The 72,089-nt window shown below is 40.1% G+C and overlaps 3 protein-coding genes and 1 pseudogene across 4 annotated transcripts in view; 2 read left to right on the forward strand and 2 right to left on the reverse strand.

Annotated features, from left to right (window-relative positions):
- Window positions 1-2,093: 2,093 nt before the first annotated feature.
- ZNF471 (zinc finger protein 471) lies at window positions 2,094-18,482 on the reverse strand. The gene is given in 6 exon segments (XM_037818827.1): window positions 2,094-2,392; window positions 2,394-4,099; window positions 5,138-5,233; window positions 6,715-6,841; window positions 16,149-16,247; window positions 18,207-18,482. Coding segments are annotated over 5 exon segments (2,121 nt in total). The 5' UTR covers window positions 16,182-16,247; window positions 18,207-18,482; the 3' UTR covers window positions 2,094-2,233.
- A 19,561-nt stretch (window positions 18,483-38,043) lies between these two features.
- LOC119520968 (zinc finger protein 501-like) lies at window positions 38,044-45,330 on the forward strand. 2 transcript variants are annotated; one of them, XM_037818871.1, is made up of 5 exons: window positions 38,044-38,254; window positions 38,824-38,864; window positions 41,177-41,303; window positions 41,517-41,612; window positions 44,122-45,330. In XM_037818871.1, the coding sequence occupies exons 2-5, from the start codon at window positions 38,856-38,858 to the stop codon at window positions 45,129-45,131; spliced, it is 1,242 nt and encodes a 413-aa protein (XP_037674799.1). In that variant the 5' UTR covers window positions 38,044-38,254; window positions 38,824-38,855; the 3' UTR covers window positions 45,132-45,330. The 2 variants fall into 2 exon arrangements, with proteins under 2 accessions (XP_037674799.1, XP_037674798.1); XM_037818870.1 differs by lacking the exon at window positions 38,044-38,254 and adding an exon at window positions 38,314-38,480 and having other exon boundaries at window positions 38,805-38,864.
- An 18,273-nt stretch (window positions 45,331-63,603) lies between these two features.
- ZNF582 (zinc finger protein 582) overlaps window positions 63,604-72,089 on the reverse strand; it is a 15,069-nt gene continuing 6,583 nt past the window's right edge. The window contains 2 exon segments of the mRNA XM_037818841.1: window positions 63,604-64,834; window positions 64,837-66,044. Of these exon segments, the coding sequence (XP_037674769.1) occupies window positions 64,748-64,834; window positions 64,837-66,044 (1,295 nt within the window). The 3' untranslated portion in view covers window positions 63,604-64,747.
- Window positions 67,113-68,038, forward strand: LOC119521804 (annotated as a pseudogene).

Here is a 72,089-nt window from a genome sequence, read left to right on the forward strand (position 1 = left end):
AGTTCACCCAAAGCACAGGGAGTTTACTTTTATGTGTGCATGGTTTCTATTTGTATTGTTGACAAAACAACAAATATCATCTGATACATTCATATGTATTTTCATAATTTAGTTTTATAAGGTTCATGTAATTATATGATCATATTAGTTATGAAATTATAATTTCAATTAATAAACTGCAAGACATCTTTGTGAGTATACACAGAAAGCCACCTCATTCTTTGTGGTGAATATGGTAGATAATATTCAACTGAATGGATGTTCCATAATTTAAGTAATCAATTACTAGTGCTAAATATTAAAGCTGTTATCAATTTTCATTACTATAAATAATTCTACAAGAAATGTGTCTGTGCATCTTTATTTCTGCACTTATGCTTTTCTAGGAAATACATTCTTAAATGTAGAACTGCTGCAAAATGTGACTACATTTAAAACATTGACAGGTATTACTTTACTCTCCAAAATAGTTTTCCACCAATTTACACTTCCAATGTATGAAAATATTTTCCCATACCTGCAACAATACTGGATATTACCCAACCTCTACATCCTGATAAAATGGTTGGTGCCTTGTGTTGCTGTGGTGAGGACTTGTAAATTTGCATTTATCTGATCATTAGTGAGACTGAGAATTTCCTAAATTTGTTTTAATTTCTTAACCCAAGAATTGCTTGTTGATATCTTTGCCCATTTTTTCCACCAGGTTATCTATCTTATACTTGCTGCTTTCCCACAGCACTTTGATCATATGGTCTATATCCTTTGTAATTTATCTTAAAATAGTATTGCTCAGCCTATCTCAGCCTTTTAATTGTGTGCAGTGTCCTCTAGCATGGAAAACTTTTAGATCTTTATATGGCTGTACCTGTCATTCTCTATCTTCATAGACTCTGTTCTCTGTGTCCTGCTTACCAAAGCCTCCCTGAACCTAAAGGGAGAAAAAAAATTCTACATTTTTCTCTAGAATCTCAATGCTGTTTCACATTATACCTTTAATCCATATAGAATAAACTTCTCTGTAAATTTGTTGGTGGACCTAACTTTATTTCAAGTTGGATAAGTAACTGTCAAACACCATTTATATAATCCATTTCCCTCATTGATATATCAAAAATAGCACTTTTGTGATCTGCTAAATTCATGTGTATACGACCCATTTCAAAAATAGCGATACTTGACTATATCCCATTCTACATGATTTTCAGAAAACTGTTCAATTAAAAAATATACTACTGGGATTGTGATTGGAATTAAGTGAATGTACATGCATCTTTATAACAATGAAGCTTCCATCTAGGAAGATGTATCTGTTTCCCTTCAATAGAATAATTATACTATCTATAACCATGAGTAAATTAATAGTTTCATTTTTTTTTCTAGGTTGGATATCAGAGTTGAACTAGCCTCATGAAAGAAGTGAAATATTTTAAATCTTTTTTCTATACTTTAGAACAGCTAAATTCAAGACTTAGCTTGCAAGTGTGGCAGAATTAATCTTTGAATCCAGGTGTCTTTATATAGGGCCAGACTACTCAAGTCCTATATTTAAGTTAAACTTCAGTAATTTTTATTTTCCCCCTTGACTAAATATATTCTTGCATTCTTCCCAGTAAGTTTTAACTTGTTTGCCTGTCTAATCCAGGGCACTAGACATGTTCTATGCATCAGGCTACAGTTAAATTCCTTAACAAGAGAACACAGCCTTAGAATCATGAGAAAGCCCCTGTATTATTCTGTTAAAATAAACTTTAAACATGGTATGTCCTACTAATTCTCATCAATCTCAAGATACAGTTTCAATTTCAAAATTGTTATGATCTCCTAGTACTGATACAGTGAGTTCACCAATTAAAAATAGTTTTAGTAGACTCTGAAGAATATTGATCTAACATTTATCGAGCACTTAACATGAATCAGGCATTTTGTTAAACACTTCATTAGATCAACTAATTAAAATGGTGTAACAAGGGTTTTTAAAACCGAGTATTATTAAATTGACATTTTAAAAAGACCATTGTGGCAGTAAAGTGAAGAATGAACTTGAAGGGGCTGAAAGAGTGCTACAAGGAGGTAAGTTTTTAGACAATTGGAATAGTCCAGTTGAAACAATTGTGCTTTAGACTAGGGGAATGGGAATTGAAAGAAGTGGAAGAATTCCAGAAATATTTAGCACATATGTCTATAGGACTCGGTGATATAGGAGGGGAGAAAGAGCTGGAAGCCTGTGACTCTACAGCATGAACTCGCTGGTGATGAGCAAGGTGTGCACTCTGTCTGAAGACTTTTCCACATTCTTTACATTCATAAGATCTCTCTCCAGTATGAATTCTTTTATGTAGATTAAGGTGCCCAATCTGGCTGAAGGTTTTCCTACATTCCTTACATTCATAAGGTTTTTCTCCAGAATGAATTCTCTGATGAACAGTAAGGGACTGACGGTGGCTAAAGGCTTTCCCACATACACTGCATTCATAAGGTTTCTCTCCAGTGTGACATCTTTGATGACAAATAAGGGATGACTTTGTTCGGAATGCCTTCCCACATTCAATACAATCGTAAGGCCTCTGGCCAGTATGAAGTCTTTGATGCTGGGCACGGGATGAGCTATCGCTAAAAGCCTTTCCACATTCAGTACATTTATAGGGCTTCTCTCCAGTATGAACTCTCTGATGTTGAATAAGGCGAGTAGTTTGGCTGAAGGCTTTACCACATTCCTTACACTCATATGGTTTCTCCCCAGTATGAATTTTCTGATGTTGTGCAAGGTGTGCTCTCTGATTGAAAGATTTGCCACATTCCCTACATTCATAAGGTTTCTCTCCAGTATGAATTCTCTGATGAGTAGCAAGCTGTGAACTGATGCTAAAAGCTTTTCCACATTCCTTACATTCGTAGGGTTTTTCACCAGTATGAATTCTCAAATGACTAGCAAGGTGTATACTCTGCCTAAAGGCTTTCCCACATTCCTTACATTCATAAGGTTTCTCTCCAGAATGTACTCTCTGATGCTGAGTGAGTGATGCATGATGGCTAAAGGCTTTCCCACAAATATCACATTCATAAGGTTTCTCTCCTGTATGAATTCTCTGATGAACAGTAAGGGATGAACCATAGCTAAAGGTTTTTTCACACACATTACATTTGTAAGGTTTCTCTCCAGTATGAATCCTCCTATGCTGAATAAGTCCTATGTGGTCACTAAAGGCTTTCCCACAATCAATGCAATCAAAAGGTTTCTCACCAGTATGATAATACCTCCAGTGACGAATAAGGGAAGTATTCTGTCTGAAGGCTTTCCCACATTCAATACATTCGTAGGGTCTTTTGCCACTGTGACATCTCTGATGTCTAGCAAAAGATGAACCATCACTGAAGGCTTTCCCACATTCATTACATTTATAAGGTTTCTCTCCAGTATGAATTCTGTGATGCTGAGCAAGGTGTGCAGGCTGGCTGAAGGCTTTTCTACACTCCTTACATATATAGGGTTTCTCTCCAGTATGAATTCTTTGATGTTGAATAAGGTGTACATTTTGGCTGAAGGCTTTCCTACATTCCTTACATTCAAAGAGTTTCTCTCCGGTATGTATTCTCTGATGTTGAGCAAGGTGTTGACTCTGATTAAAGGCTTTTCCACATACCTTACATTCATAAGGTTTTTCACCAGTATGAATTCTCTGATGAACAGTGAGGGATGAGCTTTGGGTGAAGGTTTTCTCACATTCACTGCATTTAAAAAGTTTCTTCCCTGCATAGACTCCCTTGTGTTTTATTACCAAAGAATTTTTGGAGAATCTTTTCTTATCTGACTTACGATTATGAACACTCTCTTCTCTGTTGTCCAGATGGACATATTTCCCAGATTTGTTATATCTGTGGTCTGTTTCCTTAAAGAGGATTTCTTTATGAGTGATTAATTCTTGCCTGATGCATGTCTCTTCCTTTTCCATCTGTTTCTCAAAAATATCTTCACATTTCCAATTTTTCCTGAAAGTGGAATACTCAAGGCCATAGCCTGTAATTCTCTTCATTAACACTTCATCATATATAACTTGCTTTAGAGAGAATTCTTGGGTCTCATATATAGATTCCCAATCTGGAATACATGAAAAAAGCATTATGTTTTCTTTATCATGCAATATAACAAAGTAAACATTTAGTGAAAACAGGTGATTCAAAAATAATAAATCCCACAATATCTATCATTTACAGATATGTATATGGATGAAAAAATGTGCAAGGAGCCCCCAGAGAGTGAGAGGTAATAAAGGAACATGGGAGAGATGATTAAGAAAACCATTTAAATATAGGTAATTAAATATGTTAAGATACTGTATCTTACAACATTGGGGAGATCAGATGGGGCCAGGGAGAGTCTGAGTTCCAAGTCTGATTATCTCTGGTTCATAAACAGTATCATTCTTTTGTCCTCATGGACCTTGGAAGTGTCCATTTCAATGAGTGCCTGACAGGATAAAGTTGAAAAGCACTGCTGTAGCCAACTGATCACTTTTTCGGAACTTACCGAACTCTTGACAGTCTCAGGCTTTTAAATTTCCTGTTGACTCTGCCTAGAATGCTTCTCTTTTACCTTTTAAGTGATCTTAACGTAACTCATTTGAAGCATATCAATGTAACTCACATACTTTAGAAAACTCTGGCCTGAAGAATAGCAAAAGAGCTAAAAAGGGATAGAGGATGAGATTGGAGAGTAAGGAAAGAGCTGATCATGTAGGGGCTTATATAGTTTGAATTTTCTTATTTGCAACAGGAAAGCAATGAAAAACTTAAAGCCCCAGGGTATGTTCTGATTTGCGAGAAACACCTCCTTTGTAGGTAAAAAAAGATTTAAGAAACACAGAGGTTATATGAGTGAGTCTTCATGACAAAGGGAAAAAGGGGCTGGAAAGGAGTTGTATTCAGACTTTTGCAAATGAGTTATTACAGAGAAGTCAAGTAAAAAGAAAGAAATTTTGGGAACCCACGATAACTAGTAAAGTTTCAGTTTTCTCCCCAGGCATGGAAGGTCTGAGAAGAGATTCTACGAAGCATAAGTGAGGAGGTATCACCTATGAAAATGACTGAACCATTATCTACGACAATTGATTCCCTTATCTGGTTCTTCCACACTCACCTGGGAATGGGTCCCTTGTCATCTCACTTGTCACCTCCCAAGGGTCTTTCCCTTGCTCCAATAAGGAGATCACATATGGCTTAGAAATGCAAAGTCCTGCATATGAAAAAAGACATGAAAGTTGGCCATGTTTTGGGTATTGCAACACTATAAGTTAATTCTGATGGAATGACATTATAAGAATGATTAAAGGAATGAAGCACATTTGAAGGACAGACTACAGGAAGCTTCTGGCACAATCTAGTGGAACTGCCAACATGCAACTCAATAGGGACTAAACAACTAGTTTCTAAGGCATTGGGAGCAGAAATGCAGCCCAGCATTTTTGGAGGATCATCAGAAGCAGCAAGTGATAAATTTTAAAAAGGCCCCTAGAGACAGAGTTTGAAATGTGAGCCAAGTTAGCTGACTGCTTCATTTAAAAATAAAGTAAAACAAAAAAACACTCTTCAGAGAAATATAACAGAATCCAGAATCTCTACAACATAGTATTCATAACGTTCAGAATAAAATTCAAAATTACCAGGAAAAAGAAGAAAGACAAAAACATGAACCACATTCAAAAGAAAAGACCATCAGTGGAGACCCAACCTGTGGTAACAAAGATTTGGAATTAGCACATACAGATTTAAAAACAGCTATTATAACTAAACTCAAGAATATTAAGGAAAATATGCTTGTAATAAATGCACAAGAACAGCAAATCTCAGCAGGATAACAGAAACTATGAAAAAGAACCAAATAGAAATTCTAGTGCTGAAAAATACAATATCTGAAAATTTTTAAATTCACTGGATGGGCTAACAACACTCAGTGTTGTTGATGACAAGGAAAGAGTTGATGACAAGGAAAGTCAGTGAACTTGAAGATAAATCAATAGAAGTTATGAAATCGGAAAACCATGGAAAAAAAGATTAAAAAAAAATGAACAGAATAAATCCTCAGTTACCTAGAGAATAATATCAAAGGTGTAACTGAAGTCCCAGAAGAGAAAGAGGAGAAAGAGTAGAAAAAAATATTTGAAGAAATAATAGCCAAAATGTTCCCCAATTTAGTGAAAGAGATAAATGTTCAGTTTCAAGAAGCTCAGTAAACCCCAAGCCCTGCTAAAGGAGCATCTAGAGAAGAGAAAGCTAGTCTAGTTTATGAGGTGACTCTGGGGCTGAGAAAAGGGCCCATGTTAGTTTCCCTAAGAGGGTCTTGTCATTTTCATAATTAGTGATACAATCCTGCAGTGCTAGTGATATCCTTCTGAATTTATAGTAATCCAGCTAGCTATAGTTGCAAAAACAATACCGTACGACAGAGGGAAGAAGGCGGCACAGGAAACCAATGAGATTCACATCAAGTCCTATCTTCCCAGTGACCTAAAGGGCACAGCTATGGGGATACCCCATCTAACACATCAAATTCAGTGCTTCTAAAGTTGAAATTTTCATCAATCCTGAGTATCCTTTGTTTCCTAGATTCCCATCTGACTTGCAATAAAAAAGGTTTTAATAATAAATAAAATTTTAAAGGGACCCTAATGGTAGATTCTGAATTAAGTAGAGCTGGAGAGAGGGGTGGACACTCACCCAAAGATACCAGGCTCCGATAGTTCTCCAACATCATACTCCTGTATAAACTCCGTTGACCATGGTTCAGCCATTCCCATTCATCCTGGGAAAAGTCTATTGCCACATCTTTGAATGTCACCAAGTCCTGCAATGACACAAATACATTCTTGATCAAACAATGATCATGTTCACAAATAGCTCTGAATTGAATGGTAAAGTTGTCATTACTTTTGTGAGAAATAGTCCTTGGAGGAGAAGAAAATTAAACACATTAGAATATTAAATCCCAACCCAAAATAGTATTTACTGAAACGTTAAATTGCACTGTATACAATGATACTAAACTATCTAAGTATGGGGATATATGGATGGGTGGCCACAGGGCAGTAAGCAAGAGCTTCAAAGAAGGAGACAGACCTGTGATTGAATCTTCAAAAATAACAAAGAACATTATCTAAATCAATATTTTTCAAATGGTACTCTATGCGATCCTCAAGTTACAACAGGAAGATGGTAGCCGGACAGGAAGGAGAAATTGATGCTAATTTTTTTCTTATACAATGAAAGTAATGAATACATTTAGAATGTGATTTTCCCATATGCTATGCTATTAAGAACAGGTATGCCATACCAAAGAGAGCTGGGAAGCAATATGATGACCACCCAGCATAAGGATGCAACACATCAAACTACTGTACTGTGTATGTATACAAATCAGCACATACTTAGAATATGCCAAAATGGAACTGAATAAGTTTGGTTTTAAATTTCTTAAAGAAAAATTTCCAATATGCTAAGAGAAAAATTATGTCTAGTTACAATCTCCATTAGGTTGTAAGAACTTTTTAAAAATATTATGAACATTTGTTATCTTTAGGCTTATTTCCATTGGGAAAAAAATCTTAATTGTTGGTGCCTGATTTCAATAGTTAAACCCAAAGACATGGGTAACTAGCTATATAAAGACAATGCAAAAAGGCTATGAATACAACCTCTTAATTTGCTTTTAAACAGTTAATGCTTAAGTTTAAGACAAAGATATGATACAAAAATATTCAATGTATGGAATGGAAAAATGTTCACTGTATGTTTCACTAAAGTTATAAAAAGAATTTTTAAGATTCACTATGAATCTTAAAATTCTGAGTTCTGGTTTTCACCTTCTAGTTAGTTGAGACAGCCATTATGGCTGAGAACCAGCATGCATTTCATGTATTCTTATAAAACTAAATGAGCTTAATTTATCAGTGCAAGCAAAATAGGTCACATTCTTCCCAGTATTTGGTACAATTTGGTCACTGTTAAGGAAAAAGGTGTTTTGGCTGCCCATCCCTCCCTGCTCAAATAACACATTCACCATAGAACCACAGCTGAGTCAATCTTGAAGAAAACAAAGCTGAATGACTCATACCACCAGTTAATGATACTTACATACAAGCACAGCAAATATAGTATGGTATTAAACAGGGGTAGACAAATTGACCAAAGGAACAGAACGAAGTCCAGAAAAAAGCCTAAACATATGCAGTGGGTCACTTGAATTAGAATAATAGTGAATTCATAAGGCAGTGGAGAAAGGATATTCTTTTCAATAAATGGGGCTAGATCGACTAGACACCCATGTGGAAAAAAATTAAAATATATATTCTGAGTGCATCCTTTGTTGGATTCATATATAGCAAATAACTTTTTTCCATTCATGCCTTTTCAGTCTCGTAACGGTCTTTTGATGAAGCAAAGTTCTTCATTTCAATTTAGTTCAAATTCATCAAGTTTTTCCCTTCATGGTTAGCATTTTTTGTGTCCTGTTTAAGAATTCTTTGTCTACCACTAGATTGTGTAGGTGTTCTCCTCTATTTTCTTCCAGAAGATGTTAAGTTTAACAGTTAAGTTTCTGATACATTTAGAATTGATTTTTGTGATTTTTTATGAGGGTAGTTCTAAAAGAATTCTTAAACAGGACACAAAAAATGCTAACCATGAAGGGAAAAACTTGATGAATTTGAACTAAATTGAAATGAAGAACTTTGCTTCATCAAAAGACCGTTACGAGACTGAAAAGGCATGAATGGAAAAAAGTTGTTTGCTATATATGAATCCAACAAAGGATGCACTCAGAATATATTTTTAAAAACTTCTAGGAATCAATAAGAAAAAAGCATATAACCCAATAGAAAACCATGCAAAAAAGACTTGAATTGGCACTTCAGAGAAGGAAATCTCCAAATGGCCAATAAACACACAAAACGATGTTCATTTTCATTAGTTATCAGGGAAATATGATTTCAAATTATCAGATACTACTACACATTCACCACAATGGCTAAAACAAAAAAGACAAAGCAAAACTTTTTGATAGTATCTACAAAAGCTGAACATACAGCACACCTTATAACCCATCAGTTCCATTCCTGGGTATATACTCAACAGAAAAATTTATGTATATTTGGCCACCCAAAGACATATAAAAGAATGTTCATAACAGCACTTTTCATAAAAGCCAAAAGCTGGAAACAATCCAAGTGTTTATCAATAGTGACAGGAGTAACTAAATTGTGATCCTAATACAATGGAATACTACCACAGCAATAAGAAATAATGAACTATAGCTGTGAACCACAAATACACACAATGAAAGGATTTGATCTCACAAATAGCATACTGAGAGAAAGAATCCCAGTATGAGCATAAAAATCATGATTTTTGTTATATACAGTTTAAAAGTAGGCAAAACTCACCTATAGTACTAAATTTGTCAGGATAGCAGTTAAGAGAAGGGCCAAGTGGAGACTGGATGTAAAATGAGGGGGCTTTTTGGGTCTATGGAACTTCTCTATTTCTTGAACTGAGTGCTGGGAATATGAGTGTGCACACTTTGTGAAAATTTCTTGAGCTTTACACTTATAACAGGCACATTTTTCTGCATGTATGTTATACTCCAACAAAGAGTCTACATTAACAGAATTCAAAGAAAAGCAAACACAAAAGAGATTAAGGACTAAGCATACAAAAAGATGCTCAAACTCATTTTTAAAAAGAGACACACAATTTAAAGCATAGTAAGATAGAAATTTTTATTTAATTAGATTTGCAATTCTGATGATATACTATTCGCAAGTTGTGAAGAAACAACACATGCTTATGCACTGGAGCTGAGACTGTAAAATGGCACAACGGCTACAAAGGACAATTTGAGTCTATAAAAATTTAAAAAGTGGATCCAGCAATTTCTCTTCTAGGAATTTATCCTACAGATATATTCTCACATGTTTGAAAAGGCGCAGGTACAAGAATATTTACTGCAGCTGTGTGTAACAACAAAGACGTGGAAACAAGCAAACTGTGGAACATCTCTGGGGGTTAAACAAAATGTGGTTCACCTATACCTTGAAGACGTTAAACGCACCTAAAAAGAATTTTATAAGCTAAATGAAAGCTACAAAGGAAAATTTTGAGTTCGGCACCGTAGAGGCGAGAAGGTAGTGGTATGTAAGTTGTCCTTCAAAAGTGAGGGAGTTTGCCTGCCCTGTAAGAAATACTAAAGGGAGTACTGTTGGCTGAAGAAAAAAGACAGGAGAGAAAGACTGGGAGGAGAGTATAGAAATGATGATTATCAGTAAGGTAACTGAAAGGATAAAGAAAGAAAAGTACTAGGTTTGAAAAATAAAAGCCAAGAGATAAAATGGATGAAGCAAGGACAGCTTTTACAGTAATAACACTGAATGTTAATGGATTAATCTCCCCAATAAAAAGAAATAGACTGGCAGAATGGATAAAAAAAATATGACCCATCTATACATTATTTACAAGAGATTCACTTTAGACCCAAAGATACAAATAGGTTGAAATTAAATGGATGGAAACAGAAATTCCATGTAAGCAATAAACAAACAAACAAAAAAAACCAAGAGTAGCTATATTAAAATCAGATAAATTTTAAATGCAAAGATATTACAAGAGATATGGAAAAACACTATGTATTAATAAAAGGGATAATTCTCCAAGAAGAAATAACAATCATAAATGCCTACGCCCCGATCAGGTGCCCCAAAATACATGAGGCAAACAATGGCAAAACTGAAGAAAACAATAGATGTTAATATTAATAGTGGGAGATTTCGACACATCACTCTCTTCAATAGATAGAACAACTAGGGGATCAACAAGGAAACAGTGAGCCTAAATAATACAATAGATGAATTAGACCTAACAGACATATATAGATCGCTGCACCCCCAAACAGCATGATATACATTCTTCTCAAGTGCTCATGGAACATTCTCCAGGACAGATCATATGCCGGGGCACAAAACAGGTTCTTAATAATTTTAAAAAGATTGAAATTATTTAAAGCATGTTCTCTGATAACAATGGAATGAAGTTGGAAATCAATAACCACTGAAGACCCAGAACTTTCATAAACCTATGGAGGTTAAACAACACATTGTTAAACAATCAGTGGGTCAAAGAAGAAATTGCAAGAGAAATTAGTATCTGGAGACACACGAAAATGAGAATACAACTGTTCTAGTTTGCTAATGCTGCAGAATGCAAAATACCAGAGATGGATAGGCTTTTATAAAACGGGGGTTTATTTCATGACACAGTTAGTCTTAAGGCCACAGAGTGTCCAAGGCAACACATCAGCAACCGGGCACCTTCACCAGAGGATGGCCAATGGCTTCCAGAAAACCTCTGTTAGCTGGGAAGGCAGCCGGCATCTGCTCCAAAGCTCCAGCCTTAAAACGGCTTTCTCCCAGGACATTCCTCTCTAGCAAGCTTGCTCCTCTTCAAAACATCACTCCCAGCTGCACTCTCTTTCCTCCCCCCCCTCCCCCCAAGTCAGCTCAGTTATATAGCTCCACTGATAAAGGCCCACCCTGAATGGGTGGGGCCATGCCTCCATGGGAACATCTCATCAAAATCATCACTCACAGCTGGGTGGGGCACACTCCAAGCAAATCTAACCAACACCAAAACTTCTGCCCCACACAAGACCACAAAGATAATGGCATTTGGGGGACACAGTACACTCAAACCGGCACAATAACATATCACAACTTATGGGATGCAGCAAAGGCAGTGTTGAGAGGAAAATTTATAGCTGTAAATGCTTACATTAAAAACAAAGAAAGAGCTAAAACCAAAGGCCTAACTGACCAACTGAAGAAACTAGAGAAAAAAGCAGCAAATCAACCCTAAAGCAAACAGAAGAAAAGAAATAACAAAGATAAAAGCAGAAATAAATAAATTGGAGAACAAAAAAACCATAGGGAGAATCAATAAAACCAAAAGTTGGTTCCTTGAAAAGATCAACAAGATTTGACAAACCCTTAGCTACATTGACAAAGTCAAAAAAAGAGAAGATGCAAATAAATTAAATCAGAAATGAGAGGGGGATCATTACCACAGATCCCAAGGAAATAAAAAAAGATCATAAGAGGATACTACATACAACTGTATGCCAACAAACTAGGCAACTTAGATGAAATGGACAATTTGTTAGATACAAATGAACATCCTATACTGACTCAAGAAGAAATAGACCTCAACAAACCAATCACAGGTAAAGAGATTCAATCAGTCATGAACAACCTTTCTACAAAGAAAAGCCCAGGGCAAGATGGCTTCACAGGGGAATTCTATCAAACATTCCAAGAATAATTAATACCACTTCTGCTCAAACTCTTCCAAAAAATTGAAGAAAATGGAAGACTACTTAACTCATTCTATGAAGTTAATATCACTTTAATACCAGAACCTAGAAAAGATACTACAAGAAAGGAAAACTGCAGGACAATCTCTCATGTAGATGCAAAAATTCTCAACAAAATACTCGCAAATCGAATACAATGGCACTTCAAAAGAATTATACACCACGACCAAGTAGGGTTTATTCCAGGCATGCAGGGCTGGTTCAAAACCAGAAAATCAATTAATGAAATACATCACACTAACAAATAGAAAGGGAAAAATCACATGATCATATCAATTGATGCTGAAAAGGCATTCAACAAGATTCAGCACCCTTTCTTGATAAAAACGCTTTAAAAGATAGGAATCGAAGGAAACTTCCTCAATATGATAAAGAGCATATATGCAAAACCCACAGCCAACATCGTACTCAATGGGAGAGACTGAAAGCCTTCCCTCTGAGATCGGGAATGAGACAAGAATACCCACTGTCACCCTGTTATTCAACATTGTGCTTGAGGTTCTAGCCAGAGCAATTAGGCAAGAAAAAGAAATAAAAGGCACCCAAATTGGAAAGGAAGAAGTAAAATTCTCATTATTTGCAGACAACATGATCCTATATTTGGAAAATCCCAAGAAATCTACAACAAAGCTTCTTGAGCTAATAAACAAATTCAGCAAAGTGGCAAGACATAAGATCAATGCCCTAACATCAGTAGTGTTTCTATACACTAGGAATGAGCTAACCTAGGAGGCAATTAAGAAAAAACTCCATTCAAAACAGCAACAAAAAGAATCAATAAAATTAACTAGGGATGTAAAGTACCTGTACTCAGAGAACTATAAAACATTGCTTAAAGAAATCAAAGAAAACCTAAATAGGTTTTTGTGTTCATGGATAGGAAGGGTAAACATCATTAAGATGTCAATTCTACCCAAATTGATCTACAGATTCAATGCAGTACCAATCAAAATTCCAACAACCTACTTTGCAGAATTGGAAAAGTAAGTTATCAAATTTATTTGGAAGGGAAAGGGGTCATGAATAACCAAAAATATCCTGAAAAAGAAGAATGAAGTGGGAGAGGTCTTATACTCCCTGACTTTAAAGCTTATTATAAAGCCACAGTGGTCAAGGGTACTGGCACAAAGATAAACATATTGATCAAATTGAGAGTTCAGAAATAGATCCTCAGATCTATGGTCATTTGATTTTTGACAAGGCCCCCAAATCCACCGAACTAGGACAAAACAGTCTCTTTAATAAATGGTGCCAGGAGAACTGGATATCCACATCCAAAGGGATGAAAAAGGATATCTACCTCGCACCCCATACCAACATTAACTCAAAGCAGATCAAAGACCTAAATATAACAGCCAGTAACACAAAACTCCTAGAAGAAAACGTAGGGAAACATCTTCAAGACTTAGTTATAGGAGGCAGCATCTTAAACTTTATATCCAAAGGGCAAGCAACAAAAGATAAAAATAGATAAGTGGGAAATCCTCAAGACTGAAAACTTCCGTGCTTCAAAAGACTTTGTCAAAAGGGTAAAAAGACAGTCAACTTAATGGGAGAGTATATTTGGTAACTATATATCTGATAAGGGTTTGATAGCCAGTATACATAAAGAAATCCTAAACTCAACAATAAAAGGACAAATAATCCCACTATAAAATGGGCAAAAGATAGGAATAAACCTCTCTCGAAGAAATACAAATGGCTAACAAGCACATGAAAAAAACGTTTATTTTCATTAGCTATTAGGGAAATGCAACTCAAAACAATGAGATATCATCTCATACCTATAAGAATGGCTGCTATTAAACAAACAGGAAACTACAAGTGTTGGAGAAATAGAAATACTTATTCACTGCTGTTAGGAGTTTAAAATGATACGGCTGCTGTGGAAGACAGTTTGGTGGTTCCTCAGAAAACTAAATATTGGGTTGCCATATAACCTGGCAATTCCACTACTTGGTATATACCTAGAAGATGTGAAGGCAGGGACATGAACAAACATTTGTACACCGATGTCCAAAGTGGCATTGTTCACAATTGCCACAAGATGGAAACAATCCAAATGCCCATCAACAAATGAAAAGATAAAAAATGTGGTGTATGTACATACAATGGAATATTACGCAGCAATAAGAAGGAATGAGATCCCATGGATGAATCTTAAGGACATAATGCTGAGTGAAATAAATCAGACATGAAAGGACAGCTACTGTATGATTTCACTAACATGAATTAACTAGAGTATGAAAACTCAGAATCTTAAAATGTAGAATATAGGATACCTAGAAATAGAAGATAGAGAAGGGGGAGTGGTAACATAATATATTCAGAACGTATAATGAGGTTGAACTTAAAATGTATGGAAATAGATATGGGGTAAGAGTAGCTTGTTAGTGGGACTTTAAGGAGTAGTGCTGCATTGTAGGTGATTTTCGTTGAAAGGGGTTGTTTAGAGTCGTGTATGACACTGATTAACACTACAACTTTAAATACATATTTGTATGAACTGGTACAAATGAAGACATTTTTACAAAGAGTTAATGATAGACTGACATGTGGGGGAAAACACCTATTTCAAGCTACGGGCTATAGTTAAGAGTAATACCTTAAAATTCTTTTCATCAACAGTAACCAGTGTACCAAACCAATACTAGGGGTCAATAATAGGGGGAGATAAAGGATATGGGGTGTTTTGGGTTTTCTTTTTTGTGTGTCTATCATAATTTTGTTTTTTGAGTAATGAAAGTGGTCTAAAAATGAGTGTGATAATGATTGCACAAATTAGTGGAAGAAATGGTGAGATAGTGATTGTATAATTTGAATGGAATATATGATAAACAAATATATCTCAATAAAATCTGAAAAAAAGATACATGTACTAAATGATGAACTGCTCCCCAAGATATACTGCCAAGTGGAAAAACCAAGATGAGAATAGAATAATGTGCTGGCATTCGTGTTTATAATAAAAATATGTACTTTTACACACAAAGGCATAGAATAGCCATGAATGAGACATAAGAAGTAGAAAATAGTAGTCTCTTAAGAACTGGAGGCAAGGCTGGGGTTTTGTAACCTCTAAATTTTATGCTATGTGTATATATCTATTAGAATGTACAAAATTTCCAAAAATTGAGTAGGATAATATTTTTAGGTGAACAAATGAGATTAGAAATTCATAATTTAAATGTAAAGAAAAGCTCCTAAGAATTCATTTTAAGAATATAATTGATATTTGGGCAAAAATTCAGTTAGAAGGATGATTCCCAATGCATTTTACAAACAGGAGAGGCGTAACAGATGAACACTGAACTTGGATGATGACTTTAGGGCTCACCTCACCGTTACTGAGATATGTCTATTCCATATAATCTTCATAACATAGACCAAATCTTTTCACAAATATTAACAATGAATTAAAAATATATGTGAGACAGGAAGAGGGAAAGAGGGGGTTCAGGGGGAGAACAAAGGGCTGTCTGCCACCTTCCCTATGGTTATATTCAGCCACACAAACCCACTAGGCAGTTGGAGTTGTTTTAGGCCAGCAGCCTCTGGCAGTAGTGGGAACCAAGCCCTTGGATAAGACTGTTAATCAGCATTTTCAAAAGAAAACAGGTGGGGCAAATAAAATATATTGTTAAAATGAAAAAAAGAAAGAAAAGAAAACAAAGAATCGCTAAGTCCTAAACAGCAGGACTGACTTTCATGGGGGAGAGGGGAAATACCAACTAACCTGGGACACAGCCTTCACCTGTTCCACAGTCATTTTTGCTTTACTCCTCCTGTTTTTTTTTTTCTTTCTTGAAGACCAACAGTGTCCTGGGAGGCAAAGCTGGAGGCAGAGAAAGGACAGTGAGAGGTCAGGCCCTCTCTGCACTCCTCCGATCAGCAGCCTAGACTCCGTCTTCCCCTTCTTTCTCCCAGCTCCCTCTGGTCTCCCTGCCCACATACCTGGGAGAGTATAGGCAACCTGTGTCTGTTGAGGGGGTATAATTTGTAGCTCTCTTTCCCCTATACTCAAGACCCGAAATGTCATCTTTTTTCAAAAATTACCTTCCCATTTATTATTACAAATAAAAATAGTAAGAGAGATGTACTGGGTACTCTAGATTATATTCTCTCACTTGGTTTTCAAAACAGTCCAACCAAATGGTTACTATTTCCTCTATTTTCCTGGGTCTCTCCTCCTGAAGCTTGTAAATATGACTCCTAACTCCAGCAGAGGCCAGGCATATCCTCCTCCTCCACCTTCTCAGGACTTCATCCCTGCGGCAATGGATCCTTCAGCATGCAATTCTGCCATCTTCACTCTCACGTCCATCCTCAGCTCCTTTCTTCTCCCTCCTCTCTGTCACCCTCCTTCTCTGTCCTCTCTGAGGGCGTCCCCTGAGCCCTAATTCCTCCAGTCCCAATTCTACTCAAGGATTCTTATCCTGGCAACAAACAATCCCAACCAGCCACACTTATAAAGAATCCAATCCCACCCCCACCAGTCACACAGGGCCACAGTTACAAACACACAGGGTGACACACAAACATTAACGTAAGATCCGACAGTCTTCCTGATCACACAGAGGACAGCATCACAAGCATCTAAGGGATGGCACATCCGCGCAGTCACATACCCCATGGTCCCGCTGAGGCCACGGGTATAAGCACACGTGGTGCTACACAAACATCTCACATACACACCCGGGGTTCACTGTCCCTTACCTCTGCGTGTTCACACACGCACGTTTACCACCCCACAGCCTCTCAGAGGAAAGCACTCAGGGTGGCCCACTTTGGACTCACACACAACCAAATCACCAGCCTTTGTCTCTCTCACAAACACACAAACATGGTGGTCTCTCACCTTCCAGTCTCCCGCTCACACACAGATACACAAACACACCCTGGTCTCTCACATTCCATCGCTCTCTCACACACACACACACACAGAGCTCAAACCCTCAGCCTCTCTCTCAACACACATACACACTCCTAAATCTCACACCTCAGACACCACGTCCCACACACAGACACATAAACACACCCAGATTCATGGCACTGGTCTCACCCACACAGACACACAAACATTCCCTGGTCTCTCACACTCGCTGGATTCTCACAGTCCAGTCTATCTTTCTCTCACTCTCTCTCATACACACACACACACACACACACACACTCTCTCTCATGGAGCCTCACACCCTTGCTAATGTTTCACAAACAAGCACACCCATTTCTTTCACACTCGCTGGTTTTTCTCACACATATTCTACAGTCTCGGTGATCTCTCTTTCACACACACCAGCACACCCTGGTCTCTCACACCCACCGGCCTCTCACTGTCCAGGGTGTCTGTCTGTCTGTCTCACAAACGCACACAGAGACCAGGCCCCCGTGTCATGCTGGGCCTCACACACTCATCGGTCTTTCACGGACAGGCACACCCATTTCTGCCGTACTCCCCGTCCTTTCTCACACACACTCCTCGGTCTCACTCACTGGCCGGTCTGTCTCTTACACACACACACACACACTCGCTCATCTTCCACACTCCCTGGTCCTTCTCTGACACACTCACACACCTTCCCTCTTGCGCTGTGAGCGCCTCACACACTCACAGATCTCCACACGCAGGCACGCTCATTTCCCTCCCGTCCACTGGTCTCTCTCACACGCCCCAGCACACCGCGGCCTCGCTCCCTGGACTCGGTGTCTCCCGCACACACGGACGTAAACCCCGACCCCGGGCGCCTCGCTCACCCACCGGTCTCCCTCGCACTCACGAGCCTCTCACACTCACTCGGATCCAGATGCCCGGCAGTTCGGAACCGGGTCCGGGCCGCGGCCTACAGACCCAAGGAAGGGCGCCGCGCCGCCCAGGCCGGGGCTCCACGGCCCTGGGTCGAGCGGCCCGGCTCCCCTGCCTGGCCCGGCCCGGGCCTCAGCTCCCGCTCCCCGGCCGCCCGGAGCGACCCACCGGCCGGATACGGATACCAGCCGCTGGTCCCCGAAGGACTTCGGGAGTCCCCGCCCGGGCTCAGACTGCGCAGGCGCCGCCTCTCCCAGTGGCGCGGAGTCCGAGGGATGAGGCGGGGAACGGGGTGGGGCTTAGAGGAAGTGGGAGGGGAGACCAAAGCGTCCGAGCGTGCGTGCCTCCAGTGTACGTGATAACGTGAAGGGCGTGGTCCACGGTTTCGGTCGCCCGGACGGTACAACCCGAAGAGTGCGCAGGCGCGTAGCATGCGTTACTTCACCCCGCCCCTTGGAAACCAGAAGCGTCCTAAGTTACCAAGACTTAGTGCGGGAGAAGCGCGCGCTGTGGCTGAGCCCTGGGTGGGCTGGTGTTGGCGCGCTTGTGCCGGCGTATCTGTTAGCGGTGTGTCACTCGGAGTGCGGCCCTCTCTGCCAGTCCGTGGGGGTGTCATTTTTTTTCTCTGGACTGAGCTTTGCGGCAGTGAGAACTGCGACTCGGGAGCCAGACCTGTGTTCCACCATCTGTGTGACTCCAGCAAATCAGTAAATTTCCACCGGCAAAATGGAAACATCATTATTATTGTTGTTCTGAGGCTGTGGATAAGACGACGACCTTTGGAATCAGATTTCTGGGGTTGATCCCCCGTTCTGCCCCTTACCGGAGTGGAAATGGCCCCTATTATGGAAAGCTAAGAAAACTGTGGAATTATACCTGAACTGGAAGTCAAAGCGAATAAGGAAAGGTCACTCAGGGGCTACAGCCGAAGATTTAAAAAGAAATAATTCCCTGCTCTCTTAAAACTTATTTGCAAGTGGATAGAGAGAGACTACAAATGAGTGAGTTAAATAAATAGTAAATCAAATGACAAAGGCTATGGAAAGATATAAAGCAGGGAAGGAGAATAAGAGTAGGGGGAATTAGAATGTTTATTGTCAAAAAAATCAGTAAGGTACTCAAAAAGAGAGAATCACCCATAATTCTACAACCCAGAACTCCTGCTAACACAATGTTGGGGGTGTAGCTTAATATTGTTTTCACATCCCAGTTGAGCTCTCTATCACCAAATACAAAACAATTAGGAAAATGGGATGATATGGTACATGGTTTTTGTAATGTTTTTCTTTTCATTATATATCGTGAAAATTTAAATTATTGATTATCCACAATTAGCTTAAGTAAACTATTGTTGGGTTTGAAATCCTGAACACTGTGCAAATCCTTACACGTGCTTCTGTTTTCCATGTCTTGGCCAACGTCCTCCTCCTGGTGGTGCAGTGTAGATGGCTGGTGAAACAGAAAGTGTCGGTCATTTCTGGGGTCAGAGACATTCAAGGTTGTGGGGATGTATGAACCACAGAGAAATTTACACTCTTACATGATATTGTAGAATTATGGAAAGCATTTGGGTTGGAAAAAGTTAACATTCTTGAAAAAATGAGCAAAAATGTCCTAAATTTGGTGACAGTAGAAAATTGCAGATTGGAAACCTTAGTGACACCCAAGCAGGCTAAATTCACAGGAAACCACACCAAGGCAAATTATGGGCAAATTTTTGAAAATCAAAAATAAAGAGGAATCTTCAAAGCAGACTAAGAAAAATGACACATTATCTACAGGGAAGCCATTATATGAATTTATGCGAACTTCCTAGAAATTAATGACATCCTTAAAGTGCTGAAAGGAAAAAAATAACTATCAACCAACCCATAATTCTATATCCAGGGAAAATATCTTCTAGAATATGGTGAAACAAAGACATTTTCAGATAAAAGACAACAAAGAGAATTTGTCACAAGCAGAACCGCACCATGAAATATGCAAGGAAGTTCTTTAGATCAAAGAGAAATATCAGATGAAAGCACAGATCTTCAGAAAAGAATGAAAATGATCAGAAATATTTTGAAATGGGGAAGGAAAACTGAAATGATCTTGTGGGTAGAGCCTTTTGGGGAGATTCAGGGTGTAATTAAATTGATGTATTACATCCCTGTCCTGCAAATGCTCACAAGGATCAGAGGAGATTGTCCCATGCAGGGATAGCCGCATGTAGAAGTAATCCTTGCCCCCCACCCCGGGATATCCAACAGAAACAATACGAAATCTCAGGATGAAAGAAAAAAATAATAATAATGCTTTAGGTAAACTATTAATGGTTACCAGAATGCTTGGAGGTTGTTTCTCAGTACAGCACCGCCATCTGCTGGACACAGGCACCAAGTACACCATTTCAAAAAGGATACCAGCTGTTAGGCTACTGCAGGGATCTCGGTGAAGCTGAACCCTTCTGCCATGGAGGCACTGTGATTCGCTGGCCTGACACCTCCATTCTGTGTTGCGTCATTTCGGACTTGATGACGGGCAAGCACCGAGCCTGATGGGAATGGAATATTGTCTCCAAAAAAAAAAAAAAAAGACAAATTCAAGATGTAATCGCTGGTCCTGTGGGTGTGAACCCATTTGTAAAAAGAATCTTTGAATATGTCAAAGCGAGTCAGGGTGTGGCTATGAACCCATTTGTGAATAGGATCTTTGAAGATCCTATTTAGATGATGCCAAATTGAACCAGGTAGCCTTAATCCACATGACTGGGACCCTTATAAGCAGAGGAAATTCAGACATGGTCAGTCAGAAAAAGCCAAAAGTCACAAGAAACCAGAGAATGGGGCAGATCATCGTGTGATGCAGGTGGAGCTGCAAGCCAAGAAACCCCAAGCCAGCACCAGGGTGTACAGACTGGGAGAAAGCATGGCTTGTTGAGACCTGGATTTTGGACTTCTAGTCTCCAAAACCGTGAGGCTAGATGAATCCCTGTTGTTTAAGCCAGTGTTTTTATCATAGAAGCCCTGGAAAAGTAATAGCCCAACAGGCTTGGCTGATCAAATGAAAATAGTGTTTTCAGGGGTCTTGTTAGCCTGGCCCAAGTGTCATCTCGTTTTCACATGAAGAGGTGGCAGCTACCCTTTCAGGGTAAATTTTATTCTTCATTTTGCCTTCTAAGAAGCCACTAGCTCAATGGTGCCTTTGCTTAACAGAGTTTCTCCTAAATGCCTGAACCTGATTCACTGATGATTCCACGAAGATGAACCCTGATGGACACCCTCTGCTCTGGATGACATGGCTGTCCAGACTATGACAACTCTCCAAGACCGAATGCATAAGGGCCCATCTGCACAATGGGCTGAATTAAAAGCTGTCCGCCTTGCTTTAGACAAAACTTGTAATGACCAAGACCCTGGAGGAACAGTGGCCTCTATACTATCCAAAGAGGAGAAATAAGAAAGAGCAACTTTATTAGCAATTATATATACTTTTAAAATCATGGCAAGTTGTCTAAGAAAGGGAGAAATACATAATTGACAAAAAATTTAGAGATAAGATACATGCAAATTAATACAAAACTAAGGATATCACTGTTTAAAAACTTGGAATTTAGGTATGTCCAGTGTAGATGGGGCTCTTACTTAACACCCTAGGTAGCTGAAATTTGCATGGGTTTAAAATACTACTGATTTACAAACATCCTCTGGATTGAGGGGCCCATAAAACACAGTCCCTGCTCTTAAGGAGCTCACAGTTAAGCTAGAAACACAGGCAGGCATTTTTCTAGCATACAGGGTGACAAGTCCAACTCGTGTGTATCAAGTCCAGGAAGAGCAGAAAAGAATTCGTTCAGAGGGAAATATCTGAGCCAGGATCCCCAGGCAAATGAGATGAGGAATGGTCTTTGCAAGTGAAGGAACAGCATGCTCAAAGGAACTGAGTGGTGACACCGTGGTATTGCTGGAGTTTTAACAAGTGAGAGGGGAAGGGGTGGGGGGTGTCCTGCAGACTAGAGATGAAATTGAGAGGAACTGGCAGCCATGTTCAGGGGCTTGGATCCTCTTCTGCAGTTCACCGGGAGCCACGGAAGGCTTCTGAGCAAGGCACAGACACGCTGACTTTTGCACTGCCTTGGCGTCGGGATGGAGGAGAGGCAGGTGAATGAGCCCGAGGGCCAGCTCAGGCTCAGTGGCTCCATTTCCTGGCACCTGCAGCCCCCTCAGTGACATCAATTCTCTGGATTCAATTCCACTGGCCACCATCAAGTTCACAATCCAAAACCCGCCTCCCGGTCCATGCTCACCTGGCCACCTGGCGAGTGCCTTGTCTCTCCTGCCAGTCCCCAATCCCCTTCCGTCTTCCCCTCCTGGACACGTGGATGTGACGCATCTGGCCTGACCTGGGTTCTGGGGGCCCTGAGACCGGAAGGCACGCCTTAGGTCATGCTCTACGTGGTCTCAAAGAACGATCATACCCGGGCTCCGGGAACCTTCCCACAATGCTGGCCTCACGCTGAAGCCCACTGCCCTGGGCCCTGCCGCAGATCTTGCTGCACCCCAGACTTCCCCTCCTAGCCCCGACCGTCAGGCTGCTCCCAGCCAGAGCACTCGCGACCATCCCAGGGAGAAGCCCCACGTGGACAGTGGCTCCGCGGTTTTTTCTCACTCCTTGTGCGCAGGCGCCCCCAGAGCTCTGCCTGGGTGGCCTCTGATTGGCTGCTGCTCCCCTCCTCACCGCCCCCTGCCTGGGCGCTTCTGATTGGCCACCTCCCCGCGGTGCTCTGGTCTTCATTGCATCTCTACATATGGGGGGGTGGGTTCCAGAATAGGTTCAGTGACGTCAACAAGTGCCTGAACTCCTGCTCCACTCTGCATTCTTAAATGTCGCCTTCTTGTCTATGATTTTTTTAAAGAAAATTAGTAATATATGTTCTTATGCTGTACAACTCACCAATTTAAAGTGTACAAGTCAATGGTATTTTAGTGTATTTATCGACTTGTGCAACCATCACCACAATCGATTTTAGAACCTTTTCATCACTCCAACATGAAACCCATAACCATTAGCAGTTACTCCACTTTTTATCCCACCCGTCCATCTTCCCAGCCCTGGGCTACCACTAATCTTTCTATTTCTGTTGATTTGCCTACTCTAGGCATGTCATACAAATGGAATTAAATAGTATGTGGTCTTTGGTGACTTGCTTCTTTCACATAGCATGTTTTCAAGGTTCATCCATGTTGTAGCATGTTTCAGTACTTATTGCCAAATAATATTTCATGTGTGGGCATACCACATTTTATCCATTCATCAGTTGGTAGACATTTGGGTTATTTCCACTTTGGGGATATTATGAACAAAGCTGCAATGAGCACTTGTGTACAAGCTTTTGTGTGGACATGTTTTTTGTTTATCTTGAGCATACTATTTTTCTATTCTCTATTTCATTTATCTCCACTCTAATCTTTATTTTTTCCTCTTTTCTGCTGGCTTTGGATTTTGTTTACTCTTCTTTTCCTTAAAGTGTCTTTGTTTCCTTATAGGGCTCTTTGTTTTTCATTAAGGTGTCCAGTTAGGATACTGATTTGGGACTTTTTCTTTTTAAATGTAGGCATTTACAGCTATAAATTTCCCTCTTAGCACAGCATTTGCTCCATCCCATAAGTTTTGGTGTTTAGTGTTTTCATTTTCATTCATCTCTAAGTATTTTATAATTTCCATGGAGATTTCTTGTTTGATCCACTGGTTATTTAAGAGGGTGTTGTTTAATTTCTACATATTTTTGAACTTGCAAGTTTTCCCTCTGTTGTTGATTTCTGGTTTCATTCTCTAAAATTCAGCAATAAAAAAGAGAAAACCCAATTTAAAAATGGGCAAAAGATTTTATTTAATACATTTCACTAACAAAGATATACAGATAAGCATATGAACAGATGCTTCATATCATTATCCATTCAGTAAATGCAAATTAAAACCACAATAATATACCACCTATTAGAATGGCTAAATTTAAGTAGATTGACCATACCAAGTGTTGACGAAGAGTGGAGGAACTGAAACTTTCATACATTCCTGGTGGAAATGCAAAATGGCACAATCACTGGAAAATAGTTTGGCAGTTACCTTATAAGTCAAGTATACCTACTTTATATTCTTTATATTCCACTCATGACACTCTAGGTATTTACACAAGATTAATGAAAGTATATGTCCCTACAAATACTTGCACATGAGTGTTCATTCATAGTAGCTCTATCTGTACAAGTCAGATACTGGAAACAATTCAAACGTCTATTAATATGTGATTAGATATGCAACTGTGGCATATCTGTAGAACAGAATACTCTCCAGCAATAAAAATGAACTACTGATATGCACTACCTGGAGGAATTTTAAAATGGATAAAAGAAGCCAGACCCACAAAAGTACTTACTACTGTATGATTCTATTTACATAAAAGTCTAGGAAATGCAAACAGAATGTATAGTGACAGGAAGAGGATCAGTGGTTTCCTCAGGATGGGGGAGTGGGCAGGAAGGACAGAAGGGAAGAGACGGGCAGAATGAAGGCACTGCAAAGGGATATTAAGGAAGCTTGGAGTCGTAAATGTTTATCAATTATTGTAATGATGTCATGACTATACACACCAAAACTTAAACTATACACTTTAATATTGTACTTCAATGATATCATAATGTAGTTGTGTGGTTTTTTAAAGGTGATTGGATGAATCTCCAGGGAATTATGCTGAGTGAAAAAAAATCCAATCTCTGAAGATTATACTCAGTAAGATTCCATTTAGGTAACTTTTTGAAATGACAAAATGTTAGAAAGAAGAGATTAGTGGTTGCCAGGGGATGAGGATGTGGGGGAGGGGAGGGAAGTGGGTGTGATTATAGAAGGGCAGTAGGAGAGATCCTTGTGGTGTTGGAGCTGTTCAGCATCTTGCATGTGATGGTAGATTCATGAACCAACACAGGTGATAAAACTGTATAGAAAGTAAAACTTGAGAAATATGAATAAGATCAGCAGATTCTATCATTGCCAATATTTCAGTAGTTTTAAATATATATAGCTTTGCAAAATGTTACCATTGGGGAAATTTTGGAAAAGTTTACAAAAGATTTCTATGCATGATTTCTTACAATTGAATGTTATCTACAATTATTTCAATAAAATTTTCAATTTAAAAGGGTGAAATGCTGGTAAAACAGTGCTTCCAGAATAATGTATAGATTTAAAACACTTTACATTCTCAAAGGAGGAACAAAATCAACAACCGATGTTTCTACCACAAGGAGATGGGATAAGAGCAAAGTAAATTCAAAATGGGTAAGAAAATAATAACAATGAAGACAGAAAATAATGATATAGAAAACAAATAAGCAAGAGAAAAAAATACCAAAAAACTAATTATCTGAAAGATAGACTGATCCAGTAAAAGAAAACACAACTACTAACATTCTGAATAAGACAGGATATCACTACAACTTCTAAAGACATTAAATAGATAATAAGTTAATGTTATCAACTATATACTAACATACTTGATAATGCAGAAGAAATGGATGACCTTATGGGGGTGACAGAAATGTTCTGTACCTTGATTTTCATGGTAGTGTCATAGGTGCATACAGTTGTCAAAGTTGTTGAATTGTACATGTTAAATAGTTACAGTTTATCACATATGAATTTTATCTTGATAATTCTGACAAAAAATGAAAATTAACATTTTGAGGGTTTTTTGTTTAGTACTTTTTCTTTCTTTTAGCATTTTCCATTATACAGTCCATCGTGTCGCGTAAGGCGAAAGCTGTGTCTCAAGGCCTTCCACATTCATTGCAGTCAAAGGGTTTTTCATCAGTATGAATTCCCTGACGTTGAAAAGCGATGAAGAAGTGTTAAAGACCTTCTCACATGTGTGGCATTCAAAGGGTCTCTCTCCCTACGTGTTCCATGCACAACAAGGGAAGAGGAGGCGTAGAAGGCTTTCCCACATACATGACATTTGTAGGGTCTTTCTCCTGTATGACCCCTCCTAATAACAACACTAGATCTACAAGTAAAGGCTTTTCCACATGCTTATATTCATAGGATTTCTCAGTAATATGAACTCTCCCATGTAGATTAAGTTGCATGCCCAGGGTGAAGATTTTTCCACGGTCCTTGCACTAGTATGGTTTTCCTCCAGTGAGAATTCTCTGATGTACAATCAGGGAAGACAGACACACAAAGGACTTCTTACACTTATTATATTCATAGGATTTTTCTCCAGAATGAATTTCCTGATATCTAATAAACTGTGCACTTTGAGTGAAGGCTCTGCCACGCTCTTTACATTCATAGGGTTTTTCTCCAGTATGAATTATCTGGTGGTTGCTAAGGGCTGAGGAATGGCTGAAGGCCTTTCTATATTCATTGCATTCATGGGAATTTTCTGTAGTATAAGTATTCTCATACAGAGTGAGGAATCTGGATGAAGGTTTTCTGACATTATTTACATTCATAGTGTTTCTCACCTGTGTGAATTTTCTCATGCTGGGTAGGGTGTGCCCTCTGGTTGGAGGATTACTAAATTTATTACATTTACAGGGTCTTTGTCATGTGGATTCTTTGATATGGAATGAGAGCTAAGCAATAACTAAAGTATTTCCAAAATTTGGGCATTGGCCCCATCTCTTTCCTATATAATATCCCTGACAGGAAGTAAGGTGCATATGGCTGGAGTAAAAATTTGCTTTCCTTACATATGTTTTTGTATGTTTTATCACCATGTCACTGTGAGACAGTATTTCATTAACACCCTTCCATTTAGTTAACCCCTTAACCTCTGCACTTATCTGAACAATGGGAAGAAAACAAGGGATAAAATAGAATCAAATTAAATTAACATATATCGTTTTCCCTTTCAATCCCACTGTTGGGAATTTATTCTAGGAAGAAAGAGTTACACTATTGATATATGCATAAGGATGTTTATTAAAATACTCTTTATATTGCAAACAAGTTAAATTTCCCTTATTAATAATCAAGGTACAATCTCTGGAATATTACTCAGCTATTAAAATAGACTGGGCACAATGTGAATGCCTCACCCACAGAATCATGAGAAATAATGAAACAGTCCTACCACTAGTGACTACATTTTGGGGTAGTTTGTTATGCAGCAATAAATAATAAAAACAAAGTGATGGGGACAACATAAGATGGCAGCTAGGTGAGACAGGGCAAAAAAACACCTCCGTGAAAAATACTAGATAAAAACCAGAAGGTGACCCAGAACACCGGTTTCAGCGATGCACCAGCTGGACAAGGTCTGCTAGAACCACAGGGGCCGTACACTTGGTGAAACCGGGAGTCTGCATTCTGAAACGAGTGAGTAAGCCGGCTGAAAGACCCACGGCCACACTGCAGTGTGGGGAAGCTGGGGGTTGGTGTTTGGAGATGGACTGGTTCTTTAAAAAAAAAAAAAAAAAAAAAAAAGGGAAAAACCCAGGAGCGGCTGCAGTTGCGATGGTGGGAACTGTGCAGTGGAGCACGGCAGGAGCGGGCTGAGCCGGCTTCTTGATGTCTGGCATGGGGGACAGCCCGCTGCAGATTCCCTCAGGGTCAGGGGAGTGGAGGGGAGAGCTGGAAGGAGAAAGAAACTCCGCTGCTTGCAGTTGGCTCCCTGGTGGGCTGGAGACACTCCTGCCCGGGGCCGTGCCCACAGCCCAGAGCCGCACCAGTTGTCCCTGAGCTGGGAAGAGGAACTGTGCTAAGGGGGGGGAGGGTTGAGACACCCCATTCAGCCATCTTTGCATCAGGCTGAGAGTGCCCCTGCACGGCCTGGTGGCCCGGAGCTTCCCTTAAGGGAAGGAGCACACTTGTGATGTAGCACAGCCTTCCCTCAGCAGAGGTCCTGGAAGATCACAGCTGAGAAAGGGGCCCACTCGGAAAACCCAGGGACGCTGCGTCAATGTTGGTGGTTTGTGGGTCAGCGACAAAGAGGGTCTGGGGCAGAACTGAAACGAAGGCTTAGACTCTTGCAGTGGCCTTGAATCTCCGGGAACACCTGGGGGGTTTGAATATTAAAACTGCCCTCCCTCCCTAGCCACCCAGACACACACCCCACATTCAGGGCGGACGGCTCCAGCAACACACCCAAACTGAGTTCACCAACTGACCCCCACAAGAATCATTTCCCCACACACCACAAGGACAAAGTTGAGGAGAACTGACTTGAGGGGTATAGGTGACTCACAGACGCCATCTGCTGGTTAGTTAGAGAAAGTATATGCCACCAACTTGTATTTCTGAAAAATTAGATTGGTATTTTTTTTTACAACTTGAAAGAACCCTATCAAGCAAAGCAAATGCCAAGAGGCAAAAAAACAACAGAAAATCTTAATGCATATGATAAAACCAGATGATATAGAGAACGCAATCCCAAACACCCAAATCATAATATCAGAAGAGACACAGTACGTGGCACAATTAATCAAAGAACTACAATCGAGGAATGAAAACATGGCAAAAGATATAAAGAACATGAAGAAGACCATGGCACAGGATATAAGGGACATAAAGAAGACCCTAGAAGAGCATAAAGAAGACATTGTAAGAGTAAATAAATAAAATAGAAGATCTTATGGAAATAAAAGAAACTGTTGGCCAAATTAAAAAGACTCTGGATCATAATATAAGATTAGAGGAAGCTGAACAATGACTCAGTGTCCTAGAAGTCCACAGAACAGAAAATGAAAGAACAAAAGAAAGAATGGAGAAAAAAATCGAAAAAATTGAAAAAGATCTCAGGGATACGACAGATAAAATAAAACATCCAAACTTAAGACCCATTGGTGTCCCAGAAGGGGAAGAGAAGGGTAAAGGTCTAGAAAGAGTATTCAAAGAAATACACAATATAAATACGCAAATCATAAATGCCCAGCGAACTTCAAATAGAATAAATCCAAATAAACCCACTCTGAGACATATTCTGATCAGACTCTCAAATACTGAAGAGAAGGAGCAAGTTCTGAAAGCAGCAAGAGAAAAGCAATTCACCTCATACAAAGGAAACAACATAAGACTAAGTTGTGACTACTCAGCGGCCACCATGGAGGTGAGAAGGCAGTGGCATGACATATTTAAAATTCTGAGAGAGAAAAATTTCCAACCAAGAATACTTTATCCAGCAAAACTCTCCTTCAAATTCGAGGGAGAGCTTAACTTTTTCACAGACAAACAAATGCTGAGAGAGTTTGCCAATAAAAGACCTGCCCTACTTCAGATACTAAAGGGAGCCCTACCAACAGAAACAAAGAAAGGAGAAAGAGATAGAGAGAATTTTAACAGACACATATAGAACCTTACATCCCAAATCACCAGGACACTCATTTTTCTCTAGTGATCACGGATCTTTCTCCAGAATGGACCATAAGCTGGGACAGAAAACAAGCCTCAATAAATTAAAAAAAAATTGAATATATTCAAAGCACATTCTCTGACCAGAATGGAATACAAATAGAAGTCAATAATTTTTGAATTGTAACTCCACTATTTACTTCCTACATGATATAAAATATACAAACTCTAATGACAAATCAGTGGTTTTGAACTCAATGTAAAATATGTAATTTTTGACAAGAACTATATAAAGGTGGGGGAATGGAGGAGTATAGGAACATAGTTTATGTGTCCTACTGAAGTTAAGTTGGTATCAAAGAAAAACAAGATTTTTATGGATTTATGAGGTTAATTTTAAGCCCCACAGTAAACATAAAGAAATTATCAGAGAATATGACCATAGAGATGAAAAGTAGAGTATGGGACAAGAGAAATGGGGGAAGGGGCAATGGGGAGTTAAGAAATGAGTGTAGGGTTGCTGTTTGAGGTGAAGGGAAATTTCTAGTAATGGATGGTGGGAAAGAGATAACATTAAAACATTCTAAATGTGATTAATCCCACTAATGGAATGCTAGGGAGGGGTGGAATGGGAAGATTTAGGCTCTATATATGTTTCCACAATAGAGGAAAAAAAAAAAAGACAGTCTAAATAGATGACAATTGAATGCCAAGGATGACCCTGGATGGGATCTGAGGATGGAGGACAGGAGGCTCAAAGGGACACAGTTGAGACATAAGGAAAAAAAAAGGAAATATAGAATGTAAGCTTTCTATCAATGTTGAATCTCTTGTACTTCTTAGCTGTGTTTAATGGGATTGCATAAAAGAATGTTCTTGTTCATGGGAATTGTATATGTGAATCATAGTGTTTGTTCAAGGATGTGTGCAGCTAGCTCTCATATGTTCAGAAGACAGAGCAATAGATGATGGATGATAGATGGGGGGGAGGGAAAGAAATAATGGTGTGACAGCATGTTAAAGTTGGTGGATTGGGGTGTCAGGGGAGGGGGGTCAGGTTATGCTGGAGTTCTGTGTATGGGGTTTGTATTGTTTTTGCAACTGTTCCTATAACTTTGAATTTATTTCAAAATTAAAAAAAAAAAAAAAAAAAAACAAAGTGACTCTGAAAACTGCAGCTGTTTCAAGGCAAAGTTTAGCAAACTCCAACACACAAATTGCTTTTTTCTGTTCTGTCAACTTGATGAAACTCAAGGTGCCACACTGACAGATATGTATCTATATATAACATTTTCACATTTTTCGAATGTTACATTATTTTTAAGTCACCCTTCTTATGAAAAATAATCCAGTTTGAGTGTACACACATGCATTACCAATTTTGCAAATTACATGTACATATATACAGACAACGTGAAAGAAAGGTATGGACATAAAAATACATCTAAGCTTTGCATCAAAATATGAAAAGTTATGAGTTATGAGATTACAGATGACATTAATTTTCTTCTGTTATGTACTTGTATTGTCAAAATTCTCAATAATACCCATGTACCACTTCTAAAATGAGAATTTAAATTGGGATACAAAAGCTCCTTTCTTATCAGGTAAGCATAAGCAAAAATAAAGTGAAGGTTTCTCTTTTCTCACTCTTATATCTGAGATTTGGGGCTCAGATATTTAGAAATCTTTGGTATTAATGTACTACTTTTTATAAACTTTTTGTTTTAGGAAAACCAACACACCAAAAAAGGGGCACATATCATAAGTTGTATGGCTTGATGAATTTTCATAAAGCAATATACCACCAATGTTAAGTAGACGTCTGAATAAGAAACAACACTGCCAGCACCCTCCAAAATCTCCCTAGTGCCCCTTCCAGAGATTAACTAACAACTCCTAAAGTGTAACTGCTCTATTACTGGTTCTCAACTGGGGTAGAAGTCACTTTCATTCCTCCCAGGGGACAAGGGGCAATGTCTGAAGACCTTTCTGGTTGTCAAAACTGGGGAGGGAAGGAGTTCTTAGCAACAAGGTGTAAAGGCCAAGGATGCTGCTAAACATCCTACAATGAACAGGACAGACAGCTCCAATGAACAGGACTGACAGTTCCCCACAATAAAGAATTATCTAGCCCAAAATGTCAACAGTGCTGACATTAAGAAACCGTGATCTAAAATACCATCTTTTTGTGTTCATAAAAAGCCATGTACAAAAATATTCATAACAGCTTTATTCATAATTCAAAAATCCAGCAGTGACCCAACTTTCTATCTGCAGGAGAATGGATAAACAAGCTGTAAGAATGTTAACTCAATGGAATACTACTCAGCAAAGAATAAACTACTGAGAAACACATCAATGAATTTCAAAAGTTCTATGCTGAGCAAAAGAAGCCACACTGTTTGACTCATTTACATGAAGCAAAAAATAAGGTGGCAAAATAAATCTATTGTGTTAAAAACAAAGAAGTGGTTTGCCCTGAGGGTAGAGGGTGAGGAAAAGTTATCTTAATTTGGGTCTTGGTATACATGGGTGCAATCAACTGCCAAAAAGTATCAAACCACAGACTTAATACCTATGCATTTAGTTGTTTGTAAAGTATAAAGTATACCTGAATTATAATGATGACATACAAATAAAGTCAAGACAGCAGCTACCTTGGGGGCACATGAGGTGCATGGATGAGGATCCCTGGTTAAAAGGAACATAGGCACAAATATTTCATGTCCTCAACATAAAATCTTGAGACCAACCATGATAAAAGTTTAAAAATATTTTTTTCCAAGGGTCGGGTTTATGGCTGTTTCTTGAAATAATTTTTGTAGTTTTGTCTTTAAAACACCTAAACAGGAAAATATTGCCTTTTTCTAATGGAAAGAAAATATAGCTTTCTTCTTTGAGAAGAAAATTTGCTTTTCAGAGTAGTATGCCTTGTTGGCTACCTTTAGTGGCCAAATAAAAAGTCAAATCTGATTAGGTAAGAGCCTAAAGATATGAGAATCTAAGAAAAACAAAAATTAGTAGCCATTCATATCATCTGAAAAGGGAATAACAATAACATCTGTCTCAGAGATTTGGTGATAATTAAATGCGGAAACAAAGAAGTAAGCAATGAATCAATGTTACCGAATGACTGCATGTTGAGCCGGAGAATTACAGGAAAAGTGACTCCAGGATACGCACACACCTCCAGGTTGTGCCTGGCCATGCCTGCGCGTGTGCGTGTGCCGGGAGGCGGGAGGCGCCCACGAGGTTTCCGGCTCGCAGGCAGACCCGGGGGAGCGCTCACACACGACAGACACGCAACAGCCACTGGCAGGAGCCGCCACCAGCCCAGAGACGTCGCCTCCGGACCTCGCCGGAAAGACAGCGCGGTGGCCAGTGCGCCTGCGCGCAAGCCGCCCTCCCCGCCGGCCCGAGGCCACGCCCCCACGGCAACGGCGCGCCTGCGCGCTCGAGCGCCGGGACTGCCTTGCTCCCCGCCGGAGACCCGATCCGTCCCGGGATACCGCACGCCCCGCCACGTCACGCCTCCGCCCTGCTCCCGACCCTCGGCACGGGTGCGCCCGCCGGATTCCCGAGGCCCGGAGGACGGAATTCGCCTCGCTCACCCCTACTGCTGCCCGCCGCCGCCACTCCGCGCGCCGCCTCCGGGAAGCTTCTCCCGCGAGCGCGGCCCGCTGCGTGCCCTGGACACGCACTGCCGGCCGCGGAGCGCAGCGCGCGGGGCCGCCCGCCTCCCGCCCGGGGATCCCTCGACGTGCACCGACTGTTCTTGGACGGCAGGATCGTCCCGGGTGAGAGCCAGCGGTCCACAGATGAAAACGTAGCTTATCCGTTCTCATATACGTTGGTTCATTTTCGTTTTCCCAGACAACGTAAGGACCTTAGAACACTTTTATCTATTTATACTCCTCGATCTAAGTGGTAGTGTTGTCATTTATTTTAATTCGATGTATACGTTAAACCCAAGGTCTTACTACTGTTTTATAAAGTCAGTGGCTAGTTAGATTTGCACGCATCCTTTCTGTTGCTCTTTATTCCTTATTGCATTACTGTGGTTCCCTCTCGAACTGTTTTTCTACTTGGTGAGGAATATCCTATTATATTCCCTAAAATCGAACACTGCGGGTGGGTCAGGGGATCCCCCACTAACACTCATATGTTTGGTTCTTCTTTAAGGAGGACTCACTGTATAGAGCATATAGGCATACTCTTGGTGATGAATTATTATGGCAAAAAGATACAAGGCACAAGCAGCAAAGAGAAAAGGCACCTATGTCAAAGTCAGAGAAAGACCAGGAATAGGCTTCCAAGGGTCTGCTTTCAGTGGAGTTTCTCATGTCACACTTAATTCCTCCAGCAGTAAGTTGTGACAATTTGAGACAAGTTGTATGAAATATTGCCAACCAGGGAAGATCATAAGAAACAGTATCCTGAGATTGGGGGGGGGGGGGTTGATCACATAGGTACCCTCTGCCTGGCAAGCACCAAAGTTCCAGACGTCCAGAAGGTAATCAGTTATTCAGCATAAAACATAGTTTGCACAACCGTTTTAGGCACAATCAGCTAATCTGGAAATGGTGGGAAATCTGAAATCCAAGTTCCCAGATGCCAGCCGAGGGCCAGAGGTGTAAGCAGGCCTTTCAATGCACAGCAGTCAGGCCTGCCATATTAGCTATTTCCTGCCCAACTGGTGATGAATTCTTTTAGTTTTCGATTGTCTGGAAATATATTTCACCTGACTTTAAAGAGTAGTATGTTGGTGGCTATACAGTTTCAAACTGGCAGTTATCTTCTTTCAGCACTTTGAAAATATGGTTTCATTATCTCCTGACTTAATTGTTTCTAATGTTTCCAATTTCAGTCTAAATTGTTGTTTCAGTGAAGTTTAATTACCTGGTATTTGGTTTGTAATCCCACTGGAACGTATTGCTCTTTTGAGGAACAGCTCTAGGATTTCCCTGCAACCTTGACACTTTTCTCCAGTGTGAGTACTGTGATGCTGAGTGGGATGAGTCATTTGGCTAAAGGTTTTCCTACATTCTTTTTTTAAAAATATTTTTTATTGTGAAATATAACAGATATACAGAAAAGTGATAACTTTCAAAGTACAATTTAACAACTACTTAGCAAATTTCAACGAATGTTATGGGTTACCGTTCCACCATTTCAGTTGTTTCCTTATTGTGAAGTATAACATATGTACAGAAAGGTGATAACTTTCAAAATATGATTTAACACGGACCCCTGATGCTTGGACCATTTAATCCAGCAGATCCAATGGGAAATAATCTAATCAAAGGTATTACCCACAGTTGGGAGGGGGTCACATCTCCATGGAAACAAACTAATCCAAAGACTCCAACCTAATCAACATTAATACGTCTGCCCTCACAAGATTGCATTAAAGAACATGGCGTTTTGGGGGACATAATACACCCAAACTGGCACAAGCACCGAACACTTCCGGCAGGAATGGACGCAGACCTGCCTACCAAGCATCCACTCAGTCAGGCCAGAAAGGGACAAATGAGGGGATGAATTGTTGGAGAGTCCCTGGGATGGGAAAGAACCTGTGTGAGGGCAGGAACATACAGAGGAGAGGACCTGCAGGCAATAGCACTTTTCTCAGTGTCACTGGCTCTCTACAGGACTTTTGGAATCAGATGTAAGGTTGTAAGGTAGAGACATCTTACTGTATGAACTCATGAGATTTCTCATGAAAGAATTTGATAACTAAGTAAATTAGTTTTTATAGTCAAAAATCAGAATGTTTGCCTCAAAAAAAATTAGATACTACTACTACATGCCCACCAGAAAGGCTAAAAATCTTTCAAAACTGACAATACGAGTGTTGGCAAGGATGTTGCATTATTGGAATGCTCATACATTGGTGGTGACAGTGTAAAACTGGTACAATCACTTTGGAAAACCTGAGTTTCTAATAAAACTAAACACACAACTGTAATATATCCCAGGAAGTCTAATGCAAGAGAAATGAGTGCATATGTCTACAGTGCAATGTGTACATATGAATGAAGTAGTCAAAAACTTGAAATAAGCCAAATGTCCATCAACAGGGAATGGACAACGCAACAAACTGTGTTATAGTCATTAAACGGAATGCTACTCAGCAATAAAAAAGCAAACTATTGCTACATACACTACATGGATGAATCTTCAATATTATGTTGATTAAGAGAAGCTGGACACAAAAGAAGACATTTTGTTTACTTCTCTTTCTAAGAAGGCTGAGAACTGGCAAAACTAATCTATGGGGACAAATACTACAGTAGTGGTTACCCCAGGGAGAAACCTGAATGGAAAGGAGCTCAAGAGAATTTTCTGGAGTGAGGGAAATATTCTCTGCCTTTTAGGTGATGGTCAGATGGGTATATGCACATGTAAAAATTCATCACACTGTACTTAAGACTTGTGCATTTTATTGTCTGTGAATTATACTTCAATAAAGCATTTTTTTAAAAAAAGAAATTCATCCCTTGAGGCAGAACATATACAGACACACAGACAAACGTCAGGGAGATTTTGGCAGTCAGCCCACTGCAGAGTCAGAAAAAAGAATCAGGATCAATGTAACTTGGGTCTAGAGTTCCTAATGAAATCATGAGATTTTGGGGACAAACTCTGAACCATTTGTTAGATCTAGTGGGCAGAAAGTACAATTCCATGTGCCATGTTCTATAATTTCTCAAATGTGTAAATCAAGTTTTCCATGCCAATGTCAACTCCACATTTAATAACAGTAATAGCAATAGTGTAATAACTGAGATAAGCCTTTTGCGTGTTGTCTTTCTTACCCTGCTCAAGCATGAAATAGAGATTTAATTTTCCTAATTTAAAAGATTTAATGCCAGAGTTGATATTGAAACCAAAGACTTGCAGAAAGAAAAACATTGTTTTCAATTAAGCCTCTAGGCCTGAAATGGGATGCCCATAGTTACCTCTCCAGCAGCTTCTGTAAGAAGTCAATTTAGTGAATTCTTTGCAGAAAACATTTTCATAAACAAGAACACTTAGTTCTTACAATCAGTTATTACCTCATCTGAGGTCATGTGGTTTGGAGAAAATTGGATCAAATCATAAATCTTAAAACAAGTTCTCTGCCCCTCTAGATGGTAAAATTTTTCATGCAGATAACAATGCCAATTCTAGAATAAAGGATATCTGTCTCTCTAACTCAAGGCTTCATACTAATTTCACTTCTAGAAGAGAAAGCTATTTCTTTGGTTCAGGGAATATCACTTGTCTCCCTACTGCTCCCCAAGAATTAAACAGAAATTTTGGATTCCTCAAACGTCAGTGACTTAGTTTTCTCATCTGTAAAATGGGCATAATAATATCCATTTACCTCTGGCATTCCACAATTCAATGTGATACATAAGAAATGGATAAATATTGCTGACAAAAAGGATAGGGAATCACACACAAAGTTACACATGGGAACATACACACACGCAGGTCCTCACACAGAATGGTTTATAAACTAAAGCAGCTAAAATTCATTGCCTGCCATTAAAATATACTCTTCAAAACAAAAGGTGAAACAATGAATCTCATACAGTTATGAAAGTGAACATGTTTAAAGGTTTTATTTAACTCATTAATGAGGAAACCAGCGAGATGTTAAAACCGGTTTACGGGAGAATCTCCTCAGAAAAGTCACATTCATTTATCAGATACATTGAAATGAAAGCGCAAATGAAAGCAGAACTGGCCTCTTCCACAGCGGACGATGGAAATCAATTGAGCCTCCTAGGACAGAATTTACTTGTGCGTAGACAAGAAAGGATTTGCATTACTATCAGTTATTCAGTACTTAAAAAGTCCTAAAATAGTTTAAAGCCAAGGAAAGACCAGAATCAGATCACCTCAAAGGCACTGTTTTGTCTTGAAGCACATTTTCCTCTACACTCTTACTTGTGCTAGGCGCTATTGTGCATTTAATTCTTATAAAACTATTAGCTAAGAAATATTATCCCATTTTGCAGATGAGCAAACTGAAGCTCTAGAAGGTTAAATGATTAGCAAAAAAAGTCACAGCATACAGCCTCTTTGCAGCTCAACAGTCGTCAAAACACCCACCAATATGCATGAAGGGTCTCACACACCCAATCACATAACCACACAGGAGTAGTCACGAAACGCACAGACAACAGGGCCTCAGACAGAACAATGCAGACACACTCCAGCGCCCACCCGTCATAACAAGGGCTCGCCGGCGGTGCATTTATCCGGCGCTTGAGGACACTTCCGCCCACCCAGAAAGGGGACGCGTGGTGTTCTATGCGCCTGCGCAAACTTCTCCTGCCCAATTCAGTAAACACCGGGGATGGGGGGCACGCTCCCATAACAACTGGGCGCCTGCGCACTTGAATCCTCCTCTCACGCCGGAGACGCCTTGCGCTGAAGCCCCGCCCACAAGATGCTGGCACGCCTGCGCGGTGTGACCCCTGTAAGCCTTTCCGCCGCCGCTTCAGAGACGTGCTCCGCTGAGGACACGCGCCGATTGACGTCCTTGCGCCTGCGTGCTGGGTGTCCCGGACGACCACTCTTCCCATAAAGGCGGCCTTAACCAGTAAAGGCGTCCGGGCTGGTGTATCAGCCCAGGAACTCCGAGTCTTGCACCCGTTCCTTGCTGCCAGAACTCCGCGGGGTCTTACCCTCTGGGACGACGGCCATCGGTGCTGCATATGCGCACACGGGGCCTCGGCGACTCCCAGAAGGCACCGGGGCGTGTGGGCGGGACCTCGGGTGCGGCCTGCGTTTCCGGCGGGGCGGGACCGGGAACCAGGCTTTGGGGCGCGAGCTTGGTGTTGTGCCGGGGCCGGGCGTCGCGGGTTGGAGCCGCTCCCGGGAGAGGTGGCGGGTCGGGAGGCTGGAGGCTCCGGGTCGGGGCGGCACGCGTGGGTGAGTGCGTGTGTGTAACTAGAGGCGTTTGTGCGTGGTCAGTGTGCTCGTGTTATTGTCAGAGGACCCCAGAGTGTGTGCACAGCGAATGTTGTTAAACTCATTTTTATTACCTTTATTAAAGATTCCCGGAATAGGCGACTGCATTGAAAAAAGCCCTATTACATATTAGATAAACCAGTCCTGCACATTAAACCGCTGTGTTTTCATAGTGAAATCTTTCTCTTTTGGAGTTTGTAAGGGACATGGTTGAGACTGGGTGGCAGTGGTTCGAGAGCCTGGGCCCTTACGTTTCCTTCTTTCGCCTTATCTCTGCATTCTAAGGCTTCTGTTCTTCCTTAAGCTCGGGACCCGGCAAACTGAGGCTCATCTCCCATGGCACAGGTAAATTATTTTATCTTTGGTTCTGACAAATTATCTGATTTTTAAGTTCTGGAAATATCTACTCTCTTAACTGTGAAACTTGTTTGGGTAGTAGAGACTAACGTAGGGACAAAGTCCAGGTCCTCCCATTCCACCGAGAGAGGAGGTGGTAGAACCCCTCTAACACGCTCTACATTAAATGTTCATTTCTTCAGTCAGTGAATTACTGTGTCTCTACTGTGATCACCCTCCTTCTAAGCACTTCTAGGAGTTAATATACCTTTTCTGGAGAAAAAGATGAGAGCCTTTTCTGGGGACTGTCATCTTGAAGTAGAAGGTGATTTTTTTACCTTATTCACAGCCCTGGGACTGAAACAAAACGACGTAAAAAATGGTCTTGTTAGCCTTAGACCCAGGAATGACCAGGTCTGCCTTTGGAATTTTTGAGAGTGTGAGTGTGACTGGTGTCTTTAGCACAGAATCAGGATAACAGGGTCACAGCATTTCCTAGGGGACCTATGAAAAATGAAGCCTCCAATCTCAGGGTTTAAAGGAACTTTGGTTTGAGGTTGGACAGTTTGAGCCAGAATCAAGCTTCATCTATGGAATTCAGCGTAATTCCCTAATGGCTTTTGGTAAATAAGGAGCAAAGAAGAAGAGACAGGTGAGCTGGTTCTGTTTCTTGGAGGAGGGTCCTATGTAAGGTGGTTGCATGGGGCCCAGAAATTCTATACAAAGTACAATCAGATCTGATCTTTCTTAACCCACTAAAGGTAGCCAGAAAGGCTTCTAATTTGAAAACCAAATTTTTTTCTCGAAAAGGAAACTCATATATTCTTTCAGAAAAAAAGTGGTATTTTTCCTATACATGATATTTGTTATAATGACTAATGCTACTCATGAAATTGTTAAATTATATTTTTTATTTAAAGACATACAATTATGTACTATATTTAAAAGGCAAAAACAGTTATTTCAACACTCATATATCCACTATCTAGAAAAAAACGTGTTTACCATTTTCCTCATAGTTATTCTCAGTATTTTATCTTGACAACATGAAATGTTATGCCTTTCACCTTATCAACCACTAATACTCATCCCATTTATCCCATGCTTCCTTCACTTACTTGATATTTTTGTAATATCAAGTAATAGATATTCTAATTCAGATATAATTTACATGTAAAATAGATTTTAAGTGTGCAGTTCCATGCAATTTATTACCCAGGTAACCAACACTAAAATCAACATAGATTTCTGTCACTCCAGAAACTTCCTTCATGCCTCTTTCCATGCCTTCACCATCAGAGGAAATCACTTTCTTATTTTTAATTTTATGGGTGAGGCATTCAGACTGTGTAGTGGAAATGACTTTTCTCCAAACCGTGTGATGCCCTGCTTGGGCTGGTGTGTCCAAGATGGCTTCTTCATTCATATGTCTAATACTTAGAATAGTTGGGGTCATATGTCTGAGTCCTCTATGTCTGCTGTCCTCTATGTCCTCTATGTCCTCTATGTCCTCTATGTCCTCTATGTCTGCTGTCAGCTTTCTTCCATGTGGTCTCAGAATCTCTCCCTCTCCATTTCGCCTTTATGTAGTTTTTCTAGCAGGATAGCTGGACTTCGTACACGGCAGCTCTAAGTTGCCAAGAAACTGTCAGGACTTCTAGGGCATTGATCTGCAAGTCACACAGTGTCACTTCTGCCACATTCAGTTGGTTAAAGCAAGCCATAGTCCCACCCTGGATTCAAGGAAATAGGACTACATACAGCTGTGAATACTGGGAAGAATAGATCACTGAGGGCCGCCAGTGTAATAGACTAACACATATGTGGAGATTGAAGATGAGTTTGCTTATTGCCTCATGTTCGGGAATGAGGCTACATCTCATTTCAGCCAAAAAGTGAACTATCCTGGTAGTCACACTAAAGATTCATGGCAGAATTGATCATGGGAGGCTATCAGCAGAGTCGGTGTCTGCTCATGTTAAGCCTATGTAGGATTATAGAAACAATCATGATCATTTGCAAATTGGGTGTGAATACATGGGTATATTTAATCTGCATGATACATTTCTTAAAGTATTATGTTCATTTTTAATCACCTGTTTATCTTAGACTTTTTCCCCGTCAAGAATTTTTCTATACCAAATTTTAATGAACAAATAGTATTTCACAGTATTACTCTTTAAAGACTTAACAAAGTGCTCTTGTGAGACACACAGTCCTGAGTAGCTCCTTAAATATGCTCCCAGTGTCTCATTCTTCATCCTTCTACCAAGGACCATGAAGGGACCTTGGCTCTTTTAAGAAAGTGTTTGTCATTTCAGGAATTAGTAACATTCCACGATGTGGCCATTGACTTCTCCAAAGAAGAGTGGGGATTCCTGAGCCCTACTCAGAGAGATTTGTACAAGACTGTGATGTTAGAGAATTATCAGAACCTAGTCTGCCTGGGTAAGTTCATTGACCCCCAATGCAGCATCTGGTCTTGAGGATGTCTTCTTTTCTCTATTGGGAATTTTTGGTGAGGATCTGAATTTTCATGAAATTCCTTTATCCCATCTGTCAGACATTCTTCTAAACTCCTTTTTTCAATAATGTTTATAATGTTGCTGTTTCAAAATTCTTGAATAGCCACATGGCCAATTCCTGTGTTTATTTTCACAGGACTTTGCATTTCTGAGTCAGATGTGATTTCCCTGTTGGAGCATGGGAAACTGCCCTTGGTGACAGAGAAAGAGGAGGTAAAATGTTCATGGCCAGGTGAGTAAGAGGACTGAAGTAGGGGTAAATCTTAAATATCAAAAGGTCTTAGCAGATAAAGCACCTTTAAGATGTGAAAAGTGCTCCCTTCTGTACTTCAGATATGTGCAAAAATTGAGGGTCCTTGAGTTTCAGCTCTTAAAAGTATGCTGATCATCTGTGCTGATCACTTCACATTTATATCTATTTTTACAAATGTTTATAGCTTCAGAAATTGTAGGTGTGCCTTTCCTCCTTCTCTATGGCAAGTTTTCTTTTGAACTCTAAACCCTGTTCCTGTGATGGTTTCTTATGCTTTAATTTTCTCTTGCTTGAGCCATCACTTCCTGGTTCTTTGTATGTTTTATAATCTTTTGTTGAAACCTGGGCATTTTGATATTTTAATATGTTATCATGGGAATTTAGACTCTGAGGTGTCTGTTCCCTAAGCTTGTATACAGCTAGTGTTAAGACAGCTTTCTTTGAATGCCAGGTGGTAACCAAAAAAAAAAGGAAACACCTTTCCAAGTTTCCACAGATTGATTGAGTGTTCTTTTTCAGGGTTTATCCATACAGTGAGTTTAGAAAATAGTTCTGGGTCAAAGTGTAGGGGTCACCTTGATCATTTCTGCACGTCTTGTTTTAGGCATGTGTGTGTGGCCCCAGGAATTTCCCTGTTTACACAGATACAAATGACCCCTTTTTCCTAGGAAACAGTTACCTCACAGTTCTGGGCACCGCACTGGTTTTGCCCTACAGCCCGCAGTCCCTTCCCCAGGCATCATGGCTTGTCTCCTTTCCCTCAGTTTTCTATAGGAGTGTTCTGTGAGATGCTTTCTATAGGCAAGGCAAGTTCCGGGATGGCGAGTCCCCCAGGTCACCACCAGACATACTGGATCAGATATACATGTTCTCAGTATGTGTGTGAGGGTTACTCTGTTTCATCTAGAACCAGAACCACTGATCCACACACTGGGATTGTGGGCCGGTTCCTCACTGAGCTGGGGGAGGGGTGGGGAAAGGGCAAGCCAGTGCACCACAGGAGCCTATGAATTTTAAGTAGCCTTTTTTAAAAAATTTGGTGCTCATCCTGTTACTGCAGTACTTTAACTGTTTTTGGGAGCCTTGAGAAAGACGTTTCTGCCCGCGCTGGTTGTTCAAAGCTCTGTGGAAGTATGGAGCCCTGAAGCATCTCGCTCTGCAATCTTGATCCCTGCTCCTCCTCTTTATATCCAGCATCTCAGTTGCGCTGGCTTGTGAGAATGCACAGAAGAACAGTGGGGCTTGGGCTACAGAGCATCTTTATTCTTCCACAGGTAGCTTCCTTTCTAATGTGGGAAATGGCAGCATTTGTGTACCACCCATCTCTCTGCTGTGTTAAGCTCAATTCCTTTTCACCTTTTTCTATATTTCCTTTTAGCGAATAGGAATCTTTCTGTATTCCAGTGGTGATAAAAAGTTTTACTTCATAATCTCTATTACTTCCATGGAGCAGAAAGTTAGTTTTAGGAAATTTCAAAGAACTGAATGCTTACCGTGATTTTTAACAGAGTTGTGTAGCAGAACAGTTAGCTAGGAATATTATTGCAAGGCTCTATATGCCTGCCCACCGTATGGCCTCCTCTCTCCCTGTTTGTTGCTTATGAACAATCCATACCCATCACCATCTTCCTCTACTTTTTCAACTTTCATTATTTTCTTCTCTTTCTCACTTGTTGTATGCCTTCAGCTCCTAAACAGTAAGCATTGCAGGTGGTAAGGACTCTACTTCTATTCTTTGCAACAAATATATTGTTTTCTTTTTCTTCATGGATCTTATTGACCTAGGCTTCTGGTGATACCATCCTGGGCTCCATAATTCCTCACGATTTATGTTTTCCTGTGCTCTAAATCCTTTTCCTCTCTTTCACTTGACTCTCTTATTTTTACTGTTTACCTAATGATCTCTTCAATCTTGGAACTTCTATCAGTAAGTATTTATACCGTGTTTGCCCTTGATTATTTCTTTTATAATTCTAAGATTGCTTCTATATTATGTCTGTATTTCTTTTATTTTATAACTCTAAGATTATGTCTGTTTTTTTGGTACTCAACTAACTGGAAGTTCACTTTGAGTCCCAGAGCAGGACACATTCATTGCTGAGGTTAATACATTCATATACATACCCAAACAACTACCATTCAGTGCTCTGTGTTTGGTAAAATTGATGTATTACTCAACTTACATGTCTGCAGCTTGCTCTTTTCACTTATAATCATGCATCATCCCTGCAGGTACGAATACATAGCTGACGTTCATTCTTTCTTAGTAGCCTAGTGTGATCCAGGGAGAGATATACCATGATTAATTAGATGGAGTACTCAGCTTATTTTCAATATAAAGACTATTTCAATAAACATTCACAGTATATCCTTAAAAAGTGGTGTCTTCATTTCTAGTGTAGATTCCTAAAAGTTAGATTCAAAGGTTAAAGTAGGTGTTTTAAGTTACTTTATTCTATTCTTAGCTTTGTTTTCCTGCTACTTTCAGATAAATCAGGTGTGGAAATTAAGGAGTTATCTGCAAAGCATATTAATGAAATATCCCAGTGTGATATGGTGATAAAACATACAGGAAACATATGTAAGGAATGTGAAAATTTTCACTGCCACCATACCCATCTTGCTTTCCATCAGAGAAATCATATACAAAAAAAATTCAATCAGTGTTCAGATTGTGGTAAGTACTTTGGTCGTCGCTCAGCTCTAATTCAACATCAAAGAATTCACACTGGAGAGAGACCCTATAAATGTAATGAATGTAGTAAGTCCTTCAATCAAAGAGCACACCTTACTCAGCATGAGAGAATTCACACAGGTGAGAAACCTTATGAATGTAAAGAATGTAGGAAAACCTTCAGCCAAATGACTCATCTCACTCAGCATCAGAGTACTCATACCAGAGAAAAGTTCCATGAATGCAATCAATGTGGGAAATCCTTCAGCCGTTCCTCATCCCTTATTGATCACCAGAGAATTCATACTGGAGAAAAACCCTATGAATGTAGAGAGTGTGGCAGAGCCTTCACTCAAAATGCACCACTCATTAGACATCAGAAAATTCATTCTGGAGAAAAACCCTATGAATGTAGTAAGTGTAAGAAGTCCTTTGTACGCCTCTCTTCTCTGACTGAACATCAGAGAATTCACTCTGGAGAAAAACCGTATCAGTGTAAGGATTGTGGGAAGATCTTCACCCAGGGCATGCATCTTAACCTACACAGGAGAGTTCATACTGGTGAGAAGCCCTATGAATGTAAGGAATGTGGAAAATCCTTTACCTGTAGTTCCAATTTTGTTGTTCATAGGAGGAGTCATACAGGAGAAAGACCCTATGAATGCCATGCATGTGGAAAGGCCTTTAACACTTCCTCATCACTTTGTCAACATAAGAGAATTCATACTGGTGAAAAACCTTTTGGTTGCAAAGAATGTGGTAAATTCTTTAGATGCATCTCTCACCTTACTCGACATAATAGGCTGTATAATGGAAAATGCTAAAAAATAATAAAAGTAAAATTGTGAATTCTACTTGTTCCTTATCCTTGCCAATACTTTGGAATGTCAGTGTTCCGCTTTGCTAATGCTGTCATTATTCAAAATACCAGAAATGGATTGGGTTTTATAAAGGGGGTTTATATGTTTGCAAAGTTACACTCCTAAGGCCATAAGAGTGTCCAAACTAAGGCATCAACAATAGGATATCTTTGCTGAAGAACGGCCAATGGTGTCCAGAACACCTCTGTCAGCTGGGAAGGCACATGGTTGATGTCTTCTGGTCCTGGGTTGTGTTTCAGCTCCTCAGTTCCTGTGCATCCTTTAACATCTCCAAATGTCCTGTCTGCAACTCCAAGCATCTCTAAGCATCAGCATATGGGCCTGGCGCTCTCTTAAGTAGTCCAGTGAACTAATCATGACCTACCTTGAATGGGTGGGTTCAGATCTCCATGGAAGCATTCAATCAAGAGGTCATACTGTAATTAAAAAGATTGTCTGCACGTACAAGATTGCATTAAAGAGTATGGCGTTTGGGGTGGATATAACATACCAAACTGGCACAGTCAGTATTTTAAAATTTAACTACTTTAGTTTGTATATGGTGATTTCTTATTGCATTTGAATTTACAATTCCTTGGTAATTATTCATTTTCATCTTTTCATGAACTTTCTGGTTCTATCATTTTTTGTGACATGTCTGTTGAAATCTGATTATTTTTATAATTGTGTATTCTCAGTATCAAGTTGTAAATTATTTTGTCAAATGTAGGTTTGCAAATACTTTCTTAAAAATGGTTGTGCTCTTTTGTGTACTAAGAAATATTTGTGTATCCCCACATAACAGAATTTCTTGTATGTATTCTTTAGATATTTTGTTGTTGTACATTTTAGAGTTAGATTTCAGTCTGGATTTTTTTTTTTTTTTTTTTTTTTGTGGATAGTATAAGTAAGGGTTGAAGTTATTTTTCTAGTTATTTGCTACTATTACGTGAAAATGCAAATGAACTTTGTACCTTTATCTTGTATTCTGTCTCCTTGAAATTTCACTTATTGTAGCTGGTCTGTAGACTCCTTAGAATTTTCTTTGCAAGCAGTGATGCCAATTACAAATAGAGATGGTTTAATTTCTTCATTTCTGATCATTATAATGTTCATTTTTTCCTTATTGCCATTGCAATGGCCTCTAGGATAGTATTGAACTATATTGGTAAATGCTGGCATCTTTGTCTTGCTCTCAAACTTAGGGGAAAGTGTTCATTATTTTACCATTAAATGTTATATTAATTGTAGATGTTTCATATATTCTCCTTATTAGATTTTCAGGTTCCCTTTTTTTCCTATTTTAATGGAAGTTTTTACCAAGTATAGTTGTTTAATTTTGTCATATTTTCCCTCCATCTATTTCACTGATCATAGGATTTTTCCCTTTAATTTGTTAAAATCTTCATATACATTGATTTCCAAAAGTTAAACCTACCTTGCATGTCTGTGGTGAACACACCTTGGGCTGATATACTACCTTTATACTGTTGAAACCTATTTGTTAATAGCTGTAAGACTTTGCATTCATGTCCATGTGGGGTATTGGTGTGGAGTTTTAATATTTTATGTCTTTGTCAGGTGTTTTTTCAGGGTTTTGTATTGTCCTGCTTTATTGTCTCACTGCCTGGAAACTCTCCAGACAGTAAGTGATGACAGCTGTAGGACTCATTTTTTCCCCTCACTTTATTTCCCCTCAGAAATAAACGCTTGATATCCATTGTCTTGAAAACCAAATGTTTCCATTTTCTGTTGTTCTTTTAATTGGTTCAGTTATATCCAGTCCCTGATATTGTGTCTTGGTTGGCTGTGGATATGCCACTACCATGTATCACTTATTATATGCTAATACCATAATTTCATTATACATTTCAGTATTGTTCATTTTTGAGATTTGAAACAACTTTCTTAGCATTCTTCTAGGTATCTTCTCAGCTGCTTTTGCAAGAATTTTTCCAGTGACTATGTCTGAGACTAATACTATTGATAGGCTGTCAGGTATGCACATATTCAACTTTATTAGCTAATAATCACTGTTTTCTTAATTTTAAGAATTGTGTATGTATGAATGGTTCTCCTGGCCTGAATTAAATGCATTTGGGCTATCTGTTTATCTCTTAACATCAGACAGCCACCTGAGATTTCCACCCTACAGTAGCCAAAGGGTAAAATCACGTTCTAACGAGGCCATGTTAAAATGACCATATCAATAGTCAGTGGTTGGATACAGTCACATTTTTGTTTTCATCCTTCCTGTCCATTCTTTTCCTGTCTCCCAGACTCTGCCAGGTGCAGTTAAGATAAAACATATGATGAGGTGCCGATATTCCCCCACTTTCTCATGTACTTCTCATACTTTGAAGTCACCCTAATTTTTTCCAGTGATAGAGTTTATTCAAATGCCCAAGATAAGATGTAGAAAGAATCAGGGATGATTCCATACATTGGCCTTGAGCTATTCTCTAAACTCATTGTATGGATTAACCCTGAAAAAGAGCACTGGCACAGACCAGTGTTCACACCTGGGAAAGGTACTTTCTCTTCCCCCTTTTTCCCCCATTACCTCCTATTCTTAAAGGAAAGCTCTATCACAACATAAGCTGTATAAAAGGAAAAGATGCCCCAGAGTCTAAATCCAAGCAATAACATTAAAATATCAAAATGCTCAGGTTACAACAAAAGATTACAAAATACAGAAAGAGGTAGCAATGGTCCAGGCAAAGGAAAAGATGAAAACATCAGGAACCATCTGTAAGGAGGACCAGACTTGGGACATTCAAAAGACTTTTTAAAATGGTCCTAAAATGTGCTCCATAGAGCTAAAAGAAAACATATCCAAAGAGCTAAAGGACAGTAGGAAAATGATGAGTGAACATGAAAAATATATCAACAGAAAGATGGAAGTTGTGAAAAGGAACCACACAGGGCCAAAGACCACCGTAACAAGTTAAAAATTCCCCAGAGGAGTTCAACAGCAGTTTGGACTGTGAACTTGAAGAAAATACAATTGAAATCTTCCATTCTGAGAAGCAAAAGGAAGAAAGAATGAAGAAAAATGAATAGAGCCTGAGGAACCTATGGGATACCATTGAGCCTACCAATATATGCCTTGTGGGAGTCCCAGGAGAAGAAAGCAGGGCAGAGAGAATATTCAAAGAAATAGTGGCTGAGGCTGAAAACTTCCCAAATTTAATGAAAGACATGAAAAATACATCTAATACTCTCCAAACAAGACCCACACTGCAACATACTATAATCAAACTGTAGACTGCCAAAGATACAGATAGAATTCTGAAAGTTTCAAGAGAGAAACAGTGTGTCACCTAAAAGACAGCCTCAATAAGTTTAAATGCTTATTTTTTATCAAAAACCATAAAGGCAAGAAGGCAGTGGATAATATATTTTAAATGTTGGAAGCAAAAAACTGCCAGCCAAGATTTCTATATCTGGTAAAACCGTCTTTGAAAAATGAGGGAGAGATTAAGACATTCCCATATGAACAAAAGCTCATCACCACTAGACTGGCCCTACAAGAGGTACTAAAGGGAGTTCTGAAGGTTGGTAAAAGGACAATAGACAAAAGATGATGATGTGTGAAAAAGTAGCAACATGAGTAAATATGTCAGTATTATGTATTTGGCTTTTAACTCCATTTTTATTTCTTACAGGATCTAAAAAGCAAATGTATAAAATATAATGAGAAATCAGTGGTTTGGGACTGAATGTATAAATATGTAATTTGTGAAGATAACTACATAAAGGTGGGGTGACCGAGGGGTATAAGAATATAGTTTGTGTTAACTATTGAAGTTGGTATCAAAGCAAACAAGATTACTATACATCTCCAATGTTCATAGTGGCATTATTCAGTTGCCAATAGATAAAAGCAACAGAAATATCCACCAATAGATGAGTGGATAAACAAAATGTATATACATAAAATGAAGTATTATTTAGCTGTAAAAAAGGAATGAAGTTCCTCTACATGGAACAAGGATGAACCTTGGAGACATGTTGAGGGAAATAAGCCAGACAAATGGACAAATATTGTATGATCACACTGATATGAAATGATTGGAATATGTAAGATAATGTCAGAAATTAGAATACAGGTTACCAGGGGCTAGGGTGGGGTGGGGAATTGGCAATTGATGCTTAATTGGTTCAGACTTTTTTTAGGGATGGATGATGGAAAAATTTTGGTAATGGATGGTGGTAATGGTAGCACACATTTTGAATGTAATTAACACCACTGAATTAATGTATTTGAATGTGGTTAAAAGGGGAAATTTTAGGTTGTATGTATGTTACTAGAATAACAATTTTAAAAAAAGAAGCAATTGAGATTGTTACAGATTTAAGATGTTGAATTTAAGCTCCATGATAACTACAAAGAAAATATTAGAGAATATGTAAGCTCATGGAGGCACAAACTGGAATGCTGGTTTCTGGGTGTTGGATACAGGGGGAATGGGAGTTGGTGCATGATGGGTGCAGGGTTTCTGTTTGGGGGGGGATGATGATGGAGGATGGTGAGTGTATTGCAATAATGTGAAGTTGATTAGGCCCACTTAATTGTGTGCTTGGGGATGGTTGAGATGGGAAAGTTTGTGTCGTGTGTATGTTCCCACAATTTAAAAAAACTAAACAAGGAGCATCTAGACAGCGACAACTGGCTAAAATGCATGATCCTTGGTGGGATCTAACAAGGGAGGAGGAGGGTCAAGGAGACATTGTTGGGACATAAGAAGGAATTTGAAGGTAGATCATGCTTCATGGCACCCCTCTCTCTCTGGGGCTTGTAAGTAGCAAACTCTTTTCTCGTGAATTATGGCCTCAGTTTCCCATTGTCACACCTGACCTCCACTGGGACCCAAATTTAAAATCCAACTTAATTCAGAACTAGTGGTGCAACAGGCAGGATGTGTTGGTCATGACCATGGGAAACGAGGCATCAGGCCTTTTGGCTGCTCTTGGTTTACTAACTGGCTGTCCGAGATAGTTAATACTATCTGGGAAAGGTCCATGGCTTGTTGTGTGTCCACACTGCTTTGCGCTACCACCTGGTGTCTCTTCTGGGTGTTGCCTAAGCTTCACACTTCAAATTGGTGGTCCTGTGTATCTGAGCTCCCCCAGGAATTCCAAGCAGCCAGCTCCTGTAGGGTAAGAGGGGAAACCCTGTGGTTTCTAGCACTCCCCTGAACAGAACGATAGTCGGGTGACACATACTGAGTCACACTGACTACATAACTAAGGTAGGAACATTGACTACATAACAAAAGTTGTGTTGAGGTTCTTACAGCAGGAGCCTGCAAAGCAGGAGATGGCCATCCTCCGCCCCTAGCTGTGGCATGTGAGTGAGACACAGGGGCTTAAGGGCTAGACCTCCTGGTGCCTGGGCCAAAGTAACTGGGAGACTGCGGTGGGAGACTCCAGCCACAGTGACTGAGGACTGTGAGATTGAGTCTTACGTCTGCCCCTAGCTTGAGAGGCACCCTGTCCACAGGAAGTACAGAGCACCCCGTAAGCAACACAAGCAACAGTACTGCTAGAGTCTGTGATCCTTATGTTGCTGCTGTCTCAGCTGCTGTCCTCTTCGTCCTCTGGCCCCATGGGAAAATAAAAACGAGACCCTAGTGTGAGATGGCTTAGGAACTACTGGGCAGAAGGGGAGGAGGGGCTGAGCATACCCAGCCAGCACCCCTCTAAGACACCAGAGAAGTTTCTAAGCTGCTTAAGAAAGGTAAGAGCCCCTTGGGACCAACTGTCTGACATGGGAAGGGGGTGGGTGCATCTCACTGATGGCAGTGCTATTGTATGCAACCCAGCTTGCTGGAGGGCCACAGCCTATCACCCAGCCTCAACGCCCTGTTTACCCCAGATGCTGCTTGGAGTCTGCACAGTTTGCAGAGCTAGAAGCAGTCCGATTAGCTCTCCAGGATGCTCTCCGTTGCCAGTTTCCCAATCTATGAATCTTCATTAATTCCTGCATGGTGGCTGAAGGACTGGCAAATAGTTTTCATTTAAAAAATGCCCCTGGGGGCTCCACGTTTGGAAAACCATTCGCAGCTCGCCGATTTCCATACACACTCCATTCACTGGAGTACACTGCTGATAAACTACCTAAAACTCATCCCTACCCAGCATATGGCAGGTCCCACACAGGCCCCCCAAGCTTCCCCTGACTAATGGTGGTCTGGGCCCATAGCACCTCAGGCCTCGGAGGCTCCTCTGCCCTGGTGGAGTGGGCACAAAGGAAGGAGTGCCTCTAGGTCCCTCACGGGCCAAAATAGTTACTGAAGACAGTAATTTGTGCTTCAAAACCAAACATGGGGGTTCCATGTGGCAGGGATAAACTCTTCTCCCATTGTCATACTAATTACACGGGACCACTTTCCATCACTGTCAGAGCCACCAAGAGGTAGATACAGCTCCCAAACCAAGGAGTGGAACAGTCTGGGTCACCTTTACAGGTAAAGCAAAGCTATGCCCAGTGGATACTAGTCATAAAAAAATGACCTCCTTTTACCCTGCCCTGAGTGCCCATTACCCATACAGGGGACAGCACCTGGGCTGGGAAACACCAGACAGAGCAAGCCCGGAGAGAAAGCATCGAGCAAGGATACAAAGTAGCAGCTCCAGAAGCTGGTCCTTGGGACTGGCACGATGTCAGTGTTCACTCTGGCTCTGGGTTTCAGTATCTCTGCTGGCTGCATGGGTCAAAGGCTTATTTACTGACCCCCAGGGCCACACCATGCAGGCCCAGGAATGCTCAAGCAGTATTTTGCTCATCCTAAACTTGTATGCAATTTTAGGAAATTTTGGGAAAGAGGAGACTGCTGGCTGTCACTCCTCAACCACTTGTGTCCTGCATGCCACAAAGCGTGGCTGAGGACTCAAAGCCATCCAACGTACATATCACATGGGTCCACTGGACAAATGCATAAATGATTCTCAACCCACACATAACCTAAATAAGATTCTCATATATCACCAATGGCCTTACAAGTACAATCAAACCAAAACTGCATGGCTAATTGGTCTCTACTCCAGCCTGCTGGACATACTATTTATTCTAAGAGTAGAGCTTAGATTTCAAAGAAAGCCTATAAAAAATCAACACCCTAGTAGCATATAAGTGTAGATAAAACATATTCTTCCAGTGGAGGGAAGTGCAGGGTACTGCAGGGGAACAAGCAGCCAAAGCCTTTGCTAGGTGTGTTCCTAGCCCTAAAAGTCATGGAGCTCTGTGACAACCATTTTATGGAAACCTGCAGATATGTTACTTGGGCTAACCGATGGTATTTAAAACCAGGACAAAATTCCTCATCCTTTATGGATTGCTAATTGGCAGGGATATCCACCCCTGGGGTGGCCCCCATCATTCACCACCTCATCTGAGACCACACTGCCCCAGCCCATGAGTTTCTGTTGGAGATGACCAGGCCATGAGTTCACTGATGGGGAGAACACGGCCCAGGACCACCACTGAGGTTCACCCACTGCTGCTCTGGTCACCCCAATGAAGCAGAGCCACCCCAGGCTCAAGTTGGCTGATGAACCCAGAAACTACCTTGAGAAATGAGAAAAACAACCAACCACATGAGAATACTACCTAGCAAAAACGACAGACTGCCCAAGCACGAACCCCTCTTCCTTATGCAAGGCTTGAGCTGTTGAGTCGTGCCCCCTACAACTGTAAAGTGACCTTGCACTCGGCTGCCCCCTGCTGTCATACTAAACACTGTATCTGTAATATCACACAGCAGGGACCACCTTGCAGCATCTAGAGGCTCACGTTTGCCCTCAGTTCCTTTGCCTAAGCTCTCACTGTGTGTCTGCTAATAAGGGCTAATATAACAACAAATAGACTACGTAGCCCAGGTAATCTTAGCTAACCACCTAACCTGAGACTACTTTTTGGCCACAAAAATGGGGTGTCTGTGCAATAAGAAACACCTGCTGTATGTATATTAATAATTTGGAGCAGGTAAAAACCAGCTTATAAAAATGGCTCAAGAGATCAAGGTGTTTCACAACATAACCAAGGTTTTTTGTTTTTTTTTTCCAACAAATACCTCAGATCCAAAAAAAGACAAACCTCATAAGCTATTCTCTGAAAGGGGGTTGGGGGTGGATATGCAAAGTCCTCCAGCTCTTGTTTTACTATTGATAATTTTATAACCAATATCCTAAAATGCCTTATGTGCTGGCTTGATGATGCTATGTCCCTGGCAGTAAATAGGCCAGCCACCCAAACTGCCACCATCCTCCAAATGAATGATGCCAAGGCATCAAGGGATGGACTTAAACTACCAAAACTTTTATGTGCTCACGTGGCATGTATCTTACTCTGGATAAGCCACTTGCCTCAACACTGAGCTTTGGCCTAGTTAATAAGAAGTTAATAAGAAGCTTACTACCCCTGCCCCCACCAAAAGTCCAAACCCACATCTGTGGGCATGACCTACACCACCCAGAAACCTTAGCCCAAACCCACATCTGGTCCCATCACCACTGCCCTCAGACTCCCAGCCCCTTTCCCTTTTCATGTGTTTGCTTTTAAACCAACCAATCCTTGACTCCTGTGGGAAATCTTACCTCCACCCTTACCAAAATAAAGGCACAAGCCCACGGGTCCTTCTTGCTCTGCTTGTGTGCTTCCCATCAACTGGTTGAGTCACCTGAGCTGATGGCACTTCATTGACCCCCTCACGACACTCCATCTGGGACCATACGTAACTATTTTGTCTCATGCATTATGGTCTTGGTTTCCCATTGTGTCATATCTGATCTCCATCAGGACCCAAATTAAAAATCAACTTAACTACAGCAGAATGATGGGTTTTTCTGTCAAATGGCAATGCTTGTGGCACATCTCCTTTCTCCTCTGGGTTCCGTTGACTTCCAGCTTCTGGCTGCTTCACACAGTTTCTCTTTGTCCAATTCCCTTTGTTTTTAAGGACTTGGCCACATTTGATTAAGGCCCACCCTCATTCAGTTTGGGCACAACTTAATAACATCTTCAAAGATCCTATTTACAAATGGGTTCACACCCACAACACCAGAAGTTGGGACCTGAACATGTGCGTTTTTTGTGGGGAAATGATTTAATCCCCAGAACCATGTTTATGGCACTGCAAAGTTTAGAGATGCTAATTAACTTGTCAATTCTGCTGGCATATTTTGCTTACCCAATCTTTTCAACTGTGGCTAAAGACGTTTTAACTTCTGTTCTGATCAGGTATCTTTTCCTTTTTTCTCCCTTATTTTACTGGTGAAGGCAATTGAACCAAAGTATACAAAGTAGGCATAATTATCTTGTTCCAGAACAAGCCCTTGGGTACTTTTTGAGAAATGAGTAAGAGTATGCAAACTAAAGATGGAGAAATATATTCAATTCAAGAGGGAAATGTCATCAACATGGCAACGTAAACTGCTACTAAAAACTTCTCTTCAGAGATTCAACAACAAAAAAGGACAATTCTGAATTATTTGAAACTCTAGAGGAGAATATAGACTGGAGGAGGATATAGACTGAAGAAGGACCCTGCAAATGCCATATTGAAAAAGAGAAGAAATATCAGGTAGGAATCTTCTGTCCCAGACCAGCTGGTCCTCTCCCCTCCTCTCACTCGGTCTCAGTGTGGGGAAGGCACAGAATCAGCAGACAGAACCCCTCCCACTAGGGACACAGTCTATAAAATCTCTCACAGCAGTGAGACATACCCCCACCGATTTAAGACCCAGGGGACAGGGGAGGACATTGCAAGGCCCAGGTCAGTGAGGGACAAATAGACTGAGAAAAAGTGGGCAGAGACTGTGTTTCCAGCCTTGGCTCTGAAAGCCCTTACCCCACCCTTGAGGGAAGCAGCAGCCGGCAGCTGTTTCCTTGCCTTGGGGGTGGCTGGAGTACTAGGTCAGCTTAAGGAGTACTTTGCCACAGGTGGAGCCCCACATGAAGCCAGATTTTGGCTGGCAAAGTGAGGGTAAAGAAAGCCTGCAGTTTCAGCTCACTTGTGTAGACACAGCCTGTGCTTGGAAGCAAAGTAGCCTCTGAGGACGATTAAATTACCAAACAGTGCCATCTGCTGGACAGTACAGAAGGTTCATGGGAATTAAAACACTGAAAAAGATGCTCCAGACCCTTCCTTAGGGCCACGGGAACTGGTCTACATGCCCCGTATGTAAACTCGGCCCTGTTTAGGATGAGTAATATGGAAGACCCAACTGTTAAAGCAGGGTTCTAAAACAAACCCCGGTCCAGCTGGCTAGCAGAAAACAAAGCACCACTGGAAGCCAGCAGATTCATATTCCACACATAGTGAACTTGCTGGGGGATCCAGTGCCTACCTCTCATCCCTGTGGCAGGCCATGATGGGTGCCTGATTTCTGGGGGAAGACTGGGGGGCAGAGCCAATCTGAGACTGTCCAGTGAGAGAAGCAGAAACAAGATAGCGATCAAAGACAACCAACAAGAAAACCCTAGATATAATAGGGAAAACAACCTCCAAAATAAACTAATCAAGAAAATAAGATGCCTAGACAGCAAAAAAATCATGAGCCACACCAGGAAACACAAAGATATGGCCCAAAGGAACAAAATAATACCTCAACTGAGATTCAGGAATTCAGAGAACAAATTAAAGATGTTCAAACAAATCTTCTAAATCAAATCAATGAGTTGAAAGAAAATGTTACAAAAGAGATGAAGGATATAAAGAAAACACTGGGTGACCATAAAGAAGAATAGTAAACTTGAAAAAACAAATGGCAGAACTTCTAGGAGTAAAAGCACAATAAAAGATATGAAAAACAAAATGGAGACATACAGCAGGAGACTTGGATAAGCAGACAGGAGGATTAGTGAACTAGAGGACAGAGCATCTGAAATCCTACACACTGAAGAACACATAGGGAAAAGAGTGGGAAAAAAATGAGCAGGGTCTCAGGAAACTGAATGACAACATGAAGCACATGAATATACATGTTATAGGTGTCCCAGAAGGAGAAGAGAAGGGGAAAGGGGAAGAAAGAATAATAGAAGAAATAATCAATGAAAATTTCCCAAGTTTTATTAAAGACGTAAAATTATAGGTCCAAGAAGTGCAGCATACCCCAAACAAAATTGATCCAAACAGACTTACTCCAAGACACTTCCTAATCAGATTTTCAAATGTCAAAGACAAAGAGAGAATTCTGAAAGCAGCAAGAGAAAAGCAATCCATCACATACAAGGGAAGCTTGAGAAGATTAAGTGTAGATCTCAGCAGAAATCATGGAGGCGAGAAAGAAGTGGAATGATATATTCAAGAGACTGAAAGAGAAAAACTGCCAATCCTATATCTGGCAAAACTGTCCTTCAAAAATAAGGGAGAGTTTAAAATATTTAAAGATAAACAGACAATGAGAGAAAATAAGCAAGAGTTTAAATATTTAAAGATAAACAGACAATGAGAGAATTCATGAACAGGAAACCTCCTTTACAAGAAATACTAAAAGGAATGCTACAGACAAGAAGAGACAAGAGAGACAGGTTTTGGAGAAGAGTGTAGAAATGAAGGTATCAGGAGATAGAAAGAGGGTAGAGATTGGGCATTTGATGCTGAAGGAGTACAGAATATTCAACTGGATTAATTGTATACATCCAGAAATGGATAGCACAATACTGGGTGACGGCAACACAATACTGTAAGTACACTGAACAAAGATGATTATGAGTACATTTCAAAGAGGAAGGTTAGGGACATGCAGGACAACAGAAGGAAAGAAAGAAGATAAAGACTGGGACTATATAATTTAGTGAAACCTAGAGTGGTCAATGAGTGTAATTAAATGTACAAATGTAGGAATGTTTTTGCCTGAGGGAGCAGCAAGAAGGAATGAAGTTGTGAGGTATGCAATGAAGTGAATGGACCATATGGACAAGTAGGTTGAGTGAAATGAGCCAGAAATGAAAAGACAAACATTATAATGCCTCACTAATACGGACTAATGTGTAAACTCTGAGACTTGAATCTGGGAGCATGGATTATAAGGGGAAGGCTTATGTAAAGGTTCCTAGATTGTAAGCTCTTACAGCAGTCACATTTATTCATGAGTTGGAACAGTTATTTCTAAATCTTGAGATTCTGAGCTGTTTGTGTGTGATGTGGTCAGTCCCTGGAGCTTCAGATGTCTGTACAGCACCTAGGACTCAGATCCAGAGTTTGGCAGCCATGAGTATTGGCATTGTCCCATGAATCAACAGTTAAAGAGGCTGAAAAGGAGATCAGACTTTAATTGGAGATATGAATGAAATGGACTTGGTTGAGATTGGGGAAGATCACACTAAAGGGTAGAGGATGATATTAACAGTGTTTTAAAACTTTGGCTTCTGTGTGGGACCAAAGAAAGATGATTATATGGTGCAGAATCTGTTTTTGTAGCACACTGTTCTAGTTTGTTAATGCTGCCAGAATGCAAAACACCAGAAATGGACTGACTTTTATAAAGGGGGTTTATTTGGTTACACAGTTACAGTCTTAAGGCCATAAAGTGTCCAAGGTAACACATCAGCAATCGGGTACTTTCACTGAAGAATGGCCAATGGCATCTGGAAAACCTCTGTTAGCTGGGAAGGCATGTGGCTGGTGTCTGCTCCAAAGTTCTGGTTTCACAATGGCTTTCTCCCAGGACATTCCTCTCTAGGCTGCAGTTCCTCAAAATGTCACTCTTAGTTGCACTTGGGGTATTTGTCCTCTCTCAGCTTCTCCGGAGCAACAGTCTGCTTTAAACAGCTGTCGTCAAACTGTCTCTCATCTGCAGCTCCTGTGCTTTCTTCAAAGTGTCCCTCTTGGCCGTAGCTCCTCTTCAAAACATCACTCACAGCTGCACTGAGTTCCCTCTGCCCTATGGCTCCACTGATCAAGGCCCACCCTGAATGGGTGGGGCCACACCTCCATGGAAATATATCTCTTCAGAGTTACCACCTACAGTTAGGTGGGGCACATCTCTATTGAAACACTCAAAGAATCACAATCTAATCAAAACTGATACATCTGCCCACACAAGATTACATCAAAGATAATGGTGTTTGGGGGAACATAATACATTCAAACTGGCACACACACTGTATAATTTGACTTGTATGGTCAGTTTACTCAAATGCCAAGATTGCATGGAGCTTGACTGGAAGTGAGATCTTATTGGTTTGCAAAGGTTGCATAAAGCCCTGATACAACCCTGAGGAATTTGGGCAGAGAATAAAAAGTGTTTGCAAAGCCCCCTTGAGGGACTGTGGGAAAATGTGGAAATACTGAACTTGCCCCCAGCTGGGGAATTCCTGATATTCTCATGAACATTTTGGGCTACCAGCTTGGTGAGCCAAGCTCTCGATCTTGGGGCATGCCCTTGTGAAGCTTATTGCTGCAAAAGAGAGGCTAAGCCTACTCAATATTGTGCCTAAGAGTTACCCCCAGAGGGCCTCTTTTGTTGCTCAGATGTGGCCTCTCTCTCTAAGCCAACCTGGCAGGAAAACTCACTAGGCTACCCCCTTCATGGGACATGACTCCCAGGGGTATATATCTCCCTGGTAATGTGGAATGTGACCCCTTCCCCAGGATGAGTCTGGACCCTGTATTATGTGATTAAGAAAGGCTTTTGGACCAAAAAGGGAAAGAGAGTTGAAACAAAATAAAGTTTCAGTGGCTGAGGGATTTCAAATGGAGTTGAGAAATCATTTTGGAGGTAACTCTTATGCTTTATATATATATATATCCCCTTTTAGTTTTTAGTTTATTAGAATAGTTAGAAGGAAATATCTGAAACTGTTGAACTGCAATCCAGGATCCTTAATTCTTGAAGGCAAGGGTATAACTATATAGCTTATATGGTGTGACTGTGTGATTGTGAAAACCTTATGGCTCATGCTCCCTTTACTCAGTGTATGGACAAATGAGTAGAAAAATGGGGACAAAAAGGAAATGAATAATATGGAGAAGGGGGGTATGGGACATTTTGGGTGTTCTTTTTACTTTTATTTTTATTCTTATTTTTTGGAGTAATGAAAATGTTAAAAAATTGTGGTGATGAATGCACAATTATATGATGATACTGTGAACAAATGTTTTACACCCTGGATGATTGTATGGTATATGACTATATTTCAATTAAAACAAAATTTTAAAAAAGTAAATGAGGGAGAGAGGGAGGGTATGGGAGGTTTTGAGTGTTCTCTTTTATTTTTATTCTTATTTTCATTTTTATTTTTTAGAGTAATGAAAATGTTCAAAAATTGCTGTGTTGAATGCACAACTATATGATGAAACTGTGAACTACACATTGGATGATTGTATAGTATGTGAATATTTTTCAATAAAATTATATTTATTTTAAAAACTCAAAGATGAAGCAATTGTAGGTTAGAGAAATTATGAATCTTCACTAAGATCACACAATAATTATTTCCACATTGAACTGACATGAGGCAAACCCACAAAAAGCTTACTAAATCCTACTGCCAAAGAAATTATTCAGCTGGTCTACAAAAGCCTGTGGCTGTTCAAAGTTAAAGAAACACCCACAGTCTCAAATCTGTACCATTTGGGACTCGGCACCAAAAGCTGTGCAGTCCCCCAGGGGGTATACTCTCTCCTACCAACTTCACTTGTGGCCCTGGAGAGTAACACTGACATTAGAAACTAAGGAACTTACTCTACTGTCACGGCAAGGAATTTTGTAATTCCTTGGCAGAATCTTATCACTGTTATAGAATAACTGCTGTGTTTGCTAGTGTCCCCTCTTCCAAACAGGAGCTTTTCTGTCTATTCTGTTCCTATTCTCCCACTGAATACTGTGTATGAAGTCAGCAGGGGGCAGAGAACAAATACTTTTCCACTGGGCCATGAAGAACCCACATCCAAAACTGATGGAGAGGACTTCCCATCACCCATCCCAAGATCCTGGATTTTCAGCTAATCCGCCAACTGGATGGGATTTTGTCTTCTCTCCTTAGGAAAAAGGATAAGTATGTTCTGTGTCCAAAGAAGGGTATACAGGAATATTAGGATGGCCAGAGGGATGGACTGTGGCAAACTGCTCGTTGTCCTGAATATCATTTGTCCTTTTTCCACAGATAGAGACTGCTAACTGGGCACATGGCTACTCTGATAAAGATTAAATTTCCCAGCCTCCCATACAGGTTGATGTGACAATGTGACTAGTTTCTGGCCCAAAGGATATGAGCATAAGTGAGGGCTGCCATGTCTGCCTGGGAAAAAGGAAACCCTTGTCCAAGACCCACTGGGGGGAGGCCACATGTTGAAGAGGGCAAAGTCTTCAACCAGATGTTCTGGACTGATACTTGGAAATAAACTTCTATACTGTTCAAGCTACTGTATTTTGTATTTTGGTAAAGCAGCTTTGCCTGACTCCTAAGAAACAAAGTAAGGTCACTTTGAGATCTCCTGTGGAAGAAACCTATTTTTTTCTGTAGAACTCTGGGGAAAGAGTCTAGGAAATAACCTCTGAAAGGTTCTGACTTGTCGCCAAACAGAAGAGCTCCCCCACCCCCACCCCCATAATGGCTTCCCCCTTTCTCACTCACCTGGGCTGCTGTCTCTTCACAAGCAATGGCTTCTTCCTTGCTCCAGCAAACAATTCATATTTGGCTTAGAACCGCCAAGCCCTGCATATGGGAAAATGAGTGGGACTTTGTCATGCTGTTGCTACCCCCAAATTCTGAGGACACTGATACAGGAAGGTCCTCAGGAGCATGAGTGAGAGATCAGGAAGATGACGCTTCAGAGGTAGCTCAGAGGAAGCTGTCTAGTTCCACCTTCATAAAGCCAAACCACCGCTTCCAAAAATCAGTCAAATACTTCAGCAGTTCCCTGGAGTCCCAGCGGAGGAAGCACGACGTCCCAGAACGACGTGAAACTGGTCACGCGCCCCGCCGCGGCGGTCTCTGGGAAACGTAACCCGGAAGCAGTGAGGACGGCAACGCGGTAAGGAAGTGCGTGGGCACAGGGACTTCTTCCGCCAAAATGCGCCTCAGGGTCCTCCCTTTCGGACTCCTCCCGGACTGGCCGCAGCCCAGACCAGGCCTGAGCGAACTGCCCCAGCCGCCATCTCGTCCTGAAGAGGTGACAATCACGCTGATGCGAAAAAGGAACACAAGCTTGGAGGGGTTCGCGGCCGGCCACTGTGGCCTCTGGCAAATGTAGACCAGAGTCAGCCAACTTCGAAAGCGCAGTGGGAAGGCACCTGGCCTCGGGAATACTCTCCATGCCTCACAGACCTATTCCCGCATCCCTGACCCAGCTGACTGCGCATGAGCACCCCCTTCGGACGCCTCCCTTCGGGCCTCCCTCCTAAGAGGACAATCCCGCGACGCCACCCGGCACGAGACTCGGCGTGGAGGCGCACCCGCCGCAACGGCCTCTGGGAAATGTAGTCCGCACCGGAAGGACCCAGAGGCCGCACCCGCGGTTTCCGGCGCGCACAGGCCCCCGCTTAGAAAGCCGGGGCGCTCGGGGTTCACCCGACGCGGGCAGGCTGGTCTCGGTCCGTGCCAAGTCTGTCCGCATCCGGTTCCCCGGTGGGCGTGACGGACCAAGGGGCGTCCCGGGCCACCGATGATTGGCCGGAGCCGCATTTCCTTCCGGGAGGTGTAGTTCGGCGTTGGAAAAGCCGCGGCCAGGCCTGACAAAGGCCCGGAGGACAGAGTCGGGCGATGATTGGACCTCGGCCGCAGTGGCTGCAGGAGGTGTAGTCCGGCGCCTCTTCGCCTTCTCGTCTTGGTCACCTAGAACCCGACTTTTCTCCGTGAGTTTCGGTACCAGTGGCACGCGGTTGTTCCGTCTGTTCTGGGCGCTGCGAAATGGCTGGCTGGATCCACACCCTCCGGTGGAACCCTGTCCTCCGGAGACTCACTTCCCAAAAGCTCAGGGAGGTTCCTGAGAGAGCCACTTCTGGCCCTAATCTCAGAGCACAGTATCTGGAAAGGCTCAGAATTTTCCAAACCATCAATTTCTGGTGTCCTTGTGCTTAACAGTTCAGTGCTCAGCTTATCTGTTTCCTTTTTCATTGTAGTATAAGGTGCGAGGATAACCCAGGCCACATCTGCCCTGAGCAAGGCAATCTCCTAGCTAAATATCCAAGTTCATCACTTTCAAGTTAAACTTTCAATTCAACATCAGAACACACTTTTGCAAACGTCTCTGCCACTCTTATAACAATGATCAACTTTCTTCCAATTTCCAACAACACATTCATCATTTCTAAGGCCTCACTGTAAGTACTTTTAGCGTCCATATTTCTAACAACATTCTAGGCTTTTTCTACCAAACACCTCACAATTCTTCTAGCCTCCACCCATACCCAATCACAAAGCCATTTCCACATTTTTAGGTATTTGTCATAGCAGCATCCCATTTTCCCAAACCCAAAACTGCTTTGGTTTCCTATCTGCTAAAACAAATAACATAAAGTTGACTTAACAACAGGTATTTATTGTCTCATGGTTTCTGAGGCTAGAAGGCTTGCTTCCTCCTGGGATGAGTGTTTTCTGACTGGCCAGCAATCTTTGGGTCCCTTGGCTTTTCTTTCTCATGGCAATGCCGCCTTCTTTCTCTTCTGGGTCCTGTTGACTTCAGCTTCTGGCTGCTGCCTGTGGCTTCCTCTCCATCTAACTTTCACTCTGCTTATAAAGGACTCCAGTAATCTTATTCTGTTGGGTTGTGCCTTAATGAGGTAATCTCGTCAAAAGATCTTACTTACAATGGTTTCACACCAATGGATTAAGATTAAGAACATGTTTTTTTCTGGGGTTCAAGCCACCACAGTGGGCCATACAGTCTGTGTTGCAACTGCTCAACTTGGCTCTTGTGTTGTAAAATCAGTCATAGGCAATACATAAACAAATTAGCGTGACTGAATCCTAATAAAACTTTACTGATAAAAGAAGCAGCAGGCCAGAATCAGTTTGGCAACCCCTGTACTAGGCAAAGAGGGAATATATGTAATGATAAAAGGCATGATTCATAAAGAAGGGTTAAGTCATATATCTTTATAGGTCAAACAACAAATTAAAAAGCAAAAATCTCTGGAAATTCAAGAAGATTTTGGTAAAAAAAAATTTTCAATACTAGGAAATTCCAACCCAGTATATAAAATTATATAAGAACATGGAGAATTTTATGTTTATAACTCACAGGGTTAACTTAATAATTTAAAATTTGTGTATACTAAAATAGAATATATATTCTCTTTCCAGTGTTCATAGAACATCTACAAAAATCAGTCCTGTACTTACGCACACACACACACACACACACACCAAATTCTAAAAAGTAGATACTTTCAACGCACATTTACCAATCCTAATAAAATATGAAGTTATATCATTTAGGATGCATTTGGTTGCAAGTTTACAAAATATCCAACTAAAAGTAACTTCAGCAATCGAGATTTATTTTTTTTACATACCAGGCATCAAAGAAGAGGCAGTTCCAGAAGTGGCCAAGTAGCGCAGTGTTGTCAGGGCTTTGGATCAGCTTCTCTGATGTCCCTGTTTTTCTCCTCTTCCAAGATGACCACAGCGTGTTCTCACAGTTAAATGTTTAAAAGCAGAAGTGAGAGGAGAGGGAGTCCTCCCAATATATGTCTCTTCTAAATGAGAAAAATCTCTCTCAGAAGTCCCAGAAGATCTCACTGGCCAACACTAGGACATACGGCCAACCCGAGCTGCACGGAAGCTGGAAAATTAGCACCTGACACCTTCCAATTCTAAGGCAAGACACAGACACTGCCAGTAAGATGGGGAGGTGTGTACAGCTGTTGGTAGGCAACCAATATTTGTCTGTGACAGAAGAAATGATAAAAAGATCATCCAAAATTTTAACAACTTGGAAATTAAGAAAATTTTATAAAATTAGATTACTCTTGGATTAGGAAGAAATGAAACTGCAATTACTATAAGATGACCATTTTCTATTTCATCATTTTCTGTTCTTATTTTTATTAATATGTTCTTTCATTGCCTGGGTGTTTGGCATTCTCTTTTCTGGCTTCTTGAATAGTACATTCAGTGTATTTGAGCATAGTTTTTCTACTTTCATATACACACACACACACACACACACACACACACACACATACATGCCTTTAAGGGCTATAAAAATTACTCAAAGTACAGCTTTTATCATATCCTATAGCTTTGTAAAACTCTTTATCTTTTCATTACCATCTATGGTAACTGCATAGTTTATTTCCTTGTTAGCCCAAGAGTAACTTGTCTATTTTTATTTTAATTTCCAAGAAAACTAACACATTTGGCTCTTGTTTTTTGTTGAAGTTATTTCACTGGTTAGAAAATGTGTGATTCTGTAAACTCTTGTAGAAAATTTTTTTCCCAACCTTTCCCCACTTTGACAATCATGCACTAAGAAATTTACATCCTTAAAATTCTCCTTTGATATGAATTTACTGGCTCAGGTTCTAGGATAAATTCTGAATAAAAGCATTCACACTTGCATTCAAGTCTTTCTCCAAGATGTAGAAGTAAGTTGTGATTAGCTTAAGATAAAGGGCTTTTTCCATTACTTCCATTCACATGGTTGCTTGCCAACATAAATTCTCTGATGAGTAATAAGGGATAAGTGCTGATGGAAGGCTTTTCCACATTTATTATATTCACTTGTGTTTCTCCATTCTGTATTCTCTTATGCTGAAGAATTGAATCATGACTTAAGATTCTCCCACATTCCTTAAGTTCATAGGGCTTTCCCTCACTGTGAACTACTTGGTGTTGAATCAGTTGTGAGCAGTGACTAAAGGCTTTCCCACACTCCTTACATTCATATGGCTTCTCACCTGTATGAATTCTATAATGTACTGTAAGATGTGAGACCCTTTTGAAGGCCCTACCACATACCTTACATTGGTAGGGTTTCTCCCCAGTGTGAATCCTCTGATGTTGCTTAAGTTGTGAGCTCACCCTAAAGGTCTTCCCACATACCTTACATTCATATGGCTTCTCGCCAGTATGAATTCTTTGATGTCGAATAAGAGTTGAGCCTTGATTAAAGGCTTTCCCACATTCCTTACATTCATAGAGTTTCTTGCCAGTATGAATAGTCTGATGTTGAATCAACTGAGACCGATGACTAAAGGTCTTCCCACATTCCTTACATGCGTAGGGTTTTTCACCTGTATGAATTCTATAATGTACCTTAAGATGTGAGAACCGATTGAAGGCCTTGCCACATTCCTTACATTGATAGGGCTTCTCACCAGTATGAATTCGCTGATGTTCAATCAGTTGTGAGCTTCGACTGAAAGCTTTTGCACAATCCTTACATTCATAGGGTTTCTCACCAGTATGAACCCTCTGATGTTGTATGAAATTTGAACCAGAATTGAAGGCCTTTCCACATTCATTACATTCATAGGGTTTCTTACCAGAATGAATATTCTCATGTTGAATCAGTCGTGAGCCATATTTAAAGGCCTTACCACATTCCTTACATTTATAGGGTTTCTCGCTACTGTGAATTCCTTGATGATTATTAAGGAATTCCTCTTGCCAGAAGTCTTTTCTGCATTCATTATATCCATAGGGTTTTTCTTCAGTATGAATTTTCTGATAAAATGTAACGGATGTTTGCTGGCCAAAAGCAGGAATTTCTTCATGACTGATGATCATTTGACTAAAATGTTCATCTGGATTCCTCTGTTGTCTGTCAGACTGCCCTCTGCATTCCCAGTCATCTTGTAATCTTGAGCACTCAAGATCATAGCTTGCAAGGCTTTCCATTATCTCCCACTGAGGTGATGCCACTTCATAAAAATGCTGCTTTGGAGATGGTACCTCGGTATCATACCCAGATTCTAATACTGAAAGAGAACAAAAAAAAAAAGCAAGTATGTTTTTTTTTTCCCCAGAAAAATGGAACATTTATAGAAAAGTGGAAGGTATAGACTCAATGCCTATAAGCTCTTTAATGTGGTTATTAGAATGGGCTAAGAGAAGAGGGAAAGAGGAAATGCTACAAATGAGATGGAGGAGATAGAGAAGGGTTATAAGAATAATTCTACAAAAGGAGCCGAGAGGTCACTCTGGTGGGCACTCTTACGCACACTTTAGACAACCCTTTTTAGGTTCCAAAGAATTGGGGTAGCTGGTGGTGGATACCTGAAACTATCAAACTACAACCCAGAACCCATGAATCTCGAAGACAGTTGTATAAAAATGTAGTTTATGAGGGGTGACAATGGGATTGGGAAAGCCATAAGGACCACACTCCACTTTGTCTAGTTTGTGGATGGATGAGTAGAAAAATAGGGGAAGGAAACAAACAGACAAAGGTACCCAGTGTTCTTTTTTACTTCAATTGCTCTTTTTCACTCTAATTATTATTCTTGTTATTTTTGTGTGTGTGCTAATGAAGGTGTCAGGGATTGATTTAGGTGATGAATGTACAACTATGTAATGGTACTGTAAACAATCGAAAGTACGATTTGTTTTGTATGACTGCGTGGTATGTGAATATATCTCAATAAAATGATGATAAAAAAAAAAAAGAATAATTCTAAAATGTTAGCACAGATCAGAATCACACCTGAAACATTTTTCTAATGGATGTTTCTATGAAACTCTAGAAAATGTAAATGTAACTTAGAGTGACAGAAAGCAACCCATGGGTTTCCTGGATCTGGGGGTATGTGGAATTGTCTCAGAAGAAGCACAAGGGAACTTTTCAGGGTGATAGAAATGTCCTCATTTTGATTATGGTGGTGGTTTAATGGGTGTATAAATTTGTCAACACTCATCAAAATATTACACTTAAAATAGTGCATTTTTTATATGAATTATATGCAATAAAGTGGATTTTAAAAATTGATAGGGAAGCATGGCTGGATCTGCATCCCACCTCAGCACTCAGAGGACAGGCAAGAGAGAGAATGAGCCAGAGGGCCATGATGGTGCATCTTTTTGCCAGGGGATGTGATGGTAGAGTGGGAGCCACTCTTACACATCCACTGGAAGGTGTAAAAACATGGCAAGAGTCGTCTTCTGTGATGCTTCTTATCTTTGACGTTTAGCTGAGTACTCTCTCCTGGACCTTTCCATTGCCTAAAGGTGATCTTGGATAAAGAAGGGCTTTGTTCCTTGTTTAGAGGATTAGCCCAAATTTAATGGGTGTGGCCCTTTCCAAAACAACATACTTTGCTGCTTATTCAAACTACAAGGGAAAAATGAATATTGTATTTGATCCTGATTCTCGCTAGATACACATGCTTTTGTCTGCCGTGGTAGGTTTTACTGCAGTCACAGCAACCAACCCACTTCCTTATCAAGACTTGGTTACAGCTCGATGCATGGAACCATAGAAAGTGATTGGGTGGTTCTGAATGTGTTCATAAAGTGTATCAGTCAGAGAGACTTAGAGGATTTTATAGGGGAATGTCTGCTTCATATGCATATCCGAGACTTAATCATTTTGTTATTTGTGAAAGTTTTAAGCAAAAATTACTGGGATACAAGACTGCTTCAAATATGGAAGATGATGAGTGAGAAAGAAGCATCAACCTTAACAGAAATGATGCTAGCTGCTGCTACTTCAAAAACTTGTATATCTACATGAAGTTGTAAGAACAAGACTACACAAAGAGGGAACAAAATATAGATCTTCTTTTCAGACAATAACTTTGGTTGCTCAAGAAGAAACCTATTAGTCTCCTTACCATGACCTAACGCTCACCTGGTAAGACAGATTCTAAGCACAGGTCTACCTAGTCAATGGTTAGCACCATCTGTTTGGCAGCCTACAAAGAAGGAACACCAAGAGAGTATAGTGGGCCATGGAATATCAAAGCCAGCATGGTGACAGAAGAAAAATAGTTTGGGAACATGTAAGTATGCCTAAATGGAATTTCGTTTGTAGGAATTAAAGTGATCCCATGAAAAGACCAAGATGGCATTTTCTCAACCATGTTCTACCTGACACAGTTGAGTTCTATTGATGTACGGGAGAGTGTACTGTTATTTCATGAGCACTTTCTCACTCTTGCAATCAAATGCATTTCTAATTATATACTGTACTATAACAATCCCCTAATAGTAGTGTCAGTCACTACCTTCTGGTTTCTGTTCAATTTGTCATAAAATTACAAAATAGCAATAATAATGAGATGCTCAATAATAATCTCACATTTCTCTGACAGGACTTGGCACAGTATTTTAAAGTCACTTATTTGGTATTAGTATTTGCTGGTTTGGACAATCAGTGAACTTGTCTAAAAATCTTGTATATTCTTAGCAATAAAATATTTGTTTCCACTTCTAACAGGTACTCAATGTTTAGCATAATATGGACATTTAAATTGCTAGTTAACAGATTAAGCTGAAGTGTAAATAATCTGAGACTCTCCCTTTATCCAGTGTATGGGTAGATGAGTAATAAAATAAAGACATGCATGAAAAAAAGGTAAATAGTTTGAGACAAAATAAACAAATGTTGCTTCTTGGCCATTTCCATGACTTGACCATGTCCTTACGTCTTCTCTAACTTTATGGTACATGAAGACGGCTAGAATGCAACTGTCTTTTCAGTGATTTATTAGTTATGAACCTGAATTATCACCCACTTATCATACCTACCTGTCATTTACTTCAAGGGGCAAAAATTGACCACTTCTGAATTTTACTCCAAAGTGCTTTCCCATTTAAGCATTTGAATCTTTGAATTATTTCCAGCAGATCTGTATAAATTACAGATATTTCATAGAGAACATGGTAATTTTCAATTTTGCCCTTACAAGTTTCCTCAATAGTATCATCTGGCCAGCATATATAAACATAGAAGAGGCCTTCTGCTGAGTCAGCAGTTAGTGATTTTAACTGAATTATAGTTTTGTAAATGAACAAAGTACTTTCAACAAGAAATTTATTCTGCCTGAATTTCCTCAGTGGTAAATTATAGGAAGATTCAAGTTAATGCAAGTTAATACATTGAGCAAATACTGCTATTGAGTTCAATGGTACCTTTTAATACTTCAAGTACACATCATGTTCACAGTGGCCCTAAAGAAGATGTCACTGTAATTCTGTTAATACAGATGTTGCTATACTGGTGTCTAAACATGTACAATTAAACTGCAGAGTGGTATTCATTTCAGTGTATGTGAACTTGCATTTTGTACAATGTCTTTATCTTAAGAATGACTCTTTATGAAATGTACTTTGTGACCTTTTTAGGGAACGAGAGAGTTAGAGAATTCCATGTTGAGATTTTTCTTAAAAACCATTGGTCCCGTATTAGGCAGAAACAGCGTTCAGAGCGCTCTTCTGGATTTTCAATGGGTTGTTTTGGACATCTTTAATATAACGTTACTATAGTGCCCCTATATTACTGAAAATTGCAGTATGTCCTTGCAGGGTTTCTCTGCTGTCAGCAATGAAACAAAGTATCCTTTTAAATTCTCCCACTTTTCAAATTTATTGTAGTAAACAGTTATTGGATGATTCTGAGGTGCTCTGATTGAAATTAAAAATATTCCAAAATATTTGGAAGACTAAGGGTAAGTTTAGTCTCTCTGGGCTTGGGATTCTTAATTACCTTTTATGATCAAATTTCAGCTTTGGAATTTATTGTGAGGAACATACTGAAACATAAAAACAGGGATTTTAAATAAATCTATAGAGAAAGTCTCAATCTAGTATTTGCATTTATATTTGCCATTATACTGCCTAATACAGTGTCACTTGCCTTGTGAAGACTGAGTGTAGGATAGGACTTTCTCTAATCTTAATGAGTACAGAAATCAACAAACGATTAGGAATGATATGAAAACTAGTAGCTAAGGAACATGTTTAGTGTAGCACCTTTATAACAAGCGTCCCTCAAAGATGAACATGTATTCCCATCCTGTTTGTATGAAGCAAGTAAAACCTAGGTTGACCCTCAGTGCACTATATCCAACTATTACTTATAAGTGAGTATATGTATATGCTGGAAGAAAAAGAGATCTTAGTGTCTTTGATTTTGTTTCTTTGTGCAACAACCAGAAGGGAGCAATGAAGTTTGTTTTTAATTACGTGTTTTTTCCAAAGCACAACCTGCAGAAGTTTACGTTATATATGACAGTAATAATTGAAAGACAACAACCCAAAAGCTATATATAAAAGTTTTAAATAAAGTTTGTCTCCAAAATATTTTGTTGGAGTGATTTAAAAATTGATTCAAATGTTTAAAAAGGGGAAAAAAATCATATTCAACACATTAGAAAGGTTTTTTGTTTTGTTTTCATCTGCTTTTTGATTGGATGATTGTTTGTATTTCTGGTATAAAGGCAGTCAGGCAGTCAGCACCCTTCAGGCTGGCAGGTACTTCTAGGACAGACTCCTTCCAGAAACTGAACTGAACTTGTTCAGGTCAAAATAGTAGATACTTAAAGAAGATCCTGCAATACTCTTAACAGGGCAGCAGATGGAACTCATATCTGTTAGCTCAAGGAAACAGTTGCCTGAGATTCAGAATCCAAATCTGAGAATTATCAACTCTGTGACTGAGACACCATAAAGTACTTTATAAAAAACTTCATCACCAAAGCCTTCTCTTACCTCCCAGTGGGTATATAACTGCAGAACCAACTTCACTAGATGGGACTCACAAGGAATTGATTTTTAACTTCGAAACCATGAGGAAATACCATTAGATTACATAATCCTGCCTTTTGTCTCTTAAGAGACCTAATGGAACTATGGAACAGCATTATTTTTACTAGGATCAAGAGTTTGGGCTATAAAAAATAATGGATGGTTAATCTTTTACTAGAGTATCAACATTACATCACTTTTTGATTCATTTTTAATTACTAAGAACGCTGATTTGAATTTGACAGGTTTAAATGCTAGAAATTAGTCTACCTCTAACTTTTTCAGCACTGTTCACGCCCAGTGCTAAGCTCTCTACAGGCTCTTCTGCTCAGTCTGTTAGTACAACGGGGATCTCTTTTGAGCTGATAAATAAAATAATTCATCCTTTTGCTCCTTCAATAGTGATCATGACTTTACTATTCCTAAGAATATAGATATTTCTGAATCATTTGAATTGCAAGGATTTTTAATATTTAAAACACCATGTTCTAAGGAATTCTTGGGGAATCCATTAACAAAACTCCTATCTTCCTGTTGGAAAAATTATCCTTTCCATTCTCCCTCCACCTCCAGTCCCCCATTATCTCATTCCTTTTACTGGGAAGAGGCTGGGATCATAATCTATGCATCTTGGATGATATGTTATTTTTAAAATGTAATGGGAGAGCAAAACAGGAAAAAAAAAGTAGTTAAAACAACATACTAACTTCCTGCCACCTTGAATCTCTTCTCCATCAAACCCTTATATCTGCCGTTAATCTATACATTGACTTTTATGCTGCTACTTTTATAAACTGAAAATTCTAATTTCAATTACTTTGTGTGTGTTAAACATTTTGAATATGTACCCATGCATATTAAATTATGACTGATCAGTTGTAGCTAAACAGTCAACTTCTTAAGAGTTGGATCTTTTGACCATTTATGTACATGGTGGTAAATTATCTGCATTTATGTTAACTAGCTGACTTTTATCTGAATTGTTAAAATTAAAAAAAAATAAAATGTGCCTATTAAAAAAAAAATTATGGGGATGTATCCAATGGGACCCAGGACTGGTTTGAAAGGGTTCTCACTGGCTAAATTTGGAAAAGTATGCACACTGTGATAAATATTGATAATGGGTTATAATATGAATAAAATAAGAAACAGTGTTGAAAAAGAGAACCAAGAATTCTGTACCTGGCAAAACTGTCTTTCAAAAATGAGGGAGTTACTAAGACATTCCAAGATAAACAAAAGCTGGGGGGTTGTCACCCCTGACCAGCCCTACAAGAGAT

The sequence above is a fragment of the Choloepus didactylus genome, chromosome 27 (genome assembly GCF_015220235.1).
Source record: "Choloepus didactylus isolate mChoDid1 chromosome 27, mChoDid1.pri, whole genome shotgun sequence".
Classification (NCBI taxonomy): domain Eukaryota; kingdom Metazoa; phylum Chordata; class Mammalia; order Pilosa; family Megalonychidae; genus Choloepus; species Choloepus didactylus.

What these genes read in the sequence shown, in the direction of transcription:
- LOC119520968 (XM_037818871.1), top strand. An exon ending in TCAGAACCTAGTCTGCCTGG is followed by an intron (nt 41,304 to 41,516) that starts GTAAGTTCATTG and finishes TTATTTTCACAG; the next exon opens with GACTTTGCATTTCTGAGTCA. An exon ending in GGTAAAATGTTCATGGCCAG is followed by an intron (nt 41,613 to 44,121) that starts GTGAGTAAGAGG and finishes TGCTACTTTCAG; the next exon opens with ATAAATCAGGTGTGGAAATT.